This window comes from Saccoglossus kowalevskii, chromosome 3 (genome assembly GCF_978046115.1).
Source record: "Saccoglossus kowalevskii chromosome 3, keSacKowa6.1, whole genome shotgun sequence".
Classification (NCBI taxonomy): Eukaryota; Metazoa; Hemichordata; class Enteropneusta; family Harrimaniidae; genus Saccoglossus; species Saccoglossus kowalevskii.
In genome coordinates this window covers 41551901-41607728 of record NC_140643.1, presented here as the reverse complement: position 1 = coordinate 41607728, position 55828 = coordinate 41551901, and the positions used below count along the sequence as shown (strand labels likewise).

Below are 55828 nucleotides of genomic sequence, written 5' to 3'. Positions count from 1 at the left end.
ATGGAATCAACCAGATGGTCAAAAATTATTTTTAATAAACTAACAGCAGTTAAAGAGAATAATCTGATTAAGACCTGGCCATGGCTAAATAGCATTGAAGATATAGAAAGAAATATAAAGATAAACAAAAGTCAATTCACTAATCTGTCTGAAAGAAATATTAAAAATTTGATTGTAAAAAGTGACGAGATTCAATGGAAACAAAAAATGGCAGAGAAATCAAGTCTCGTTCATTATAGAAAATTTAAAACAAATTTAAAATATTGTGAGAAATATTTAAATTCTTTATCCAACTTCAAGGGCACCCAATTAAAATTCAAGGCAAGATCCTGCACTCTTGGTTTGGCATATGAGAAAAGGAAATGGGCAAACTTGGATAATAATGATTGTATCTGTCCATGTTGCAAAAAGGAACCTGAAACACTGGAGCATTTCATATTACATTGTGAATGTTTTTCAGCACAGAGAAAAACTCTAATGGAAGGGATTGAAATGCTCCTATGTAACAAAAATGAAATAAATTTACATAAAAACTTCATAGCAAACAGAGAAGTGCTATGTTTAATCCTGGGTGACAGTACAAGGCAGTATGATTCAGTCCTGTGTGACGAAATTGATACTTTTACAAAAAAATTCTTAGTTGATGCCATGGACAGTAGAAAGAGGTATACAGATAATATTTAATATTTTTCCAGTGTACTTCTTATATTTTAGTTTTCTTATTTTTTTTTTGTTGTTGCTACTTTTAGATGTCTTTTGTTGTTGTTATATTTTGTTATCTTAGTTCATGTAACTTAATTTCTTTTTGTCTATCAAAAGTTTGTTTTTTTTATCCATAAGTCTTTGAGTGAAATGTATTTTTTATTTGGTGCAGCTCCTAGTTTACATAGTGAGCCCCTGTTACAAAAGGGAAGCAATAAATAAATAAATAAATAAATAAATAAATAAATAAATAAATAAACACGGTCACTAGACTTCTAGTAACCGTTACTGGACTTCTAGTAACCGTTACTGGACTTCTAGTAACCGTTACTAGACTTCTAGTATTAAAAAAACGTATATTCATAAACAGCGCCACCAGAGTCGTGTAGATCAATCAAATAACACGATGAGCCCGTTGATGGCGGCATATCCCGAAACTCAACGAAGGTGTGGAGGATCTTGATATAAAACTGTCCTGTCTCCGGGTACACTTTTCTACGCAATGCGGCCAGGACAAGTGTGGCAATCACACAGATAAATGCTACAATGAGTCAGTAGTGCATAATCATTCATTTCATACTTCATTACATTCTGGCATTTTTTTCAAAAATGTTGGTAATCGCGAAAGCGACATATCACAAAATAAGATGTATCTAATAAAATAAAATAAAATATATAAAATGAAAAATAAAAATAAAAAAACGCCGTACAGTATATCAGATTTGAATTTGAATATTGACATAATAATACACAAAATATGCACGTCAAATGTTCAAATGTTCAAATCAAGATTGAATTTGTTTGATTCAATAACTTGATTGCTTAACTGTGAACAATAAATATATTTCCAATGCTACAAGAAAATACATTTTATCTCTCGACCGGTTCTGGCAATACATGTCAAGTATTCTATTATTATTTTTGTCGGTTGATTTTTCCGTATAGAATGCTAAGTGTGAACTGCAAATGTTATTGAATCGGTCTTTTATCGTGGGGGAGTAATCATAGTTATATCACAGGCACTTGACCCACAGGATGGTCTAGGGACATTGTAATGTGTTATTACATTCCTGATACTGAGTGATATATATTTGTCGTTGAGAAATATAATGTTATGTCGTATCTCATGTTTGTGTAGCAATGTAGTTTGATATACAGCACTTCTAATATTATGCATTCCATCCATGTTGTTTTGATAAGTACTTCTACGAAAATTTTAGTTTAGTCTATTTTATGTCCGCTGACTTTATTCGAACGTTGTATTTCAGAATATTGCCTTGTATGTTGTATTTATGTCGGCCAAGTGCTGGCTACTGGGGGAGGTAAACAAATTCAACTTGGGGTAGCGAATCTAGTACCCATGTTTTACCAATGTGAACTCTCATTTGTTTACAACAAGAACACACTTACACTTTTTAAGTGAATTTATTAAACTGTCCTTTAAGCGGCGCTGTCGTCGATTCATTCTTTGCAGGCTGATGGCATGAATCGATAATAATGAAAGTATAACAAACATGACATATAATCGCCTCAATTTGGATCGAAACTCTACGTATAAAAACACTGTGCGATTTGGATTAAAAGTGAATAGTACTGGACGACTGACATTAAACGTAAGTGTTACTGGATGATCGACATAATTTGAAAGTAAATGCCACTGCGGAAATGACATTAGAAAAAGCCCAATGAATATATCATGTCGCCGCCCATTCAACCTTGCCACTAGCCTTGCATAATAGTGGTGTTCTCACTGGACGAAATAAGCTGTTGTCACAAACGCCTTTTATTTGAGAACGTTGTTAAAATGTGTGTATTTTTGGTGTTATTTTAATGAAATAAAATATGGAGTGTATTAATGACAAAAGCAACAAGGGGTATGGCTCCTGATTATTTAAATACGTCGTTTATTATCACAAGAAATCAAACCCATAATCATCCAACTAGATTTCCTCTCACTTTGGGAAAGAAATTCCAAACACCAAATCACAGTCGCTCTATGATAGAAGGGCTTTGACCAAATGTATTTCACATAATTTTAATATGAGTAATGAGTAATTTCACAAATTGTCTGTTTCATATTTTACTTTCTTTTTAAACTGTGTGTATGTTTTTATTTTTTATTTTCCATGTAAACACCATTGTGTTTTGCGTGAAGAAGTGGAACGTATGTACATTGGAAAGCAGCTCGCCTACGCCTGTCGATCAACATATACTCAAGAAAGTTCTGTGAAGATTTTTTTGAAATCAAGGTTTTTAGTCTTCCACAAGTTGAGTATACACGTTAAAATCATACACCAAGAGCTTATGCTAAAATTCAAACCCAACCCCGACAGTACAAGATTACCTGTATGCAATAGCATTCTTCTAATAATCAGAGAGAAATTAGAAAACAGAATAAAAAAAAATGACGCGACAATCAGAAAATGATGGTATAATAATAAAGAAATACAACATGCTTACCAAAATATCGGTGAATTCAAATATTCCACTTGTTCGTCAAAGCGTGCCACATTCCCTTTTTATGTGTGAAGAAGGCAACACATTGTGCACATCTAATCACGTGACTGGTGTACGTCGGATCATATTTACGGTCTTGTCCATCGACCTCTGTTTGTACTGTACACCGTATAAGCGAATAAAAGGTACGACTTTATGTGTCAAATCGAAGGCATTCCAGGCTAATGTTTTGTTGTTGATTAATGAATTTTACCCTCAAGTACGCAAAGGTATTATTTCTATTTTGAGAGGCCGTCATAAACGGTCAGGCAGCACGTTGCGTGGTAACATTTAAAAGCATACAACTTTAAACTGTGGTGCTGTGGACGTTAAACATTACAGTTCCTGTGTCGGGTAATGAAAAGTCTTGAACATAAAATACTTGTTTTCAAATAACTACATGAACCATTTCCTGGCAACATAGTTGTACACGAGTCGTTGAAAAGGTCGCATTAGATCCATGTTCCATAACAAATTCTATGGTAGGACACTCGTCTATTTAGGGTTAAATTACTTGTAGTATCATCATGGCTGAAAGTCGTCGTAGAGAATTATAGTCAGTACCGAGAAAAAAAATACATGCAAGGTGTTACATGGACAACTGTTGAAAAAAAGAAAAATACTAACAGACGTAAAAAATACACTGGTCACACTCTTCCAACCGTCCCTATGGTTTCAAATGTTTCAGTGGCACCGATACGTTTACGGAGGTCGGTGGGGCTGGGGTTAAGAAATACTACCTTATTATGTTGTAAGTGGCTAAGTCCGACATAACTAATGAAAATAACTGGCTTGGGAACCAAGGCTAGATTGCAAATGACTGATATTTCTGAAGTTTGCCGATACATTCACATGGGAGTGTACTCCGGGGTGAGCGAATGCATCACAGAGATATCGGTGAGGGCAGTACAACAATACCCATCTTTCGCTCGCTCGCCTCGTTTCCATCCCTTCACTGTACTGTGGAAGCAGGGTGCTTGACAATTCATTGACAATTCAAGATAAAGAGTGACTAATGGAGACGAGACTAAGCAAGAACTGTTGAGTGCAGTTATACACCCATATACATACATTGTTCTTACATCAAATACTGCGTACATCTCAAGTGATTACATATTGCAGCTATCTGAGCAACACTGCATGGCGACACGTATACCAATACACTGCTGACAGACTGGGAAATCTTACAAGCATATCATTTCATAAATAATTTATGTCATACGATGAAATTTGACAATAGACATAGAAATATATTTAAATGTACAATAAATTTGGTGGGTGACTGAAATCAGAGACTGTAATGCCGCGACTCAACTGAAGAATTATAGTAACAAAAACTGAATTAAGACAAATCCCCATCAACACCCCTGATGGTACATGGGAGCTATGGAAATGACGGTACCAGAGTACCCAGACTCTACGGTGTGTGGAAAAACATGGATCACATCAGCACAGAGGCGGATCCCACATAAAACATTGAGACAAATCCCCATCAACACCCCTGGTGGTACATGGGAGCTATGGAAATGACGGTACCAGAGTACCCAGACTCTACGGTGTGTGGAAAAACATTGATCACATCAGCACAGAGGCGGATCCCACGTAAAACATTGAGATTTACGTGTTTTTCAATAACAAGTATGTATCAATCTTGAACAGAACAATTATAATAAAAGAAGATATGTTTTGCAGCTATGTATGTGTGACTATATGCTGTGTGCCAGATGAACCATAATTCTATTATTTATTTTATTTATGTATTCAATACTGACATGCAACAGTGGCTGATTTTGCCAAAAAAAGGAGAAGTTCGTATTGGGTGTCGAAATCAGTATTATGTGACATTTTTAAGATAAAGGATTGGTCCCTGTTTATTAGAAATCCTGAGCTATAGAACCAGCATAAAACTAGATATACCGTGTGTTCACGAAAATTTAAAAATCTCGTTGTTGTGATTAATTTTCTGTGTATTTTCTAGATATCAAAAGATTTGAAATTACATTTGTTGTGAAAAAAATCATATTCAGTTGGTTACCAAACAAAATTCACAATAAATTTGCTGACGATGTAACATCGCCCGAGAAAACAAGTATGGACACATTTGGTGTCGTTTCTGTTACCTATTACTATTTAAATACTATAATATCCACAATTTTGTTTCGTTTTTTTAATTATTAATTAATTAATGTTTCTTGAACGTTACTAGTTTAGTTTATAGGGCCTATAAAAAATTCCATAACCGTACTAATAATGTTGATATACTGGGAGACTATGATGATAATTTTACTTTGTTTCGATCCATTTGATTTGTGTAATAGCATATCAAATAAAATGGATATGTATTTTTTTAATTGGTTGTACATGTGTAGGTCAAAATGTCAACATTGTGCAATTATAGTTTGGAAAAGTATTAGACTAGATACCGTCTACGATCACAGTGAGATGTTGAAAAATCTGCGAATAGTAGACTAATGAATCGGTCTGAAGTGTTGTGGACAGGCCTTACCTACCGGTCAGTCTGGGCATGCGTATTCCCGTGATTGCGTACTGAAGTCAGGGGAAAGCCAATCAGTGATGACACAGAGTTCTCTGCCGACTACGTAGTTGCATAGCAATACACCAGGCCATTATTGGGTGTAATAAGCGTTAATTATAGATACAATAAGATAACTTTATTGACATTATTCTTTCTATAGAAGATGAACAAAGTCAAGTAAAATTTAAAAAAAAGTAGAAGGATAATCAAATAACACAGTAAATAAAGAAAACAAATTAAAATAAAAGATTAATTAAAAGGCAATTATAAATTAGTACAGAATCAGGTGTTTTACTGTTATTATTAATACACACCTGTTTGCATTATAAATACACCAAGTTTAATGTGGCAGTTTGTCATAATGTAAATAAATTTATCGGAATGATCCATTGAACTAAAATTAGGATTATCCGTATGTAAATCTGTAAAAAGTTTCTGCCTCATTTTATTATGCTGCGGGCAGTCCATAATGTAATGGTACTCATCCTCAACTGAGCTATTATCACATCTTGTGCAGATAATTATATGTGTTTTGCTGATTAGCATGTGTTAGGCTAATCGTCTGATTCGTTACGTAAGTGAATTGACCATGTGATTGGTCAATTGTACCGTTCACCAAGTGGTGTGATGTGCATGTAATTGCGCCAAATCTTATTGTCATCAGTATCGGTTGTAACACCCACCATGTTTACAGCAACAAAATGTATTCATGAATGTTTGTAATACTTTTATTTGTGAATGTTCACTTGTGGTGTTAAGCAAGGATGCAATTTTTAATATATTTCTGATTTATTTGGTAAAAAGGATGATGACCCAGTCTCGATTGGTAAAAAAACGTATAAATTGTATCCAATATGCAGATGATTTAGTATTGGTGTCTAAGACTCCCGAAGGTCTACAAAGTGATGGTTTTTAATACTGGCAACAGAATTCTTAAAAATCAAAATTTCTCAATTAATAACCAAAATATTACAGCAGTGGGTGAATTCTGTTATTTAGGCACTATATTCACACCAAATGGAAAATTTAAATCAAATTTATTAATGTTAAAAAACAAAGCAATGAAAACTTTATTCTCTATACGACAAACCATATTAAATCACAAAATGGTGTCCCCTTCATTGTGTTTAAAGTTATTTGACCAACTAATTTCACCAATTTTAATGTACGGGGCAGAAATCTGGGCTTGTGATTTATTAAAAGATGACAATAATCTTGAACAAACCTGTAATCAATTTTATTGTTTCATACTTGGTGTAAGTAAAACTACATCAGTAATCGGTATTAAAGGAGAACTTGGCAGAACGCCAATAAGAATAAAGGCATCAACATTGGCAACTAAATATTGGTTCAGGCTAAATACCCTGCCTGATAACCATATACTTAAATGTGCTCTCGATGAAGCAGTTAAGAATAATTCTAGCTGGATAAAACATACAAAAAATATAATGGGCCACAATGACTTTGAAACAATAAAATTAAACCATAAAGTGAATAATATTGATCAAATCTCAAATGTTGTTAAAATAAAACTCACAAAAGATTATGAAAAATTATGGAAAGAAAGCTTAAATTCTCCTCACAGTAAAAATGGTAAAGATGGCAATAAAATGAGAACATATAAATTGTTTAAATCGTTTTGAAAATAGAAACTTACCTGACCGAAATAACAAACTTCAGCCTTCGGAGAATTGTGAGTAAATTTAGGCTTAGTGATCATAATTTAGAAATTGAAAGAGGCAGACAACAACGACCAAAAATTCCTGCGGATGAGCGATTTTGTAAAAAATGTCATACAAATTCAGTTGAGGACGAACAACATTTTATCCTAGATTGTGAATTTCTCGATAAAGAAAGAGGGGAGATGTTTCAAGAAATAGGAATTAAAAATAAACTAAATAAAACAGACAATTTCATTAAAATACTGACGTGCTTTATATCCCTGGCAAAGTTTCTAAATAAAGCAAAACAGAAATCAGGTATATGAAAGCTATCACCTCTACGTTGGGAGAATCCTGTAACTATCATTAATTTGTTTTTCCTATTAAGCTTTTAACATCTTTTAATTTTAATTTTAATTTTGTCTTATAGTTTAGCTACTGTATTTTTTTTCTTATGATTTGTATTTTATTTACCATACTGCGACTTCTGATGGCATAGTAGTGTAATAAAGTTATTATTATTATTATTATTAAGGTAGAAGCCTACTCGTAAATTAAAAAAACCAGAATTTATTCATTTTGCAATAAACTGTACTTCAAGGCAATATAGTAATATTGACAAAAAAAAGTTGGGGTCACCTGCCTTTTTATCGAGAAATTGATGGTTGTATTTAGTGACAAGTCGTCATTTTGACACTATTATAACACTTTTACCACAGATTCCTATGGCAGAGATATTATACAATATCTCAAAATCTAGCCTGGTGACAAAGGCTGAAAAAGTCATATATTGTTAATGCTGGAGTACTGAATTGTTGTTCTGAATTATTTAAAAAATCTGGGTTTTAAAAAGTGTAAAAAATGCAATTTTTCTTAACATTGTGTTCTAAGGAATTGTTCTAAAAATAGCAATTTTCAAGAAATATTAGAATACATTTCTTAAAAAAAGCTTAACTGTAACAAACAAAATAATGCTATTTCATTGTACCATGTGACATTAGCTTCATGATTGTACATAATAAACTAATTAACATTGTCATGCGATTTATGACCAATTTGGTCATAAATTAGCTTCTACCTTAAGGAGAGGGAATTGTAAAATTAGTACATGTACCATGATAACTGAATATACTATGACATGACCACAGTCGCTCGTAACATAACAATAGACTCTTATCACATATTGCCCCCCCCCGTGTATAATAATGCACATGATGGCAAAAAATAATCGCATTTATTTGTTATTACCTAAAAGTGATTGTAGACAGTGTGGCGTGTGCTACTTATAATTAAAACATATCCAAATGACTTTACCTCGTAGGCTCCAGCATGTGATAGCATGCTTGGTAGAACAAAATCATTTGAGTTGCGCCCTCCACTGATGGGTACATGATGTCTTCACAGAGGGCGCAATTCACCTAGACACTATTGTGTATCGACTGAAATTCTGGTTTTATTTTTGTTTAATTCTCTTCCAGCTAAATTACCTTAATAAAACCCCAGTGAATGTTCGGAAGGAATATATTTTTTCCCATAACGAAGCAGTGAATTAAAACATAGTGAATATATAATCCACCAATACTAGGCCCATTGACAAACGTTCTTCACAGTTAAATTAATAAAGAGGGAAATGTCTGGTAAAATTACAATAATGTTTCAACATGTGTATGTTTGGCCTTACTACACAATTATTGATTGTTTGAATATTGATAACTTTGTATTGCAATCCATTAAATGTTGAATGATGAATCATACATGGTATACATGTACTTTAGATAGATATAATGGGGTCACACGAAGAGCCGTAAAACTGCTTTTAAAGTCACTTGGGAGGGTCTGCCAATCGAATCACTGGGCGTTTCTGAGCGAAATTAAATTGTGTTCGAAGATTAGACATGGCATGATACAGCTGCAACACACTGTTTATACGAGCAGTTTCATCTTCACACTCAAATGCAGTACACTAGTAGTGTCTTGGATTAACGTTTGCAGATTCCTAACTAACAAACTGACTAAATGAATAATAATAATAATAATAATAATCCTTTTTTCTTCATCTGTCGTGTTTGGGATTGAAATTTTTGACTCGGCGTTTAGTTGGTTTCTTTAATTTTCATATAATTTGCAGTTACGCAGAAAATGCTTTTCATCTACAATTTCGTCTATATCACACACAGGACATTTCCTTTTGCTTGAATCTATTTTATTGTAGCGACCCATTTCTATTTGTAGAACATAGGCACTAATTCTTAGTTAGTGCTGGTGAATGAATGAATGAATGAATGTCCGTCGTTGATTGTAACTACACAAATGAATTGTTCGAATTTGGCCGAGTCATTGGTAGTTTATAAATCGGGTTGTATTATCCAGTGGCAAACATCCACCAACTTGGGGAGTACTAACATCTAACGCAAGAGCGTGGGGCATTTCATCCATTGAGACGCCTGCACACGACACCCATTGTAAGCTTCTGAGTGACTGCAAGGAAAGACGTTTGAAAAGATCCATAATACGCAGCTTTTTCGCTGAGATTTGCCGGTATCTGCTGCAAGTCTGCTCACAGAGAAAGTGCCACTCGAAATCACTGACTATTATCATTTGACGTTACCCAGAGGTAAGGAAATTATTAAAATATGTCTAATCAATATGTAGGCATCGTGATCAGAGAGACCTATTTCCTTGAAGTTCACGCTTACAGAATCCAGTTCGGCGATACACACGAGTGATACGCTCACTTTATATTATTGTTTTTCTGTCATAGCTTAGTATGTGTGTTACTTCCGGTTTCTACAAAAACCAATGTACATATTTTCCTCAGCGAAAACGGCAGATAAGTCTGAACGGTTTCCCAGTTATTGTTGATGTTTTCGGTCAGCGCTGCTCTACACCGTGCTTTCCGTCGTCGAGCAGATGGGCAGTAGCCATTCAGATGTCTTGCTTCCTCGATAGCGGACGTTCATGTTTCTTCTGTGGTATCAAATCAACAGTGTTGGGTAACATTTCAGCCAGTCAAATATAACACGCTTGTCTGGCTGGGTACCGGTGACCCAAACTGCTCAACAGTTTATGTACTATTTCAAACGTAACACTCTGCTTGTTTATGTTATTCAACTGAATACCTATGGGGCAGCGGCCCCGAACAGAATACCCAGTCTCCAGTGATAATAAAAATGCTTACACGATTCTGGTTCCCATCAATTCTAACTTAATGCAGCCGCACCCCTGGACGACAAACAGATTTTGTCGAGCTCAGAAAGAATATATTGTTGGTACGCATTTTATTACCTGCTTGATTGGTATTGAACGTTTGCCAGGACGTGATTGAATGAAGATTTATTCTTGATCCCTCCGTGCGGCCACTGGTCGTGAAATTAGCTTAGTTAGAAACACAATGGTATGGCGAATAGTTCTATGTTACCTAAATTGTATTGATACCTGGCGTTTTGTCCGTATGCTATTAAGAATACTGGCTTTAATAGTCTTATTAGCACATACACTGAATGGAAGTCATACGCACAAAGTAACAGGAGCTGCTTTTTGACAGTCATATTTTCCAAAGTGTCACTATGGAATGTGAGAATAAAAAGCCTGTGTAAATACAAAACTGTTGCATTTATGGCTATGTTACAATTGACTGACAAAATCACTTGTAATTTTGCTGGTCTGCCTTGAAAAGTTTCTTTTAGCGTGATTAAGTTTATTCATTTGTCTGCTTTTTTTGGAACAAATTGGCCTATGTGGATTAATTTTTTTAGAACCAAATGTTCTAATTAAGACTTAGTTGAAGGAAAGATAAATGAACCCAACGCTAATTAGATTTCAGTGTTTGTTTGTAGGTTCATGTTGTGCTGGCAGGTAGCCCAAACCTGAAATTTGATCATGTTCTGTGAGATCCGCGCTTTGTTGTACTCAAGAAATTCTACTCAACACCTTTCGTATATAACTCATTTATAGTGTGTTGAAAACTCTGCACATAAAGGTTGATTTGTGGTATTGGTTCCCGTCTTGAATCACACAAGGAGGCTGGTGTGTGGTGTTGGTTCCCATCTTGCATCCTAACAGTCAAAGGGTTTGATTTTTGGTGTTGGCGACCTTCTTGCAATGTTGCACCAGGATGCTGGTTAATTACAGAGGTAAACATTATTTTTCAATGGCCACCAATAGCTGGTTTATGATGTTTTCTTTACTTGTATACAAGGGGTGATCAATAAGTTCTCGGCCTCACCATGAAACAAGTATCTCTATAAAAAGGAGATGACTCACAAAGAAATCCACAAAGACATGGTCACGGCACTTTGTGAAGACTCCCCTTGTTATTCCACTGTAAAGAAGTGGGATGCTAACTTTAAGCAAGGCAAGGAGAGCACAAAAGATTACCCAAAGTCTGGATGCCCAAAATTGTAGTTGGACAAAGTGGCTTGATTTGTGATGTTTGTTCCAATTTAAGAAACCTATCGCTGTAATGTTAGTATCATCTTGAAGTATTTTACAGTAGGATGACGCAGGTTAAAATAGTTTTCAGCCATTGGCTAATACTAACATTTCAAATTAGATTACTGTTGTCTGTAAATGTGGAGAAATGAAAAATTATGAATTTGTCAAGAAATTGGAAATTGAAATGTGTCACTGTTCATCCTATCAGATGACAAGAGTTATACAGTGTATGATTGCTACATTCAGGATGCAGGTACATATCCTACAAAAATTTGTCTAATCTTTTATGTTTATTCATAGATAATCACCTTGTGTTCAAATATGATCAAACATAGGAGATTGAAAATAAGAAAGAACAAATCTGGTTTGACAACTGTTGTCAGTCCTAAGTTTTGGTAGTCCATCTGTTATTTACTTCTTGAAGCCTAGAAAACACATCATTGTGAACAGCTGTTAATTTGGTAGCCATCAGTTTAACCCTTATCCTGCCAACCCCATGTACTTGTAAATTTACTTGACCAGATGTGAATAAGCCTTTCAAAAAACAAGGAAACAACAAGGAGCCCAGATGCACAGCTATAAAACTATAACATGATGGAGAAAAGATCGTATCATATCATGGATGAGTGAAATAAATTGATGTGACAGCGATAAAGTTTGTGAGATCCGAGCAAGAACTACTGTTGACTCATTTTGTGTGGACATCTCAGTAATGAGTAATACTGTGATAAGAATTGTTAATTTGATTGTAGGCTATTATATCCTTGATTGGTTTTATTATAGTCAACAGTGTTAGTACCATACACATGTGTCAATACACTATATATGTTTATGGGGGATATCAGATGTGACTTTAGTAACTCATTGACCCAATTTAGTGATATAATGAAGAATACCTACTGGAACCAGATGTTGGAGTAAAATACAGACACATATATGCCATATTTCACATCTGTTTTTTGTGTACTTATCTTTGCATAAGAGAAAAACAGTGATTCATTGATGTAAAGAGGTTTAAACATGGCAGAGTTTAACCACCTCCCTCCCATCATCTACATGTAAAATGTGAACCTGAGCGTGGTCTATTAAGAATAGCTGCATTTGACCTCAGTTAAATTGAATGATTTGATTGGGCATGCTAAGGAGCTGGATCCATCAATCAGCATGTTGGTAACAACAACTGGCATTGATTTAAAATTCCAACCAATCGATTGTGCTGTCTTATATCATGTCATAACTTAACTGACAAAAACAAGCTAATTTGCATTTGATTTCCCATGGAAATGCATCATATCACTTGACTTAGAGTTTCATTTATCATAGAAACACACCACATTACATGACATGATGTTATGTTGACAGTGAATACTGGTTTATTTGGGGAATTCTGCTAAGGTATAATAGTGAGATGACAACCAAATAAATGAACTTTGGCTGGCGAAGATGAAACCCGTTTTACATAATAGTTACGCAGGGATAAAAACAGATGAGCACATATTACGCTGATGACTATTCACAAAGGATGATAAGTGCATTCATTGGGGACTCAAAATAATTTGTGTGCCACAGTATTTAAGTTTTTCTTATTGATTGCCAACTTTCATTGGACATTATATTTTGTCATTTGAACAAATTCATACCTTCACCAATCAGTACTCTCTCATATTGAAATAGCTGTTCTTTTGGTTGAGCTGGTCACTTAATCAATATTCACAGAAGTCGTCAAGGTCATTTCCAGTACTTGGAATGCCCCTACCTAACCATTTTACAGCAAGTCTCAGAAGTATTGGGGCAGCCAATTTGCAAACTCGCTAGCGAATCAAATCATTTAAGGGAATCCAGACATGTACCAGGCTACGTAAAAGCATACTATGTTCCCTAATGTAATATAAATTCACCCAGAGTGGGCGTGACCGCAGGACGGCGCCAGCGAGATTCGAAAGCCAACGGTCCAATCAAAACCAAAGCAGTTAGCCAATTCGCTAGCGAGTTTGCAAATTGGTTGCCCCAATACTTCTGAGACTTGCTGTAATGCCCTTTATTGAGTAGAAGGCATTTTGTATTTAATCCCATCAAGTCCCACCCCTTACCGGTACTTTCATAAGATTTCTATATCTGGGTTCAAGTTTCATAACTACCAAACACTTTTAAAATACACTAAATTTGATTGACCAGTTGTGAAACCAGGATATTGGACATCATTTTGTTAATTGTTTTACTTTTTCAAACTACTGGTATAAAAATGCAAAGTCAATTGTGAGTATTGGGAATATGTAAACTACATCAGGAATATTTGAGTGGATTTAACTGAGTGCTAAGATGGTCAACACATGGAGGTAAATCTCTTTTTACTGCCATGGTCAACAGTAATCATAGTGAATGGATTTAACTGAGTGCTAAGATGGTCAACACATGGAGGTAAATCTCTTTTTACCGCCATGGTCAACAGTAATCATAGTTGTAACCATGGCGAAAATGACAGTAATAAAATTCACAAACGAGTGAATCACCAGAATTTATTTTTAAAAATCTCCTCAATGAACCTTTTAGTTTATCTTTTATCCTGCCAGCCTTCAAGGACTTGACTATATAAGGACTATACATACATGTATTTGAACTTTTTTTTATGTTTCTAAAAATATATACTGGGTTATATATAAAAAAAAGTAGGTCATTCCTTGTACAAAATTTAGAATGAGTATGCATGTAATAATTCTTTCCAGCAGATATTTACTGAAACAGTTCAGAAGTGAGTAATAAAGCATTAGGTGTATAAAAATAATGTCAGAATGATTCAAAGGTACTTGTAGGTTACCAAGATACTGCACACTGACTATTCTTGATTATAAATGTAGTATATAACTGTTACTACATAACTATGACATGAATTTATGCTTTTTGACTTGTTCAAATATAATATCAATCTCTACGAAGAATTACAATGAGCAAAAATTAATATAATGTAATTATTTTATGCATGACCTTTACGGTCATACATCCTGGTAATTTCTGTGGTTATTGTCATAACAGTAATATTTTCCAATATCATTTTTTTTTTATGTGAATTTTAGCCATGTTTAACTTATTAAAACTTCAATGATAACTACTTGCATTTTGAGGGAAAATAATTTAGGAATTACCACTGGTAGTGAATTTTTACCCCTAGAAAATGCCAGGATATCTTGTATATTAGATTGAGCACTTTCCTGTAGTTTAATATTGATAAATGTCTGTTTTCTACCATACATTTACAAGTAGGCTAATGTTTCTGCAATAGCTATAGTCAATGTTACAATACCTTTAACTATATTGATATTATTTATTTTAAAATAAACATCGTCATTTAACAATGGAAAAGAAAGAACAATTCTAAAACTACTGAAAATAGTAAAGAAAATGCATTGAACATGAAATGCATCAAGAAAGATGTATTGCTTAAAATATATCTGTTTGCCCCAAAAATATTAATGTATATATATATATGATACAATACCAACGAATGAACTGCCAAAACAACAGATAATTAATGGTATTCAATTCTGTGTGAGTTTTGTGAAAGCCAGTACATGTTTATAAATATTTGATTTTGTTACAGTCAATCTTCATCTTGGTCCCCATTATCATTTTCTGAAATGTGTAAAAGTTACGCAGGTGGTTGCTGTCATTTTGCAGTCTGTAGTCAGTAATATTTCACTCTCATCTATTCTAGACTCTCTGCTTGAGCTGTCAAAGCAAAGTAAAAAAAAAAAAAAAAACAGTTGTGGGGTTTTGCTAACATTCTTTGTACTCTCCTGTAATATTGACGAACACACTGTTTAGGATGGCATGCATTATTTAGCCCCAGACAATATTGGTGGGAACACTGTATAGGATGGCATGCATTATTTAGCCCCAGACAATATTGGTGATAACACTGTTTAGGATGGCATGCATTATTTGGCCCCAGACAATATTGGTGAGAACACTGTATAGGAAGGCATGCATTATTTAGCCCCCGACAATATTGGTGAGAACACTGTATAGGATGGCATGCATTATTTAGCCCCAGACAATATTGGTGAGAACACTGTATAGGATGGCATGCATTATTTGGCCCCAGACAATATTGGTGAGAACTCTGTATAGGATGGCATGCATTATTTAGCCCCAGACAATATTGGTGAGAACACTGTATACGATGGCATGCATTATTTAGCCCCAGACAATATTGGTGAGAACACTGTATAGGATGGCATGCATTATTTGGCCCCAGACAATATTGGTGAGAACTCTGTATAGGATGGCATGCATTATTTAGCCCCAGACAATATTGGTGAGAACACTGTATAGGATGGCATGCATTATTTAGCCCCAGACAATATTGTTGACGAACACACTGTATAGGATGGCATGCATTATTTGGCCCCAGACAATATTGGTGAGAAAACTGTATAGGATGGCATGCATTATTTAGCCCCAGACAATATTGGTGAGAACACTGTATAGGATGGCATGCATTATTTAGCCCCAGACAATATTGGTGAGAACACTGTATAGGATGGCATGCATTATTTAGCCTCAGACAATATTGGTGAGAACACTGTATAGGATGGCATGCATTATTTAGCCCCAGACAATATTGGTGAGAACACTGTATAGGATGGCATGCATTATTTAGCCCCAGACAATATTGGTGAGAACTCTGTATAGGATGGCATGCATTATTTAGCCCCAGACAATATTGGTGAGAACACTGTATAGGAAGGCATGCATTATTTAGCCCCAGACAATATTGGTGAGAACACTGTATAGGATGGCATGCATTATTTAGCCCCAGACAATATTGGTGAGAACACTGTATAGGATGGCATGCATTATTTAGCCCCAGACAATATTGGTGAGAACACTGTATAGGAAGGCATGCATTATTTAGCCCCAGACAATATTGGTGAGAACACTGTATAGGATGGCATGCATTATTTAGCCCCAGACAATATTGGTGAGAACACTGTATAGGATGGCTTGCATTATTTGGCCCCAGACAATATTGGTGAGAACACTGTATAGGAAGGCATGCATTATTTAGCCCCAGACAATATTGGTGAGAACACTGTCTCTGGAGATACCACAACCTAGATGTATGTGCATGTAATGGTATAACTATATTAGGTCATGCTAAAATTTGTGCTAGTCGTGGTAGAACTATTAGATCATGCTTAAACTAGATGCCATCAGTGTTACTGTGGTGCTAGAAGTAATAGAACTATTTAGTCATGCGAAAAACTTGCCTATATGTATAGATCTCTATAATGGTTAACATTCCTGTCTAGAAAGAAAATACAGTTGACACACTCCATGGCTTATCATTTGATACTGGCAGTAAAACACATGGCAGAACTAGGCTGTACAAAGTTTATTTATTTATTAACTTTTTAAAACTGAACTTCAGTTCCTGGGTGAAATCTGATCAGATCTCAAAAAAGATGGGAGCTGACTGATAAGTTGGTGTATAAAATTCCCTCCCTCCCTGGTTTTGGCAGGTCCAATGACGTGTGCGTCTATTAAATTGATCTTGATTCTGCATATCGGCTTCACAGTAAGTACTATATGTTTAATTTTTAAAGTCAGTATTTTGTCTCTGCTGATTTTCTGTATATAGGTCATGGACACTTGCTGCTTGTAAAGTTTACACCATCTCCCTCCCTAACCCCACATAGTTTGTTCATTGGATCCTGCTGAGACCTTATCCAATTAAAACAAGAGCTTACCCCCTATGGTTAAGATATGTGGTTGATTTCTCTCATGTACTGGTTTTGTCACCAAGACAACTAGAACAGCCATGAGTGGAATAACTGGTAATTAATTAAAATTGTGCTGTGTAGCAGAGAAGGGGAGGTGTTTTGATAGTTGTAACAGCCCTACTAAAGCCATTAGAAATACAACTTTGTTGGATCAAGATCTGGGTAGGTCAAGAGAAGTGTTTGCTTGGCCACTATCAGGACTATACTATCGGGGACACTGCAGACAAAGGTAGGTTTACTCACCAGATTGTACGTTTCCGTTAAAACAATACGCCTTGGGAAGAAAAGGAAGAAACACAGTGAATGTTACTGAAATTATATATTTTGTCAGTTGAAGTTGGTTGAAAAGTTGTGCTGGATACTTTTTTTGACCTTCAAAATCTATCAAAACACAGGCAAGATGGAATTAATCAAAAAGTTGAATTGAGAAGACAGATGAAGGTGGGTATCAAGTTACCTACTACAGACCAGTTAATGATCCCTTCAAACTGACCTTATGTTTAGTCATAGATAATCTCTACTCTCTGTTTTCTCTCAGCTCTCAAACTTGAAAAGGGAGTGTCTCAGCATTATGACCTCTGTTATAATAATAATAATATTTATTCACCTTTTGGGTAAATGCTTGCAAGTACAGATACAACTAAAACTTTAACTTTGTGAAATGTTAATTATAAAACTTCTGGCTGCTTTATATTTGTTAACTCATATGAGCATGTCTGACTTATAGCCAGTGAGTGCACTTTTTTCATATTTAGTCCTGTGGTATCAAATCTTAAATATTTCATGAGATTGTGTACAATAATATGGTTGTGCTGTCCAGAAAATGGTTATGGTAAGTTTATAAATGGTTTCATCACCCTCCAGTTCCAGCTAACATCCCTATGTTGTAATGGTGTGATTCATTTCCTGTTATTGGGACTGTGATGTTATTAGTTATGATAATATTAAAGGAGACATTCAAGCTGTATTTGATATGAATTCTTAAATCATGTTAAAGTGAATTGTTGATGTGAACTCATTGGACTAGGTGGGTTATTTTAAGGCTTGTGTTTGTTGTGATTTGCTGGGTCTTTATCTGCTGATTACATTCCTGAATTGCTTGTCAGTTTAGGGGTCATTTTTGATAGTGATTAGAACTGACCACTAATTACATATCAAAACAGGGTTTGTATATTGGCTCTGAAAAGATAGAAAAGAACTGATGAAGCGTACCAAATTACTGCCTCAAAGTTGGATAATTTTAGGTTGAGTTAGAGTCAAATTAGAATTGATGAAAGAAGGCTTTGCTTGCCTGTAAGTGCAACTAGTGTTATATTCACAGCTATTTCAGTGCATGTATATGTATTGGTATATTTACATCTTGATTAAAGCTGAATCTTACAAGTGTATAAAAATACTGGTTAATAAGGGTGCAAAATATATCTGATGGATAACGTCTGAAATTCACAATCAGGGATTGAAATAAGGTGTAATAAGTTGGGATGTATGTAGGCTCCTACCAACTCAATTTTTGAAACCAGTCAAACAAACAAGACACCCAACACTACAAAACATCACAGCATGGACTGGGAGATGGAGAGCGAGTCGGATAGAAATTATGGTGAGGATGGAAGATAGAATGATGTTGGCACTGTTAAATTATGAGTAAGATAGAGGGTCGAGTAGCAATGTCAGCTGTTGAATAACATTGTGAAGAAAAATGAAGCACATCGTAGTTTGAAGAGGCTTTTGGAGATAATTGTGTAGCACTGATATCTGTACGTAGAGAGCCATTGTCTGAAAACCTGGGACTATATGTAATCATCAGTTAAAATTGTGGTTTTCTGTATAAATTGAGAGGTTGCTTTAATCTCAAAAATCGTCATTGCTGCAACTTAATTATATTACCGGGTAGCCTTGCTTGTGGAGTATTCCAAGTAAGGTGCAAAGTATGTTGTTATTATCATTTTGGACTGAATGATCATGGTTAGAACCTACATTACTCGGAGAATTTCTTCTAAGACTTGGCTTTTGTGTCAGTGGGTGACCATGACATTGCTTGGCTGACAAAACATAGCATGCTTGGATTCTGAATATGCTAATTTTATGATGAGTTGTTGACAGTTTCCCCATGTGCTGAGTCAGCTGACAGTTGCCACAGAGTGAAAGTGCAACTATACTTACTGTTCTGCACGAAGTTATGGGTAATGTGCAAACTCTTTGCTGAATTCTAAATAAATAGTGAACCACACTATGATAGGCTGGTTACAGAGCTAAAGTTTGGCTGAAATAAATATGAAAAGGAAGACAGACAAAATGTAATGCCATACTTCAACGTGAAATATTCAACTGGAAAAACTGATTTGTCATCAAAATACATGTAATGTATTGTATATAGTATTATTCATAATCATATCATCTTGGCCAAATTTGATTTGTGGGTCCTACATGTGCAATTAATGTATAATAAAAATGTTGCTGATCTTGCACTTTATTATCGCATACATATATTAGGTTAGTGACATATTATTTATACCGCAATCTCTAGCATGTGTCAGGTACTCTATCAGATAAAGAATAGTGATGTCACATCCCATCCCATAGTTGTAGTGTTTGTAGTCACATCCCATTGTAGAGTTCAGACATGGTCACTATATCCATATAGTTGTAGTTTTTGTAGTCACATCCCATTGTAGAGTTCAGACATGGTCACTATATCCATATAGTTGTAGTGTTTGTAGTCACATCCCATTGTAGAGTTCAGACATGGTCACTATATCCATATAGTTGTAGTTTTTGTAGTCACATCCCATTGTAGAGTTCAGACATGGTCACTATATCCATATAGTTGTAGTGTTTGTAGTCGCATCCTATTGTAGAGTTCAGACATGGTCACTATATCCATATAGTTGTAGTGTTTGTAGTCACATCCCATTGTAGAGTTCAGACATGGTCACTATATCCATATAGTTGTAGTTTTTGTAGTCACATCCCATTGTAGAGTTCAGACATGGTCACTATATCCATATAGTTGTAGTGTTTGTAGTCACATCCCATTGTAGAGTTCAGACATGGTCACTATATCCATATAGTTGTAGTGTTTGTAGTCACATCCCATTGTAGAGTTCAGACATGGTCACTATATCCATATAGTTGTAGTGTTTGTAGTCACATCCCATTGTAGAGTTCAGACATGGTCACTACATCCATATAGTTGTAGTGTTTGTAGTCGCATCCTATTGTAGAGTTCAGACATGGTCACTATATCCATATAGTTGTAGTGTTTGTAGTCACATCCCATTGTAGAGTTCAGACATGGTCACTACCGGGGTATATCCATATAGTTGTAGTGTTTGTAGTCACATCCCATTGTAGAGTTCAGACATGGTCACCATATCCATATAGTTGTAGTGTTTGTAGTCGCATCCCATTGTAGAGTTCAGACATGGTCACTATATTCATATAGCTGTAGTGTTTGTAGTCACATCCCATTGTAGAGTTCAGACATGGTCACTACCGGGGTATATCCATATAGTTGTAGTGTTTGTAGTCACATCCCATTGTAGAGTTCAGACATGGTCACTATATTCATATAGATGTAGTGTTTGTATATTCTGTAAATTGATCCAGCAATCACTATAATGATCCAGATATGTGTATACAATGGAGTTCAAATCTGCAAGAAAAAATATAGAAGATTATTGGTCACAATATTCCAGTAGTATTACAGTCTGAACTTTGGGTTATATATGTAAAAATAATTGACTTAATCAAAAGTTGTGTAATGTTTTCTCAGACCACCGGTAGTTGTGTCTGTTTGAGACTGCAGTGTTTTTAATTAATCAGTCAATGAAGGTCCTGCAATGGCTGACCATCTGGTGAAGACTGTGAATGATGTCTAAACATATCCTGACAGTTTGCCTGTCTGGTTACATTGTTTGCTTTCAAAGCTGGTAAATACACAGTCACGGATTCAACACTTTCCTGTAGGACAGAGCATTCGTCCATCCGTCTATGCATGTGACCGGACTGGACCTATATCTCAGACATGCCTTGACCAATTACATCTAAACTTTACTACACATGCATCATACACAATATTATACATATAAACATCAACCATTTTTGTGCTAAAAAAATCATCAAATACAAGCATTTCTGGAATTCCAGTTGGATTTTGTTCAAACTTGGTACATACTTTAGACATTGTGGGCTCCTAATGCACATCATTTTGTTTTTCAGATCTGATTCAAAATGGCTGACTGGCGACCATTTTGTTTTAATGAATGCTGTTGCAGAGCAATATCTGACATGCTTTGACTGCACATGTATGCACATGTATTAGTTTGGCGATCAGATTCATATCTGGAATGTGTAATTAAACATCAAACAATCTATTGTTTGAGTTTATGTACAAGATGGTCCTGGTAGTTTTACTTTGCTATAATGTTTAATACATTTTTGTTTTATTTACTGTTAGCTTAGTTCAGTGGCACATATAAACAAGCAAGCAAACAAACTTTGTTGGCGTTCCTAAATTCTCTTTATTGACCCAAGTCTCATTTTGTACCGGGTATGTAATTAGACCAATGTTGCCATTATCTACTAAAACTGGATCAACTCCACAAGTGAAGTCGGGTAATTTATTGGTACTTCCAACAATTGTGGGACAGAGTATCCACGTTGTGGGTTTTTTGTTTGTTTTGTCCTCTTCTAATAAATTGGTGTACTGGTATAGAAATGTTTTTCACAAAATCTGTAATCATTGCCTCATTCCAAACATGTTTATTTTATCAAAATTGACTTGTTGAATGTTTAAATTCCTCCACTCAAATAGTTTAGTATATTTGAAAAAATACTACATGCCTGGACTGCTATTATTGTACCCCTGCACTAGAATTGAAATTAATTGATGTCATACGATTCTATGGATGTAATTGTATGCAAGCTAACCACCATGCTTTTCAGTGATAGTGATTTGTTTAATGCATAGTGATTTATTACCCTGTGTATTGTGTTTCCATTTTCTAACAGAATTAGAGCATGGGAAAAAACAACTGTATCTGATACTGTTGCTAAATCGTGCAATGTCTGTGGGAAACAGGCACTTCGAGAATGAACAGGAAGGAAAACCATAACTGAAATATTGTCTCTGATGTAGACACGCATAATTAACGTTCTGTTTATGCTAAGCCTTGCTTGAATTAGATTTAAATTGACAATCACACTCAAAATGAATTTATTCTAGTTCAATATCTATAGAAACATCAGTTTCAATGCAACTAATCCTTGTCCCAACTAGCCGTGGTGTCACTGCAGTCAACTGTGTTCTGATATAACGAAAATTCTATTGTATATGTGCATCAGTAGAGGTCTGATCATCTTTTCACACATTAAATTTAACATTTAACGATGCTACGAATTCTTTATATTATGTTGAGTGATAAGGTTATATCAAATGAATGATAATTTAAAATACAAGTAAAAAAACAATTCAATGGAAACAGTGTATTTGTGTTTTTCTCATAGCATTATGCCACACCCCTTTCTGATGGCCATTTTAAAATGAAAGTTGGCATACAACTAAGGTTCATACTTCTGAAATAAATTTTGATCCAATAATAGTTGTTGACAATGATAATTCGGGGTTCCCAAGCTATTGGAAATACAATGTATTTTGGCGTGAAAACCCGTTCATGCATGCCCATTGCAAAGGGTTTCGCGTGTGAGCAAATGTAAGTGTGTTGATTGAGTCTCCAACAGAGTGAATACATTGGTGTGTTTTCAGTTTTGATCAAGACATGTGAAGAATGGCAACTATAGTAGAATGTCCTGTTAGTTTGATTTAAGATTAAATAGAAACTAGGAGACAAATATGCAAAACCTTCCCTACAATTGAATGTTAGCATAGAAATTCAGTGGGTAAAGGGCAGCTGTGGTTCTCAATTGCTCTATCACCATTAAGAATACATCTTCCAACGCTTTTAAGTGGGTTGGCTAGATAATGGGTTTTATTCTAGTGAGATTTAAATTGCCAGTGTTAATAGCAAAAGGACCATGGGAAAATGACTGAATCAAACTTGTGTACTATATTTGTGGCACAGTTCTGTAATTAGATTTGAGAAAGCGGGTATTGCACGTAAATCTGGATGTGATCATATGGACATTCCAATGGTTGGATATCAAGATATGTCAGAGGTGACAGGGTCAAGGAATTACTATCCACCTACAACTTTGCTAGAGTGCCTATATAGAACACTGGCAGTCACTGGGTGTAAGCTTCTATTCAAAAAGCCAATTATGTACTCACATGTCTGTCTGTCTGCCTGCCAGCCTGCCTTTTAATCTTTTGACCAAGAAAAGTGGCTTGGCAAAGAGGTTTGTCCTGCCATTTTAGCTACTTAAGTAGCCAGGATAATGTACTCAAGTTCAAACAGACCATTTTTACACTGATTTGACTGCAAAGTGTCACTATAGTACTGTATTTATGCGCTATATATTTCCATGAGAATTGTTTTTTGCATGAGAAGTGCTACTTTCTCCCTGGAGGTTTGCTGACACCATTATAGCCAGGAGTTAAAATCCATGTATAAAATGCATAGGCATGATTTTTCATGTGAAGCATTTGTAGTTTTATACATGGAACTGTCTACTTAGGGTTTTTTAGAGTGCTCTACACATACTACACATGAACATATCACATGTCAAAGCCAAGGTCTTCTTCAAGTAGTTAGATATGCCACCAACATCATGTTTGTGATGGGTATAAACCAACATGTTTACTTAAGCCAGTCTTGATGCTGATCTAGTATGTGCCTTGGGGATTTTATAGGGGTAGCCAAGTGAATTTGATAAACTAAGGTCATCCAGAACTGTATTTGTAACACAAACTCCAGGGAAATATTAGAATTTTAACTGTCTAGAATGATTTTCTGGCTCCAATTTTTAATTTGATTGTTTGTTTTCTAGTCCTCAATAGGTTGGGTGGGTGTTGATGATTGAATGATTCATGATTGGAAGGGACAGGGACTTGCATCTAAGTGGTTGGTACTTGTGAAGAAAACTTGGTGGTATTGAAAACAAAACTACATATCACCTGTTTTCATGGGGCCCCTCCTGGTTTTGTAAAATGACCTTTTGAATTCCACTTTAATACAGGGGGAGCTTGGGTGTTTTACCATGTCAGTCTGCCTAGACTAGTGTCTGATCTGTTCAGTTGATTGTGGATGCACATTGACAACAAAGTTTACTTTTGTCAACAATGTTTTGCAGGTTTGAAATCAGACATTAAAATAATAGCCTAATGACCATAAAATACTTGCAAGAGAAAGAACATGGCGAATATTCTACAGCATTGAGCATTTATATGCGACCAGAATCGTTTGCTTACGATGAATTTTGTTTTCATTTCATAACAATTCAACAATTTATTTTTTGTACATTATTATAATCACTACTAATAGTACAGTAATACTGGTAGTAATAATCAACAATTGTGAAATGCAACATGACTGGATTTCACAACCTTAATCATTTGGCTATGCAAAGCAGTTGTTTTCGTTTTTATTGGAAACTTCTTTTAGAATATACTTTCTTTACAGCTAAAATAAAAAGCTTTTAGCCAATTCAGTAAAGATTTGATAAACAATTACACTAGGCAGGCAACATATTGGTAGTGCAAAGTATGCTATAAAATGTAAAATGTAATTTGCATACATGTTAATAAGTGCTCACCTTTGAGTTCATATGATACCAGGCAAATGTTGTGTAGTGTCTGAATGGGTTACAACCTCTGTTAATGTTGATGGGTGTAATGTTTCCGGTTATGGCTAGCTACTTCATTATGTACTCTACATACTCAGATATGCTGCCTTTGTTATAATTATCATAAAACCGTTGTCCTTGGTAACTTCTTACTTTTTACATCAATGAAAGTATTTAAAATACTGTTTGTGTATCATTTTTCTCTGTTCATGTGTTTCCTCCATTTACTTGTCTGAAAAGAAGGATTCTAACAATCTTGTGTTATTATTTAACAAAGTTGCTTGCTTCCATCTGTTTAGACATGAAGATAGAAATTAGTATAAGGTTATTACGAAGATACCTCAAAGTATGCACGAAGACAGTACAGCGACAGTATTGACCGACGCGCAGGACGATGCGACAGCGTACTGTCCGAGTGCATACTTTGAGGTATCTTCGTAATAACCTTATTATTATACATTTTTTCCTTCCAAGGATACATCATGGGAATGCCGAAATCCAAAAAGTTTAGAACAGAATCAGCGAACTTCTTTGTATGAAGTCCGGTCAAATCCTGGTGGCAGCCATGTTTGTTTTTATTATTAGAGGACGCTTACGCGCGTAATTGTTCTATATTTGGAATTCGCATTTCCTAATATAGTAGTATGAAAATACCCGGTAAAATACCGCAAAATTACAGCATGCTGTAACTTATGGCATTACGGTGACAGATGTATAATAATAATAACTATGATATTTTAGTTTTCATCTAAATGCACTGTTAAAGCAAAATAAGAAAATGTATTTTCTGTTACATAAATGCCAAGACAAGAATCTAAAATTTAGTGTATGTTGTTTTCAAAAGCTTGTTTTATACCTACTGCAATGCTCTATTAAATGCATTGCCAATAAAGGTGCATGTCAGTTAAAAAATTATGTTATAGCATGATTTTGGGTATAACATAAGTGCATATAATATAGTTTATTAAATAGAATATGAACAGCACACATTATCCTTTCAAACATTATCTTAGCACTTGAGCAATGTGTGTGAATATTTTTGTTGAGTAATTTATAGTTGACTTTAAATTAGGATATTATGCAAACGAGGGATTGAAAGCAAGGCAATAATAACCCTAGTATAAATAAATTGATTCATCCTCCTTATCCATTCATTCATCTCGATTCAGAGTCTGTTTATGCTTGTTTGTATCCCCAGGCTTGGACTCCATTATAAAGGTTGATTGAAGTTAGTAAAAATACAAATTGGCGTGTGTTATAGCTATGTTTGCATATTTATTATAGCAAGTACTGGGTTTATATTTAAACATTTTTAATATACCGCAAGAAACTTTTCATGTAAAAGATTCATTTGTTGTGATTTAAAAGACTTACCAGGTATAAACAATTTCTGTTACAAAAGTAAAAAATTATCTGTTTGCATCACCTGTTCAGACAAAAGCAGGGAATAGTAGAGTGAGTTTATTCTGTCTTTCTTGTCAAATATATTTTCATTATTGTAGTAGTTGTCTGGAGAGGCAGGGAATGGAATGTCTGTTAAATATCTGGTAATTACAGTTAACTTTTAAAGTACTATGTTGTGCCTTCCTTTTGGCCTGAAGTTAAAAAAATTACAATTTAGGTCAAAAATTATTTTTTTTTCATATGTAATAACAAGGTAATTGGTATTCACTACAGATTCTGCTTATAAATAATCCATCCAACTATGTTCATTTCATAGTGTTATTAATCATACAAAATCTGAAACATGAAAAACATGGATGATTGAAAATCTAGACTGTTCTAATGACAACATTGTCTTTGTTGTCAGTTTTATGGATTCATATTTTCTTCAGAGTAATCAATCATATGTATTTAGTTAAAAATCAATAATTTATTTTCTGTATTTCAACATATTAAAATTGGCTAAGTGCTGTGTGCAACCATTTATTCTTCCTCAGATCACAAAAAAAATATCTTGTGTGATACAGTAGCTTTGTATTTACCATCTTCAGCATTTTCAATCATATTCATACATTGTTGTCATAATTACTTCTTGATTATCAAAAACCATGAAAACAATTTCCTGATGGTATTTTCCTTATTTATATGAGAGGTTATCAATCAATCAATCATATAGACTAAAAATAGCATTTTTAAGCATTTTAAAAATTACACAAGGAAATTGCTCAGAATAAATAACCCTTGATATTTGTCACAGATTACTGGTGTACATGTTGACCGCTTTCAGATTCCATCCTATCCTCAATTTCACTGCAAACTCGTAGTTTCTGTAATTTCAATGTAATTAATTTAACAGATTTTGCAACCAATAAAAGTTGCCTTTTAAGTACAACAATGAATAATTTGGAAGAACTCATTACAGAACAGATTTGTTTTCTTGAAAGTTAAGTAAACCAGAATTCATTTTATCCTGCTCTGTCTTGTATTTAAGATCTCAGATGATTCAAAGTTCTGATCTTTGCAGATTTGTTGAGATTTTATAAAAAGTTATATCATTACTTGCAATACTAATTAATATTGACAAATTCTAACAACCATTTTGAATTTATAAATTTGTTTATGTCCACAGGCTTCTGCCAGTCACTGTACATGATATATTTTATACCAAATGCATGACCCTAATGAATGTCATAGTGGAAAGAATTTATCAAGGTTAGAACTGTCCTTAGCCATAGCCTATTTCCTTGACGAAAGTAAAATTGATAAAATCAGCTGTTTCTGGGTTAACTTTAACCCAGTCAGTCAGTCAGTCAGTCAGTCAGTCTATAGTATGCCATCTAAAATGTAACAGGAAATGAGTACTTCACATTAATTGTATTTTGCTATTAAAGTGGAATGGCTTGCTGTTTCAAGATGTACATAATGAAAACATGTTGCTTGTAATGCGATAAAGAGTTTAATTAAGCTTACATGTAGTTGTCAGTATACTAAGAGTAATAACTGACTGGAAGTAATAATTGTTTTCTTCTTTCATTGTCTATAGGACAATGATTAAAATGCTCTTTTTTGATATACATGTAAAGAGTACACACAAAGTAGCAATTATAAATGACAAGTTAATTCATATCTTGTTGCCATGGTAGCCATCTGCATAATTTTTAAGTGTCTCTAGGGAAACAAAACTGCCATTTTGTCTTTAACACCTGTCCAAGTAATTAAAAATATTTTGTTGTGAAATAAATTAACTAAAAATTGTAAGCTCTCTAGAGTCATTCCTCTATCAAGGTCAGAAAAGTTTAAAACTGGATGACTGTGTTGAATATTAGTTTCATTTTTAATTTGTCAGCCCGTCAAATTGACTTGACTTATGAATGCTGACAACTTATTAAATTATGCAACCATCTGCATTACTCAATTATCATATTTTTCTTTAAACTAATTTACTTTATTATTGCTCTTCAAATTACATAGCAAACTCCCTATCTTCCCAATCTGGTGTTTCAATATCAGTACCCCCTAAGTTTAGTATGAAATGACTGTTTGTGTTTCCTGCAACTGTTAATTGTGAAGAACCACATTTTCTTTCAGTGTGGAAATGGCAGAGACAAGGTAAATCTTTTTACTAATACTAGCTTCTTATTAGTCCTAATAATGATGTAGTAAGTAGTCATGTATTTTATTCCTTTCGTAATCCTATTTTTGCAATGAGTCATTTGTGTGTGTTTAGTCTCAGCGTTTATGAATTTGCTTCTTCAACAAAGCTTGTCTCTATGCTCTTGGATGATACAATAATGGCTTATAATCATGTGTCGTGTTCATGTTCTCTATCAGTGTATTCTCTAGATGTATTCAGTTCCCTCACCCTTGCTGCCTGTGCTTGGAACACTATAAACTCTCATTGATTTTTGATGCGTTTTATAGAGCTCAGTTATTTCCTCTGCATATCTTATCGGTGAATATGGTGAAATAAAAATAATTGTCTGGTTAATGTAACGAGAAATGTTTTAGCCTAATGGCTATTCTATTTGTACAGTCTCGTATTTTTGAAAATACAATTATAGATTGCTAATGTATTCTCTACTATCCATGTATGCTGTATTTATTCTGGCACATTACTGCTCCTCAAATTCAGAGACTGTTGAGCAAGTGTACGCTGACACTCTATTTGTATTGTAATATCAAATATTGGATTTCTTCCTTTTATAGACATACAACGTAGTACCATGTCAGAGGTTTTCTAACGTTAAAATTAGATTATTTTACACCATAATATTAAAAAATTACTTGTATTTTAGACAGATGTTTTGACATTATCTTTCATCTGTAAAACTACAAAGTTGATTCTGGAAATAAACTGGTGCGAAAGATGAATAATTCCATTTATTGATTGATTAATTAATTAATTAGACACAAATTTTTGCTAGGTTTAGCACTTTTATACTTATTTCTACATTGTCCTTTAAATACAGAATACCATTTGAATTTCCGCAATTGAGGCAGTTTACAATATATACTGTAAATTACTTTATTTTCGCATGGAATTAATTTTCGCTATTTTCGCTGAATGAACGATTCATTGAAAATAAAATCCAGCGAATGTACTTTTCCCCCCTATATTTTACTACATTCAACTCGTCAAAAATTAGTGAAAATAAAATCCACACAAAACACCCAAAAAGTCTTTTCAGCGAAAATTAATTCCGGCTAAAATAAAGTATTTCACAGTACTGTGTGGCATGGACATGCAACCTAACACTGATCTAATATTGCATAATATATGTATCTGCCAGAAATTTTGAATTGTAGATTTCTATTAAAATTCTAATAAATGTCAATTTTAATATACCTGGTAAATGATTATAAGCTCTGTAATTTGTGTTTTTGCCGTCAAGTATCTTTTTTACAATGATTTGCATGGATTAAATGAACAAGTATTTTACAAGGAGATGGATTTATGGAGTCATCTCATCTTTAAAACTTTAAAGTATATGATGAGAATGCAGCTGTGTAATTTGCTGTCAGCAGATGATTGAAAGGAATCCTGTTGTAACTATGGCCAGCTTGATCTCTGCTGACTAAATGATTAATGTGAGCAGAAACTGCACACTTTTGACCAGGGTTCTTAAAAAATGGCTGATTGAATCCAGAATAGCTAACTCTAATTTGTAACTGTTTTAGGGGTTGCATGAACTAATCAATTTTACCATGGTAGAGTTGTTTTCACTAATCCATCACTTAATCCTGTTTTGTGATTATTACAAATTGAGGGTAGAGGTGTATTAGCGAGTAATTATGTGGTATTCATGGGAAGACAATGACTGGGGCCCAGTGTGGGTTACAGTTTTGGCATTTTAAAAAATATGTTCAACTTTAACGAGGTTCTGCCAGAATTAAAAAGTATGCTATATCTTCTTCATCCATTCATTATTGCTGGTTAATGCCATTAAGATACTAAAAATAAAACAAAAAACAGGATCACTGGACATTGTTTTTAAGAAACAAGAGTTGAAAATGTCATGGTAAAAAATGGTTAAAATTCTATGGTGAATTATTTCTTCATATTCCAAAATTTTGCCTAGTGACATGGGATGAAAAAAAGTTATTTTATAAAAAATATTATTTTGATATGAATCCTTATATTGTTAAAACTTTTCTAAAAATTTACATCAAATTTACAAGTTTCCAGTGTGATAATAGTTTTATATTATATATAACAGGAAGTTTTGTCTACAATGCATTACATATACCCCAGTATGCTTAGTAGCACAACATTTTAATTGCTAAATCAAGTGTTGAGTCTGGTAAAATATTCACTCATAATAAAACTAAGTTCAATTTTGCATATTTTTCATACAAAACCATTATCAGGAATGATGGTACTGGTAGCTGTAAACCATAGGTTCAAGAAGATAAATCTAAGATAGGTGAAGCACAAATCTGAGATTGTTTAGAGTTTTAGTATTAACAGTAACCGATAAACTAGGAGAACATTTTTGAGGTTTAACTGTTTCAGTTGTGCCGTATTAATTGAAAAACATGAAGATTAAATTATAATGACCTCATTGTTCTTTTTTGATCAGATTTATTCATTTTTATTTTAGGCTCATCAGGCTAATTGGAGAGGTTTTGAAATTTGACATGGCAAATTTTAAGAAATTTCTGTCTATTTTTCTCACCGTCATCTTGTTGTGTGGTCCTGCTGTCTAATCGTGATATAATGACTACATTAGTGTGAGAGCCACCATAATACAATAGTATATAAAATAGTTGAAATTACTAGTAAAAATAGTCACATATTTTGAATATCTTGCATTCAGAGATGAAAAAAAACACATACAGACTTTAGATTGAATAGTTATTGTGTTCAAAATGATGTTTTGTTTGCCTCAGGAAGTAAATGTACGGATAGGTATTTGTCATCTATATCTAAAGGTACCTTGCACGTTCTGTCAGTCTCTAGAGAAAAAGAGAGAGAAAGAAATGCTCATTTGTTAAAGAATATTTGACCACATTGAAGACTATCTATCTGTATATGGAATTTTCTTCATACCAGTACTTTTCTCATGGATTTTATGCAATGAAACAAAAGATTGAGGTCAACTGAACAAAATGTTATAGAAAATGGCAATATTTGCTTTTATCTTTTTAAATTAATGTTCTTGTGATACAATTTTGTCTGTGGCGTAAGCTAGAATAGTTGTAAGTGTTATTGTTAAAACACTAAATGTTTTAGAAATGTTCAGCTTAGTAATATTTTACCATACATTCCACATATGCTAAGTAACATGTGATATTTTAATTACGCTTAAACTCTTTTATTTTAACTAGATGGACTGTTCCATAGGATACTTTATTGGCCATCTCACAGCCATGTCAAACACTAATAAGCTTTATTCCTCTAGACACCCATCTGTCAAAAAGGAATTGACAGAACTATATGAGATCAATAAATGAATTTGAAGGCCGTGCTTGTGCCTAGACTTGTAATAAGTAACTGTGCTATAACTCTAAAAAATGATGTCATCTGTTATGCTGCTAATTTGAATAATACAATGCATGTCTATGGGAAAAAAGAAAGTGCTTCTCAGAAATTCTGTCAAAGTGTAGATTTAAGTGGAATTTTTCCCCTAGTGACATTTTGTCTGTTTTGATTATACAGAAATGACTGCAGGAAATTCAGCTGTTGTTGATTTATTTTACCTGTCCTATCATGTTTTCACATTTCTTATCACTTACATAAATGATGTAGGTATTATATAAACCATTTTCTGTCGGATCATTTCTAATGCTTGTCTGAATTTGCGTGAAATGTTCAACTGTCATATTTGAAATTTTTTTTTTTATCCAGTTGATTGTTTACTTTAATTTCACTTACCCGGTACTAACATATTTATTGGATAGTGTTCAGAACAAGTTTGTTCACAAAGATTCTCTTTTGTTCTAAATTACTGCATCCAAGTTTATCCTAGCATATTTTCTGCAGCATGTTCATGTCTACAAATATTGCACATTAACTCAGATTTCAATTTCAAATTATTAAATGACCTTTTGAATTTGACACTACTACGACCCCAGAATGAGAATTCTACATGCTGTTTCTATGGGGGAAGTTTTGGCGACATAGTTGCCAAAATCTTTGCAGGGAATTTTGAAAAACCAAAAAGCAACTTGTCCTCTAAAACTTATGAGAGGCAGTTTCATGCATTTCAGCATGGAATTTTAAATGTGTTCTTTGTGATATTTTGCTTTCCATCTAGCTTTAAAGACCAACATTAGTGATGCAGTAGAATGCCAATTTAACATACGGTATATACTTCATCTGTCAGTGATTTTTGTCTGAAAGTAGCGTAATATTTATTCAATGAAATGGGGAAAATTAATCCACTTCAACAAATTACCCTCCAGCTCAATACAAATAAGTATATTTATTTTTTTATTTCAAATCGTATGTCTCTATTAGAATGTTATTATGTTGAAAGCTTTTAGAGTCTGTGTATAAATGAACTCATGAGTTGTACTGTAATTATCTCACATCAGCTATATTCCATTTATTCGATATTTACATTTGAAGTGGGTTATTGCCGTTATTCAGAGTTTTAGAGTATCCATCATATCATAGCATGTCATTAACAAAATGTGATGTGGACTGTTCCTCCTTTCTCTCCTTTTTTATTTGAGTTTTTGTGGCCAATTCACAATAGTAATTATGAAGTATATTTTCTTCTGTTGTTGGAATTCTTTTCTAAGCATTTTTAAGATAAATGTGTAACCCCTACCACTCTATCAAATTGGTAGAAAAACGTACCACCACAGTAAATGATGAATATGTATTAAAATGCATAACTATGTTTAAAGTTGGCAATTCTTTCTGAATGAAGGTTGCAATACCAGTGAGAATAGTCAGCACTATATAGCTCATCCATTATGCTTACTATTTGCCTGGGACCTCCTTCCCACATAAGACCACAGAGACAGCAACAATCAAGCATGTACACCCAGCATGTGATTTCACCTGCTAGGCCTAAACATTGAAATTGCTGGGATGTGAGGCTAATAACAAATGACTAAGCATCTCATTCTACCTAGTCATACATACATGTAGAACTAATTAGACTGACTGGCAGTTGGAGACTATATAATCTCTCAGACTGCCTGAATGTAGACAGGTAGGAAGTATTTATAGTTATTGACATTTGCATTTCTAACCAGCATTTACAGTACCCATAATACCGTTCAGAATATACATACTGTGAAAGTGTCTGTCTCCCAAGTTTACTCATAGATTATCTTCCTTGCATTCATACATGTTACATTGATGTTAGTGCACATCAGCCCACATCATTACTTGTGTTCAGAACACTGTAATCCCATATGTAAGATCACACACAATTTGTTCAATCAATATCAGCATTACATCAAGCTTGTAACTGTTTCAGATTTAGAATGATGAAAGTGATTTCATTCAGACACATTTTCTAGGCAGCACTCTTTACTATAAATTTTCTGTATTTGCTCTATTAGAAGTATAGCGGCTTGCATAAATTACTAAGATGTTCCCATGTACAAAATATGTCATATTTTAATTATTCAGTATACAACAAATGTTATGTTGTATGCAATTTTTTTGGAGATGCACTACTACAGTAAAATCTGTATTAGAAGTCGCGGCTTCTGTTAAAATGGTGGAATGCAACAGAGGGGATGTGGCTTCTATTAGAGCATCTACACACATATGAGGAATGGTGAATTTTTGGTTCTCAATTGGTCAAAAATAATGGGTGTGACTTCTCTTAGGGATGCGGCTTCTAATACAGATTTTACGGTAATAGAGCAAATATGGGAAGGGTAATGTGTCTGAGTATGACTTGTACTGCATTTGCGGTCTATTAGCTGTTGAATACATGAGCAAATACAGTACCATAGTACAGGTACTTCTTCTGTAAGAGAGATTCGCAGTTCAATATTCAGTGTATCAATGCTGCCAAGATGTTTAAAAGTAATTTGATTAAATGCCTTAAGGATGCTGTGTTCTATTTAATGCCTTCAGTGTGATATTTTAATTGGTTTTCTATCTGTGTTTGTGTTTTATACCGTGGGCCTTAAACCACATGTGTTGATAACACATAATGTAATGGTGCTAGAAATGGAATTCTTTCATGATTATCTGTATCTTCCATCTTAAACTATAAATGACCTCTTTTTTTTTTGCATCTAAAAAATATGAAGTCTTTCTGTATATGATGTAAACTGTCAGCAAAATATAAAACCTGTAATGTCAAGACACATGAAGAAATATAAATTTGTTTTAAAATTATAAATTTGTATTTATTAATATCTACATGTACCGTAATAAAATTTTAATAAATAAATTGTTTTTAATCAGTGATATTCATTTGCTTGATATGGTTCTTGCATGGGAAGATGAATTCAGTTGTTTATTTAGGTTAATGTTTTTTCTAGTTGTTTTCTAGTATTCAGATCCTACTAGTATAAATTCAGGGATTGCGTTAACCCCATATTTTGCTTCCCGGACTCCAATTATTGAAGAAGGATCCATTTTTTCAGGCATACTGGGGTCCAATCTCTGATAAAGTTATCCAGGATCAAATTTAAATTTAATACTAAAAATTTTGTAAGTGAGACTCATCTTGCCGAGACACTAGCGCAAATCCCTGAGTATATGGTCCCTAATGTATTGTTTGGTTATATAATATGAACTGATGCCATGGTAAGCTTTGGTACAAGCACATTAGCATCTTGATGATGTTCCATCATTTACGTGATTTAAAGACATTGTGAAAATTGTTTTATTCTTAGGCTATGATATGCTTGTTTATGGTATTTTCTTTTTATACACAGATTGTAGACACTGAGTATGTTTGAAGACTGATGACCAATTATCATGTCGGTGATGAAAGATGGCAGATGATTCAACACAACATACAAATAGTATAAGGAATAATTTATTTTCATATGCAGAATGGATTAATGCTAGAAGTCTTCTAAGTCAGAGAACCATGCCTTGTAAACACCATAGAATATCTGTGCCTCATTCTTATAAAGGAGCTCTTTTACTTGTGTTGGTGGTGTCACTTTTACTGCCAACTGCCAATGCTGAATCGCTGACTAATTTAGGTGCTAAGGTTGTCAGAGTAGTGCCTGGAGGCGCTTTAGATTCTGGAGTAACATGGAGGGATGTGTCAATGTTATGGGGTGTAGCAGATACTAAAGCTACTGTTGGTAAAGTCTTCAAGTATGCCATTCCAAGCGATGCCTTCAATGGTGATGTTATTAACTACCAGGTAAGTTCTACTGATGTTTTGTCATTTAGGATACTTGCAGATAATTATACTTATGTTTTTGTTGGTGGAGCATTAAAAAAAGTAATTAGCATGGTGGATGTTGTGTCAAGCAAGCATCGCTCTCCCAAATCAAGACCCAGAAGAGCTGATTTATCACTTCCCCAATCTATACCACTTTAAAGAGATTTTACCATCGTTGAGTGTTCAAAGACCAATGCATTGCATTAGTGAGAAAATTTGCTAGTCAGATGGCAATGTTGCTTTTATGCTTTCAATACTGCGGCCGTGGTGCTGATGGGTTTTGTGTGTGCTTGTACGTGTTAACACGATAAACCAGTAAGTCAAAAACAAGTAATTATATAACCAGAGAGTGGACTTTGCAATAAAAACTATATCCTATTTCTCTTTAATAGAACAGCCAGCCAGCTACTAGGGCAAGCAAAAAACAGTGAAATTATTATGTCTATGTCTTCTTGAAATGTGTTACCTTTAAGTGTTACTCATCTTGACTATAAAACATCACACCAAAATGTGTTTAGAATATTTCATTGGACTTGTGTGCGCTGTATGTATTTGGAAAACATTTTGTAGAAATTTCAGAATAGAGTAGAAATAAAGACTGGGAATATATTATTTCATATCTGTGTAACAACGGTTCACGAACACAAATATGACATACTGTTTGTTTTAAACAATTTTCAAAAGGCTGTGATGGTTTACACCTCAAAATAATAGTATCTTCCATGACTTCTACACTCTGTTGATAGGAAAAAAACACGTTAGTGGTGCTTCAATTTTAAAAGCAGGTGAATACTGACTAGCAAATTTGCTTGCTGACACGCTGCATTGGAATTTGAGCACTACGTGCCTGCCATGGTAGTAATAGCATATACCGGCAGCTTCCCTTGTCACTTGTATTACCATGTTCAGGACAGTTATTTTAAGCTACAAGGCAATTTTCAAAAGGCAAGACCTGTCTTATTGGGACCTAAGTTCTGTCTGATCCAGTTTTTTTGGTTAGAGTTTTATTCTATATTATAATTTCCTATATATACAGTATCACATATTAGAATCACTTCATAATCAGTCAATAAATACTGGTATGTTATTTCATTTTTGAGTGGGTTTTGTCAGAATCGAAATATACACATATTGTTTCCCATAAATGGATTTTAGATTATCCACAACTTGACAAGCCATAGCTGACCTTATAACTGAGACTGAATTCATACATTAAGAGTGTAGTGTCAACATTACCTTTAACATTTCAGCTGTAGAAAAGATACTAATTGGGTTTTGCTCACTGACATGGTATATCCTGATGAGCAGGATTTGTCATCATATTGAAATCAGGATATTCTATCACCATGGTGACTGGGTTTTAAAACAAATAATGCAAATCATTGAAGCTGAAAAATAGAAGAGTAAGCTCTTATTAAGCCTTTTAAGCTCTTAAGCCTTTTAAGCTGGATTTATGTATTCGCAATTTATTTTCCCATCCAATGAAGTAGGTGCATTTCCACTACATTTTGTATTAAATGTAAACCCAATTGGACATTTTGTCATTAGATTCTGCTGAATCTTTCTGGTATGTGGATGAATAATTTTGGTGAAGGAAATGAACAGATATTGAGCAGGACAAGAAATTTGATTTGTTCACTAGAAAACATTGGTTTTTGAAAACATTGAGAAAATAGATTTGAATACTATATTTGCTCTATTTTAGCTCCGCTGTTGACGAAGTCGAGCGGAGCTTATAGTATTACTGATTGTCCGCCGGCGTCCGTAGTCGTCACCGTCGGCAACTTTACATTTTGACTTCTTCTTAACAACAACAAACTGTATAGCTGTGAAACTTTCTAGGAAGGTACCTTGGGTGGTTCTCTCAGATTTGTTCATTTCGTGTGGATATGTTCAATTGTCTTATTTATAGCAAATATTTTTGTAATTTTTGGTCAAAAATGCTATTTTCGACTTCTTCTTGAAAACCGCTAGCCCAAATGCTTTGATACTTGGTATGTAGGTACCTTGGGTGGACCTCTCTCAAATTTGTTCATTTCGTGATGATATCTTTAATTCTCTAACATGAATATTTTAGTCGTTTTTGGTAAAAAGTGATATTTTCGACTTCTTGTTAAAAACCACAAGTCTGATTGCTTTGATATTACATATATAGGTACTACATGTGGACCTCTCTCAGATTTGTTCATTTCAAGATGATTTTGTTCTTCAATTATCTAATTTTAATGAATATTTTTGATAAAAACAGCAAGTCTGATTGCTTTAATACTATACATATTGTTCATTTTCTGATGATGTCTTCAGTTCATTAAATGAAATGTGCATTAATAACAGCGGAGCTATCTCAGCCGACAGACTGCTAGTTTAGTATTGTATAGCATATTATGACCATGGTGCATATCATTTACAGTAGCGACTAACTGATATTTGACAGTAAATGTTTAAACGTCACCGGTTACAGAACAGAATAGTACATATCAAAAAATGTAACATTATTTCTAGCAATTTCTGTCTTGAAATTCAGTGCCCTTTAGATTCTTACATGCCATCAAGGTAGTAAGCTTAGGTGAATTCTGTTGTATTCAATCATCTGTTATACTTACTTGGTAATGCACTTCATCATTTAAGGAAATATTGTAAAAATAAATACCATTGTACAATCAAAGTCTTCTACACCCCATTTTTGGTATACTTATTTTAGGATTTAGTATTTTTTTTACATTACTGCTTCCTGCTAACAAAGTTACATTGCTGATTTCCCTGGGTGTGAATGTAGAGTTGCTCAATGATATTAGGGAATGCCGACAAACAGACTGGAAGCTGATTTCTCTGAGTCGGTCTTGTGAGATTCTAATCTGCTTAGGAGTGATCACTTGAAATGCCATGGATTTAATTTCAGTTCTGAGATTACAAATAACATATGTGCTCAGATAAAAGCGCCTTAAAAATATGACTTTAAGTGACCACAGACTCACATTTATGTAAGCACACATGCACTACTAATAGAAAAAATATGTGTATTTCATTATTAGAAATACATGTAGTACCAGTTGTTGAAAATTACTGTAGAATATCTGGCGTTTTGTGGTTATAAGGGTGTGGATATGGTGATGAATTGATTATTTCACTGTGATGAACAGTGTCCTTAATCAATCAAGTGAAAAACTGTTCTTGTTCACTGATTAGATTATGTCCCTTCATTATAATTCAGTTAGAAATTCTGTCTGGCTTTTCAATTTTTTATCAGATAATTATGTTATGATTATTACAATCTGTTGCCAAAATTATCTAGTCTATAAGAACAATTTAGTGTACAAAAAACCTGTAATTGGTTTCAATATTTCTGGGCATTTATTTGTGGTATAAAACAATTTGTTTAAAATAAAATAAAATAAAATAATTTTGTTTGCTACAATATGTTAAATAGAGAAAGATATTTACTGATTCATCACACATATGTCTTAAGTTAGAGAATTTCTTAAAACTGATCATTGAATTTAAACTCAATGTGAAATTGAAAAGATGTACCACTATGCATGTTATTAGAGTCAGAGATATCGAAAGAATTGCATTTTTAGGAATAATCTATTCAATTTAAATTATGTATTCCCAGAAGATGCCAGCATTTAATTATAAGTCCCTGTAGAATATAACGTAATAATTAAATTTCAATTTGTTATACATCCAGTCCTCAATGGAGGCTTACATTGGCAGTGTTATTCACACTTATCGTGAGAAAATTGTTCAAATACTCGCTACTGGTATATTTTATTTCAAATGTCTTCCAATTTTTGAAAATCGAGCAGCACAAATTTGCATTAAATTCATATGAATAAAAAACAAATCTATATCTTTGGAATTTTGTTGCAAACAATATTTTTAAAAAATGCATCCTGAGTAGCCACATCATGGTCTAGTGAACTGTGTTTCTGTATCTACCGGTATATCTCCTTGTACGTGACTTGACTGATTTTGATCATTGAATTTTTGCAATTTTATTATTTATGGGCATTGATGTATAACTCCTCCTACTTTTGTGTTCTAATCTAATCTGACAGACTAGTGGTTATTTTTTTTTATTTGATAATTGTATTCACACTACAAGACCTCAGGACCACTTGAGACCCACTAAAGTGCCAAAAAAACCATTCTCATTTATCTGTTAATTTACCTGAACCTGGCAGACCAACATGAGTTTCTGATGCCATTTGCTGTTATAGTATTTATTATAAATCATTGTGCCAAGCATATTTATTTGTTCAGTGTTAACATTTAACTATTTACATTACAAATGTCATCCTCTTTCCAGATACTGAGAAGTACTCACTGCATCAAACCATATCTTTTCATTAAGAGTTGGCTACATGTATGTTTGTGAGCATAATATTAATAAATAACAGTTTCCATTGGTTGACCAATAAAATGCTAGTAATAAAATACAATGCATATACTATTAAAGTAAAATGTTAGTTATATAAGACCATATGTGCCATATCTTTTAAGTTCACCACTGAGGGCATGATCTTTGCATGCCTCGAGCTTTCACATACACCAATCTCAGCAGTTTCATTCAGCTATCTATGGGGATAAAGATAGTGTTGTATTTTTCGTTCTAATCCAACTTGATTCCAACATGTGACACGTCCCGACTAAATGCAAGTATAATCTTGTTATTCTGTTGTATTATACAAAAGTATCAACATGTTCATCTTCTAGTTCAACATAGCCCATTTATGTTATGTATTCATATTGGCTACATAGGCAATGCAGTACATGTATGATCCAATGACACGTGGTCATTTTGTCACAAAGTAGGACTGTGCCCAAAGTGTTTATCCAAGACATACTATGACTATCAGCCTTTTTCTCTTCTCTTTCTTCAGCAATATTACACACACAACTGTATGACAGTCAAACTTAAGGATCAAGAAATATTGTTATGTCCATATGACTGTTTTTAAAAACTGAAATTTGTACAGATAGTACCTGTAGTCAATTACCCACTGAAATGATACTTTTTGATGTGGCTAAGAACCATAATCTCTCCTGTACACTGTAGCTAGCATGCTCATTAGAATTTTTGAATTCATCTCAAAATGATAGTGTTTAAAATACACAAATGTATGTTAGGTAAAATTTAAAAAAAATATGTTTGAAGAACTGCTTATCAGCATTGGGAATCTTAGATGTAAATAGTTGATATGGAGGAAGAAAGGAAGGAAGGGTTTGTTGTGTAGTTTATAGGGTGTAACAGGAAAGGAAATGATGTACATCCAACATGGAGTGCCTACTCCTCTAATTAAAGACCTCCCACAGTTTAATACTTGATAAATATATATACTATAGATAAGATGAAATCTATTCCTATGAGAGTACAATGAATGTCTTTACAGCTGTTATCTGGCAGTCAAACCCCATTAATTGTAAATCCTCAGTTTGCCTGGGGCTCTACATCAACAATAAATTTTAGTGATCCATGCTCATGTACATCAGCAAGAAGTTATTTATTTGCTTTTTTTTTGCTACCACCTATAAATAAAAACAGGTGCATGTTTCTGTCCTTCAATTATCAGAATTGTAAATACATGTATAGGTATTAATTATTTCTCTTAAAAATAATCACCCTGATACTCTTACTACCGTCCTTCCTTTTTCAGTGCTACAAATTTACAGTTCTTTAACTGCTCAACCATATACATTTACTACCATATTCATATTTCCTATTTCCTATGATGATTCAGATATAAGGATTGAATATCTGTATTATTCCAACTACAGTATTGAGCTCCAGAATCATTATCTCTCCACACACATTGCTTGCATATACACATACATAATACTCAACCTGTACTCATAACACAACAGATAATGCAGAAAAATAAATTTATTTATCATTAATGAAAAACATCAAAATTAACATAAATGATCAATTGTCTAAATTTAATGGTTAACATTTTTAGCTCCGCTGTCGACTTTGTCGAGCGGAGCTAAAAATGAGTGATTGTCCGTCGTCGTCCGTGTCAATGTTTTACTTTTTCGACTTCTTCTTGAAAACTACAAGCCTGAATGCTTTGATACTTGGTGTATATGTACCTTGGGTAGACCTCTCTTAGGTTTGTTCATTTCATGTTGATATCTTCAATTCTCTAATTTTGGTGAATATTTTTGTAATTTTTGGTAAAAAGTGATATTTTCGACTTCTTGTTAAAAACCGCAAGTCCAATTGCTTTGATACTACATATATAGGTACTACATGTGGACCTCTCTCAGATTTGTTCATTTCGTGATGATATCTTCAATTCTCTAATTTTGGTGAATATTTTTGTCATTTTTGGTAGAAAGTAATATTTTCGACTTCTTGTTAAAAACTGTAAGTCCGATTGCTTTGATACTATACATATTGTTCATTTTCTGATGATATCTTCTGTTCTTAATTGAAATGTGCATTGCTAACAGCGGAGCTATCTCAGCCAAGAGGCTGCTTGTTATGCTATCTACTGTACTTACATTATATTAAACAGAAGTGAAGTTTCAGAAATATTTTAACACATTATGGGAAACTTAAATTTAACTTTAATGATTTATGGCCAGTATAATTGTATGACCTATGTAACCTGTGAATCTCATTTATCTCATTTACCATGGTAACAATCATTGCTAGGTGCAGAAATTCTAGGCCATTGATATATATTCCTTGATAATAGTTACCATGACAGCATACTATGACCTAAGTCAGGGAGTCTTACATAATTTACACTTTAATCGATGATTATGTTTCCTTTATGATCAAATAAATTCTACTGTGAACTGTTGAAACTTGTCTGCCACTGATAGATGAATGTAAAATAAAAATACACGTTTTGTAATAAGTCATATACATGTAGCTGTATAGGTTTACAATCCCATGCATTTTGTAGGAATTCTGGCTCTCGACAATCATGATCACATGAATTTAAACTCCTTTTTTGTTTGTTGATAATATTTTTCAATTGAAGAGAATATGTAAAATTTAGGATAGTAATTAGTAGAAAACTATTAATGATAAACAGTGAAAAACATTTCAGTTCAGGGTAAAGTAATTAGTAGAAAACTATTAATGATAAACAGTGAAAAACATTTCAGTTCAGGGTAAAGTAATTAGTAGAAAACTATTAATGATAAACAGTGAAAAACATTTCAGTTCAGGGTAAAGTAATTAGTAGGTGATTTCTTTTCAAAAATTGCTGAGCCAACTTCTTCTTAAAAACTACCAAACTGATTTCTTCTTTTGTTAGTTCTGGTAAAAAATGCTATTTTCGATTTCTGAAAGAGTGTAGTAATTTGCATATGACAAGATGTGTATTTGACTGATGGGTGCAAAGCTCACAATGGGAGGCATTGCAGTTTAGTTCATCTGTGCAGGTATCTGGATTTATGGGTGTCTGTATGTGTTTGTCTGTTTTACCAATATCTCAACAACCAATCATTAGATTTTAATGATGCTTTGTGATAATGCACAGACCTGATACTATACCTGATAGCATATTTTTGGCAAAAACCATTGAGCAACAGACCAATTGGCCTATTTTTAGCTCCGCTGTCAACTTTGTCGAGCGGAGCTTATCATATGAGTGATTGTTCGTCGTCGTCCGTGTCAATGTTTTACTTATTCGACTTCTTCTTGAAAACTACAAGCCTGAATGCTTTGATACTTGGTGTATATGTACCTTGGGTAGACCTCTCTCAGATTTGTTCATTTCATGGTCATATCTTCAATTCTCTAATTTTGGTGAATATTTTTGTCATTTTTGGTAAAAAGTGATATTTTCAACTTCTTGTTAAAAACCTCAAGTCCAATTGCTTTAATATTACATATATAGGTACTACATGTGGATCTCTCTCAGATTTGTTCATTTTGTAATGATATCTTTAATTCTCTAATTTTGGTGAATATTTTTGTAATTTTTGGTAAAAAGTGATATTTTCTTCTTGTTAAAAACCACAATCATTTATGGTGAAAAATGATATTTTTGAATTCTTGTTTAAAACGGCAAGTCCCATTGCATTGATACTATGCATATTGTTCATTTTCTAATATATCTTCTGTTCTTTAATTGAAATGTGCATTACTAACAGCAGAGCTATCTCAGCTGAGAGGCTGCTTGTTTAAATATTCTTATGCAGTGATATTAGATAACCCCCCCCCCCCCCCCCGATGGAGAACTTTAAATGTCAATCCCTGATAAATATGCACAGAGATTAAAATATTCAAATTTACTCTGATGATAACATTCTTCATTAAGATCAAAGTAGTTATCTTTGTGTTCCCCATAAACGAACTATGTTATATTTTTCTGTAAATTGAAAGAGGAAGTTGACACTGCTACTACTGGTACCTCTTAGACATTCTCAGTACATAATTGATCACACTACTGTAGATTGCAATAAATCATTTACAGTTGTAATTTACAATCTCTGATATAATAGTATCCAACTTTCATTTATTAAGTTCAGACCAGCTACTTTTTAAAACTAATGAGCTGTATTTCACTTCTCATGTTTGACCTTTTCAGTTTATAGGTCACTGACCTAGATACATGTATCTTATTTATACTGGAAGGAAAACAATTTGAAGAATTCATCAGTAAGAAATATTGTGAATGTCAAGATATTATTTTTCATTTTTGCACAGCTTGTTATAATAAAAAGGGAAATATCACATTAGGTTTTAACATTTTCTCAATTTGTGTTTTCTTACACAAAGTACTTTTTAGTTCACTCACCAGGTTTTTAAATTCATTGGTTTGTGAAGGAAATAATCTTTGATATGTTTAAATTACATATTCACTGGGTTTTAACATGGACCCTAGATAATTAAGCGTATTTAGCTGTGAAATTAAAACACAGCAAACAATTAAGCCGTAAACAGTAATTATTGCCTTCAATCTGAATAAATCTAAATAAATACATTCTAATCTAAAATTTCACTTTTCATAATTCAACTTTATTATGGACATGAACTACCATACTGTTGGATAAAATCCTAAAAAGTATCAATATTTTGGTAGAAAAAGATCCTGACCATAAAGTGTTAATTACTTTCTGGTATGAAAAAGTTCAACCAAGCCTGTATTTGGGACGAACAAATGTATGAATGTATTTCTAACATAATTTGACATTTTAACTAATGCTGATAAATATGCAATTTGTAACTAGCTTAACAGATAGACAATCCACACAATAGTGACGTACTTTGTAATTCCATGTTAAGGTAGGAGTTAGGTTTTCATTAAATATGCATTGTTCAATTATCAGGGGGATTTTAACTTGGAATGCATTCAATTTCTGAATGCTGGCAATCATTGGAAAAGAAAATTAAAGTGATGAAAATTAATAAAAAAAAACCTTCATCAGAACTGCATGAGAGACCCAAGATGACACTGATGTTATTGCAGGCTGGGTATTGACCAGATCAGCTGGTCAATCACTTCCAATTACACTGAACTGATACTTTACACTATAGCATTCCAAACATACCAAAGATGGAGAAATATCTGCCCTTGTTACTGTATATCATGAGTTGTATCTTTGTTCTCTTAAATTATGACTTGAGGTCTGGACAAGGAATTTTATCAACACACTGAAAACACAGAAAATAATACATAAAATGTATTTGTTACAAGACTTTGGTAACAAGTGATTTTTTTTTCAGTGTTTAATGTTTTCAAAATAAAAACAAACCAAAAATATTAATTTTCTTGGCATGATGTAATGCTGGTTATTCAACTGTGCACAGTAGTACTGTACATTACTTTACACTGCCGTCGGCTAGATTTGGTTTATAGAAATTTATTAAATATGTTCACAACGAATAAGGCCCAGAAAAAAAGTTTTGTGTAAACTGGTTTTCCAGCATCTAAGTGTACATGTTATTTTAATTTAAATTTTTTTTATGGCAATTGATTAGTTATTTTTCCACTCACACATTTTTAAAAAACTCTTGTCATGACCAGAAGCCATTAATATTGTCATTCTGGGCCAACTGTGATTACCTATGTTACCAGTTACTCAGTGTTTAAAGACTTAGTTAAATGAGTTCATATTAGAAACTAGCAGATTAATCAGGAATACACTTTATTAATACTGTAGAATACATGTATATGTTTCCAGAAATCAGCGAAAATAAAATCCAACTAAAATATGTAATTTACATAAATTGCAGGTAAATAAAGTAGTCCACAGTAAAAGGAAGACTTTCCTTCAGGTTATAGATCAATTGCAGTCTTTTATGGATAGATGACATTCTGTGGAATACTTTATTTTCGCTGGAATTAATTTTCGCTGAAAAGGCTTTTTGGACGTTTTGTATGGAATATATTTTCACTGATCTTCGATGAGTTTATATAGAAATATAGAAAAAAATGTATATTCGCTGGATTTTATTTTCACGGAATCATCCTTTCAGCGAAAATAAATTCCAAGCGAAAATAAAGTATTCTACAGTAACCTGTGTATTTTGTGGATCTCAATTTATTGAGCTCTTTGTGAAATCCCAGTGGGTGAATTTGTCTTTAATTGGTTTCACATGTCTGAGAATAACTACAATTGCAACTAAAAATTTGATTGTGTATGTATAGGTGTTGTTGGTAAAGTTACATGTAGTGAGTCAGTCACAGAGGTTACAGTGGATTTTTTTCATGACCTCAGTTAACTCTTAACATGATTTAACCTGTACAGCTCAGTGAGTCATTCCTACTCCACACAATGTTATACACAGTAATAATTTTTACATGTGACTACTATATTTTGTAATTCTATGTTTCTTTTTCTTATTGGTATTTGCAGGTGAATGAAGCGGGCAGTAGCGACATTCCTTCTTGGATGTATTTTAATGATGCTAGTAATACAATAGAAGGTATCCCAACTCATGAAGATGTACATCAATATTATATATCAGTTACTGCCTATGGTCACTCTCATAACAACACTTACACATCAAAGGCTGTTGATGTATTTTCCATTGACGTTGTTAATGGTCCATCGATAGAATCATCTTCAGCTGCAACCCCATTAAATGAATACAGCAAAAATGGTAAAGTGAAGTGTACTGATGGAGAGCCTGAAGCATTGGCGACAATTATTCTTGATGCTAATTGGTCTAAAATGACTCCCAAACACCGTGTTCATTCGGTTGAAAGGATGGCAGAATATTCAGGATTTGATAAAAATTTGTTCAAGTTGTTACCAGCGGGAAAAGATGGGTTGTTCAATTCAAATGCTCTTGTTGCTGGGCCAGGAAATATCAAACATCAAAATTATCCAGGAATTTTACTCTCATGGCCTGTGGGTTGTGGGTATGATGTGAACAAACTCCCTGTAGTCATGGTGATAGAAAGTACTGCTAAAGATGGAGGACTTGCAAAAAACATTGGACACGATGTAATTGGTTGGCATATTTCTCATCCACAGCAAAAAATAAGTAAGAGAATGAAAAGACAGATTGCAGCAATGGCAACTATTGTACCAACTCTTCTACCAACACAGATATCACCAACATCAACAACTGATGTAAGAGGAATGGAATCTACAGCTATTCCATCTGGTAGAGTAGTTCCAAGTGAAACATCACCAGTGATGTCTGAGGTAATACGTACTAAGATATCACCAACCAAGAGTATAATGCCTACTGTGAAACCAACAGATACCAAAGTCAGAACACCATCAGCATCTCCAACTAAGAAAATGACGTCTAAAACAAAAACACCAGGTTTGATGACTGCTATGCCGACACCTACACCTGCGCCACCATTACCGACCAAAGCAGTCACAGAAGGACCAAGTAGGACATATTCTGCACCGTCAGTGACTGAGACAGAAGGTTTAAGTACAGTACCTGTAATGTCTGTCAAGCCTAGCCCATCAATGTCAAAAACAGCTGTTCCGAGCCGTGTGTATGTCACACCAACTGATGAATCCACGCAAGTTATAATCACCCCAACACCCACACCTCCACATGTGACTAAAAAACCGGTTGTACCCATCAAACCATTATATCCATCCAAGGAACCGCCACGTACAGCACTTCCTGGTCCTACACAGAAACCAAATCAAAAACCCCAGTTGATGAATCACATTGATAGGGTATATGCATATGAAGGTGAAATGCTGGTCTATAGAGTTCCTGAAGATACATTCTATGATGAAGAAGACGGAAGTACAAGAAACTTGAAATTAATGTTACTATCCATTGATGGTGGAATACTGCATAAAATGTCATGGATCCAATTTGACAGCTCCTCACAAACTATTTATGGTTTGCCAATGGCTGAACAAGCTGGGAAGCATGAATATGTCATGACAGCTATAGATAGTTTTGGTGATATCGCCAGGGATGCATTTGAAGTGGTAGTTGTTGCAAGTGTGAACAAGCCAAACCATGAATTTAGCATCACATTATCAAACGATTATGAAGAATTTGAAAATGATGTGCATAAAAAGTTGGATTTGATTGATAGAATCGCGAAGCTTTATGGAGACGATTCTGCTGATACGATTTCCATTTCATATTTCAAAAAAGGTTCAACTATTTTTGGCTGGAGTAACAACACCTTACCACAAGAGCCATGCCCTGAAACAAAGATAGGTGAACTCACTAAGTTAATACGTGATACTAGCAATGGAATTGAAGGTGAACCCAGTCAAGCTTTGAAAGATGCATTGGCACCGGAATATGAAGTTGTGAATATTGGATTCAAACCTCTTGGTTCCTGTACTGATGGATACTCTGAGGGGACAACAGCTGATCCAAGTGGTCCTGATGCTGCTGAATCAGCAAAGTCCACTTCGGAAGATGATATTTGGTTGATTACAATTGTACCTGCTGTTATTTTCGCGGTAGTAGTACTTATAGGTGGACTGATAGCATTCTGTTTGTATCGTAGATGCCGCAAAGGGAAACTCTCTGATGAAGATAAACATACTTTCATCAGTAAAGGCATACCAATCATATTTGCTAATGAACTTGATGAAAATGACAAACCTCCTTCTTCAAAGACTCCCTTGATTATGAAGGACGAAAAACCCCCGCTACCACCGGAATATCCCGGTAAATCATCTCCTACGACGCAGCCTTTGCTTTCACATGCACCATCTTCAAAGGGGGATGATATTGATGAGGAGGAGGATCCTCCGTACGAACCGCCACCGCCCTTTTCTTCATCACCAGACAGCCGCCAATCAACTCCAAGATACACACCAGCATATAGGTCTCCTCCACCATACGTCCCTCCCTAATGAAGACCATACCATATGCGGCTGCTTTCAAATCCAAAACTTGCAAAAACAACATATGCTGGAATACTTGTGCCAATCGTTGTCTGATTTCATCTAAAATTAAATAAGTGTTGATAACCTAACCCTGCTATGATGGGAGAAATCCATTGAAACTCACTAAACATTATTAAGGTCATTGTATATCAAACCATTTCTATACTATACAGTCAGCACCACCTACATCATCATCTTATTGTAATAACATTACTTTAATGCCCAACCAGTCAGTCATATATCAACCAACTTAATCAGTATGTGGACCAAAATTATATAAAACTGGAGTTGTATACTGTATTTTGTATACTGCATATTCCCAGATGGCTATTTTCCATAATTACCACAGTAATTTATTTATAATAAATTTCTTTAGCTGTTTGTAGTTTAAATATGTTAAATTTGTTTGACCAGTGTGTTCAGATCATTGTGTCCATTTATATACCTCAAACTGGGTCAGTGGAAATATGTTTTATTATTATATTGTGAGTTGTATTTACTCTAAGTAATGAATAAATTCATCCCCAAATCTACCTCTGGTATGCAAGGTCAGAGACAAGTAGGCACCTCCTCCTCAATTCGTTCAGGTTTATATTTGTTTCCATTTGTTCGCACATTACCACTCTGTACTACAAATATATTTTTACAGTTTCACACCAATCCATATTTATTTGATCGATTCATGTAATCTTGTTTTGATTGCCATCTGGGTGAAAATGGTTTGAACTGAAAAACAATATACTGATCTAAAATAGATTATTATTGAGATAATCAGTAAACTATGAGTTAATACTTGTTATATCGTGACTATAAACAAATGATTGGTTCATAGTTATTATATTGAAATGCAATAGTGAAAATATTAAAAAAAAAGTGTTATGATGAACAGACTTTAAGGTAACCTGGATGTACCTGTAAGCAGCTTTGAAGATGCCTTCCAAAGTGATTTTTATAAGTGCCATATTTTATATTCATTATTAATGTTACCTGTAATATAGCTAAATAATGTCTTGAGAATGCAGAACAGTAATCCAAACAATAATTTGATTTCATTTTAACAATTGTTAATACAAATTATTTTTGTTATCATCATCTCTATTTTCTGAGCAAACGTTGACGATTATGTTTTTAGCTCCGCTGTCGACTTTGTCGAGCGGAGCTTATCATATGAGTGATTGTCTGTCGTCGTCGTCCGTGTCAATGTTTTACTTTTTTGACTTCTTCTTGAAAACTACAAGCCTGAATGCTTTGATACTTGGTGTATATGTACCTTGGGTAGACCTCTCTTAGGTTTGTTCATTTCATGTTGATATCTTCAATTCTCTAATTTTGGTGAATATTTTTGTAATTTTTGGTAAAAAGTGATATTTTCGACTTCTTGTTAAAAACCGCAAGTGCAATTGCTTTGATATTACATATATAGGTACTAAATGTGGACCTCTCTCAGATTTGTTCATTTTGTAATGATATCTTTAATTCTCTAATTTTGGTGAATATTTTTATCATTTTTGGTAAAAAATGATATTTTCAACTTCTTGTTAAAAACCGCAAGTCCAATTGCTTTGATACTACATATATAGGTACTACATGTGAACCTCTCTCAGATTTGTTCATTTCGTGATGATATCTTCAATTCTCTAATTTTGGTGAATATTTTTGTAATTTTTGGTAAAAAGTGATATTTTCGACTTCTTGTTAAAAACCAATAGTTCAATTGCTTTGATATTACATATTTAGATACTACATGTAGACCTTTCTCAGATTTGTTCGTTTCGTGATGATATCTTGGATTCTATAATTTTGGTGAATATTTTTGTCATTTTTGGTAAAAAATTATATTTTCGACTTCTTGTAAAAAACCAATAGTCTGATTGCTTTGATATTACATATATAGGTACTACATGTGGACCTCTCTCAGATTTGTTCATTTTGTGATGATATCTTCGATTCTATAATTTTGGTGAATATTTTTGTCATTTTTGGTAAAAAGTGATATTTTCGACTTCTTGTTAAAAACTGAAAGTCTGATTGCTTTGATACTATACATATTGTTCATTTTCTAATGATTTCTTCAGTTCTTTAATTGAAATGTGCATTGCTAACAGCGGAGCTATCTCAGCCGATAGGCTGCTTGTCTTGTCATCCAGTTGCAACTATTAAAAGCCATGCAATAGTACAGTTGGTTAAATCAGTGAAATTCCATTAATGGAGATAACAAGGAATGCAAAGTGGTGGTTGGGTATCCATACTGATGTCTTAGTGAGAATCTAAATTTATTTAACCTGAAGTACCCCATCTTTTACGTGAAATTGAGATTTGTCTTTCTGAACTGCATGCTCAAGGATAAAAAAAATTGTTTCTGTAATTTAACCTGTATTACAATCATGTGGTTTGAAAATACACAACATTTGTATAACTACACATTATTTTTATTTTATCAAGTTTTTTTAAAAATATATCTATATATCATATATAAAAATACCGTATATCATGATACAAATATACTTTTATGTTATTAGTAGAAAATGTTTAATCTACTTCTTAACATTTAGTCTTGATAGTATAACTTGTAATTTAATTGTAGTCGTCATTGATATTTGTGTCATTGAAACAAAATCAAAATTTTAATGGTGGATCCAAAAATGTACTGCCACTTTTTTCATCTTCATCACTCGTGCAGATAATCTGTTGGATTTTACTTTCAGATATACCCCTGGATGGTGACAGTGCCTAGAAAAGTGTTGACACACACCAAAGGTAATTCATTCCTACTCTGTTTGGAAATTGAATTATCATGAAATTTATCTATGTTATTGTCTCAAACAAAATAATAAGTGTCATACTATTTTCCACAGTTATTCTAACCCAATATTTATTATACATTTTTATATCAATTCTGTAAATTCATTGATTATTACCATGGAAACCCATGTTTTGAACGGTTTAGTGAATTGGACTGACAAATGTCAGAACTTCAGCTTTGAAACGCATTTCTGGACTTTTTGGTGCTATTATAAAAATTAGTTTTAACTGTAGCAAAGTTTGTTGCAATTAAATGAATGCTGTGAAATGTTTACATGTAAAGCCAGTAATTTTTTTCATTAGCTGTATTCTGAAATAATCTTAAAACTGTTATTAATTTGTGTAAATTGTCTAATTAGCCTCTGACCCCAGTGTATATTGTTATGTCTTATTTCTGTAGCTTGTTGATAATAAATAAATCATTTTGAATAAAATATACATTGTTCAGCTGTACAAGTATTATAAAATTAATACATCATGGACATACCAGGTTTCAGCTTTCTGTTGAATTACTGAAAGAATAGATATTCTGTCAGAATCGTATAAATAGCAATTCGAATGTAATTGGTTCACCGTTGGACCATGGAGCACTCGGGCTCCGCCATAAGTTGAAAGAAGGGACAGGATGGGCAGTAACCATGTTTGGTAAGTATGTACATGTTGTATTATAAACTACCGGTACTACTCAGTTGTAAAATTATTGCAACAATAGACTTGAATCAATGTGATAGAATATCTTCATACAAGAAATGTACTAGCCAAGTAAATAAGCAATACCGGGTAGGTCAATTTTAATTCAAGTTTAACCTCTACTGATTGCAAGCAGTGGTAATCCCCAAATCGTAATTATCTCTTTTTTTTATTGGTCATAAGACTGCTGAACCTACCTAATGTGGACTATACTTTTTCCTGGGGAACCCAGTGAATAAGAAACAGTAGACTAACTATAATGTACAAGGCCAGACTTTTATTAGCTCCGCTGTCGACTTTGTCGAGCGGAGCTTATCATATGAGTGATTGTCCGTCGTCCGTGTCAATGTTTTACATTTTCGACTTCTTCTTGAAAACTACAAGTCTGAATGCTTTGACACTTGGTTTATATGTACCTTGGGTAGACCTCTCTCAGATTTGTTCATTTCATGATCATATCTTCAATTCTCTAATTTTGGTGAATATTTTTGTCATTTTTGGTAAAAAGTGATATTTTCGACTTCTTGTTAAAAACCGCAAGTCCAATTGCTTTGATACTACATACCGTATATAGATACTACATGTGGACCTCTCTCAGATTTGTTCATTTCGTGATAATATCTTCAATTCTTTAATTTTGGTGAATATTTTTGTCATTTTTGGTAAAAAGTGATATTTTTGACTTGTAAAAAACCAATAGTCCGATTGCTTTGATATTACATATATAGGTACTACATGTGGACCTCTCTCAGATTTGTTCATTTTGTGATGATATCTTCAATTCTCTAAGTTTGGTGAATATTTTTGTAATTTTTGGTAAAAAGTGATATTTTTGACTTCTTGTTAAAAACCAAAAGTTCAATTGCTTTGATATTACATATATAGGTACTACATGTGGACCACTCTCAAATTTGTTCATTTCATAATGATATCTTTAATTTTCTAATTTTGGTGAATATTTGTGTCATTTTTGGTAAAAAGTGATATTTTCGACTTCTTGTTAAAAACCACAATCATTTATGGTGAAAAATTATATTTTTGAATTCTTGTTGAAAACAGCAAGTCCCATTGCATTGATACTATGCATATTGTTCATTTTCTAATGATATCTTCTGTTCTTTAATTGAAATGTGCATTGCTAACAGCGGAGCTATCTCAGCCGAGAGGCTGCTTGTTATCCCTTTAAATAAAATGTTATTTCAGCGTAATTTCTTGCGCCCACCGACTTGTAAGTGCAAAAAATTGCTAACAAAATGTTATTTTTATCTTCATTTTTTTTCCACCCGCCACATAACAAATCCAAGTTTCATTTTCGTGGGAATATCGTGATCAAAGTACTGAAGTCTCTCTAAGACATCCTCAGTATAGCTCGACCAAATTTTCCCAAATAAGTCTTCCTCAAGAAGAAGCTTGCAATACAAAGTGATGCAAGTCTTGGAGAGTATAGCGACAATATGATACAGCCACAACCTTTACAATTAACTCGCTGATACATTATTGAGATGACCATCCTTATAGGCAGGTCAACAGATGACTTTGGTCTGTGCCTAACGATAAGGTTAAAATATTACATGCACTGTGTCTTGCCTGTCTGGTATGAAAAGCGATCGTTGAGGGAGCTGCTAGATAAGCACAGTTTAGTAGTTTCCCCAGAGTTAAGTCTGCAGCAGCAAGACTAAAGGTGTGGAACAAAAAGACTTATGATCCTTGCTGAATAAATGTTAACTGCTATAACTCATTTCTGGAACAAGGAAGGTTGCTCCAATATTCAAAATTTAATAGTAAGTACATGTAGTAGGAGTATCATCAGAGTATCATTTCGTGGAAAAGACTAAGCTGCCAGCAACAGGTTTCAGTTATTTCTTGTTATGAAACTACCCAAGTTACCCATTTTTGAAACAAACAAGAAAATAAACACATGCAACACTGGAATGTCTTAAGCAAGTTACTGTTCTATCTTGAGAGGCAGAACAAGGTATCTCATTGTGATTAATGTAGGGTGAAGTTCTAGTAGTTGCTGGTTCTGCTAGGCAAACATGGTTTTCTTATGTGCACCTGTAAATAGTTTTCTATTTTGTTTTACCAAATACAAGATTGGCTAAATAAAACATACCGAATGTCAAATATTGCCTAGCCACATTAGGAGACTAACACAGAGGAAGTTCTATACCCAGTGTCCTGAATTTTGTGAGCTTTTGTGAACACAGTTGCCTGGTCATAATTTCATAATTTGGTTAATGTGATTGCCCCCAGGTCGAGGCAACTACTCCAAAAGTTCTCCAGATCTTGTCTGTTTTAATTCGACTCTATTTTTGTTTTGGCGGGGTGAATTTTTTCGTTTTTTCATAAACTCATTTCTTGTCTTTTCTTGGATTGCATCATGCCTAAGTCATTAAAAAAGACTAAGAACATGCCGACTATACATACATATGTGTTGTCACTCTTGCCTTGGTTGTGAACGGGAGTTTGTGATCTGTAGGATTCTCAATTGTCGGTGAACTTTGAGGCAGTGTTGAAAGCTGAGGGCAAGCGATCGCGTAAAGCTGGTAAGCATCGCTCTAAAATAGGGAAGTCCCCAACCACAGTCAACTATGTGTCTGATTCAATGAGTGAAAAATCTCTCTCTCCCCTTGTTAGCCGAGATTAGGCTTGCCTCCTATCGCAAACTGAGGGAGACCGATAGTTGCCACGATCTGTCTCCCTGCTCAATGTGGAGGGGTCGACAATTGAAGTAAGACTTTTTATTTTTTTTTTGTATTTTAATATATTTTTATTGGGTACTCGTAAAAATTTACATATCTGTGAATAAAAGTTATGCTTACATTCCTGTATAACTCAAAGTTTTTCAAAGTGACATTTCTCAAAGCTTCAGAGGAAGAATAGTTTATTGCTCAAACTCAGAACCTTTATGCT

The 55828-nt window shown here is 33.8% G+C and overlaps 1 protein-coding gene across 1 annotated transcript; it reads left to right on the top strand.

Annotated features, from left to right (window-relative positions):
* The first annotated feature begins 9814 nt into the window (after positions 1 to 9814).
* On the top strand, positions 9815 to 52659 carry LOC100368987 (dystroglycan 1-like). The gene is made up of 3 exons (XM_085497224.1): positions 9815 to 10009; positions 35655 to 36097; positions 46943 to 52659. The coding sequence occupies exons 2-3, from the start codon at positions 35714 to 35716 to the stop codon at positions 49388 to 49390; spliced, it is 2832 nt and encodes a 943-aa protein (XP_085353350.1). The 5' UTR covers positions 9815 to 10009; positions 35655 to 35713; the 3' UTR covers positions 49391 to 52659.
* The last annotated feature ends 3169 nt before the right edge of the window (positions 52660 to 55828 follow it).

Coding starts and splice junctions, on each gene's coding strand:
- LOC100368987 (XM_085497224.1), top strand. CDS start 35,714: ATGGCAGATGATTCAACACAACATACAAATAGTATAAGGAATAATTTA. Junction 36,098..46,942: donor GTGATGTTATTAACTACCAG/GTAAGTTCTACT, acceptor TGGTATTTGCAG/GTGAATGAAGCGGGCAGTAG.